This window comes from Pagrus major, chromosome 14 (assembly GCF_040436345.1).
Source record: "Pagrus major chromosome 14, Pma_NU_1.0".
NCBI classification, from domain to species: Eukaryota; Metazoa; Chordata; class Actinopteri; order Spariformes; family Sparidae; genus Pagrus; species Pagrus major.
The window spans coordinates 14342309-14411981 of NC_133228.1; the positions used below are offsets into that span (position 1 = coordinate 14342309).

The 69673-nt window shown below is 42.4% G+C and overlaps 7 protein-coding genes across 9 annotated transcripts in view; 4 read left to right on the top strand and 3 right to left on the bottom strand.

Annotated features, from left to right (window-relative positions):
• Nucleotides 1-18172, top strand: part of waslb (WASP like actin nucleation promoting factor b) — a 24938-nt gene extending 6766 nt beyond the window's left edge. The window contains exons 2-11 of one of the 2 annotated variants that reach the window (XM_073480548.1): nt 1701-1835; nt 2077-2163; nt 3351-3447; nt 5068-5091; nt 9665-9848; nt 10829-10871; nt 12614-12767; nt 14113-14654; nt 14736-14844; nt 15645-18172. In XM_073480548.1, coding sequence (XP_073336649.1) covers nt 1701-1835; nt 2077-2163; nt 3351-3447; nt 5068-5091; nt 9665-9848; nt 10829-10871; nt 12614-12767; nt 14113-14654; nt 14736-14844; nt 15645-15706 — 1437 coding nt within the window. In that variant the 3' untranslated portion in view covers nt 15707-18172. The remainder of the gene's footprint in view (nt 1-1700; nt 1836-2076; nt 2164-3350; nt 3448-5067; nt 5092-9664; nt 9849-10828; nt 10872-12613; nt 12768-14112; nt 14655-14735; nt 14845-15644) is intronic. The other variant, XM_073480549.1, reaches the window with a different exon arrangement.
• A 3953-nt stretch (nt 18173-22125) lies between these two features.
• Nucleotides 22126-27113, bottom strand: lmod2b (leiomodin 2 (cardiac) b). The gene is made up of 6 exons (XM_073480708.1): nt 26838-27113; nt 25944-26426; nt 24931-25191; nt 24622-24831; nt 23940-24398; nt 22126-22152 (listed from the first exon to the last, which is right to left on the bottom strand). Exons 1-6 carry the CDS (start codon nt 27111-27113, stop codon nt 22126-22128), a joined length of 1716 nt encoding a protein of 571 aa, XP_073336809.1.
• Nucleotides 27114-28524: 1411 nt separating this feature from the next.
• Nucleotides 28525-33081, bottom strand: asb15b (ankyrin repeat and SOCS box containing 15b). The gene is made up of 12 exons (XM_073480402.1): nt 33063-33081; nt 32829-32960; nt 32524-32691; nt 32106-32212; nt 31833-31971; nt 31578-31749; nt 30980-31140; nt 30695-30839; nt 30459-30614; nt 29707-29809; nt 29412-29565; nt 28525-29300 (listed from the first exon to the last, which is right to left on the bottom strand). Exons 1-12 carry the CDS (start codon nt 33079-33081, stop codon nt 29131-29133), a joined length of 1626 nt encoding a protein of 541 aa, XP_073336503.1. The 3' UTR covers nt 28525-29130.
• Nucleotides 33082-34457: 1376 nt separating this feature from the next.
• LOC141008091 (uncharacterized) lies at nt 34458-40012 on the top strand. Its single transcript, XM_073480293.1, has 7 exons — nt 34458-34469; nt 35933-36040; nt 36138-36194; nt 36273-36431; nt 36675-36834; nt 37233-37333; nt 39848-40012. The coding sequence occupies exons 1-7, from the start codon at nt 34458-34460 to the stop codon at nt 40010-40012; spliced, it is 762 nt and encodes a 253-aa protein (XP_073336394.1).
• A 2499-nt stretch (nt 40013-42511) lies between these two features.
• On the top strand, nt 42512-48475 carry LOC141008372 (uncharacterized). 2 transcript variants are annotated; one of them, XM_073480707.1, is made up of 7 exons: nt 42512-42716; nt 43423-43631; nt 44192-44284; nt 44376-44465; nt 44811-44921; nt 45725-45848; nt 45963-48475. In XM_073480707.1, the coding sequence occupies exons 1-7, from the start codon at nt 42692-42694 to the stop codon at nt 47648-47650; spliced, it is 2340 nt and encodes a 779-aa protein (XP_073336808.1). In that variant the 5' UTR covers nt 42512-42691; the 3' UTR covers nt 47651-48475. The 2 variants fall into 2 exon arrangements, with proteins under 2 accessions (XP_073336808.1, XP_073336807.1); XM_073480706.1 differs by having other exon boundaries at nt 42548-42716; nt 44373-44465.
• Nucleotides 48476-48944: 469 nt separating this feature from the next.
• Nucleotides 48945-56887, top strand: LOC141008371 (uncharacterized). Its single transcript, XM_073480705.1, has 11 exons — nt 48945-49371; nt 50096-50473; nt 51261-51614; nt 51697-52083; nt 52422-52624; nt 52736-52843; nt 53919-54011; nt 54101-54211; nt 54355-54478; nt 55008-55268; nt 55428-56887. Exons 1-11 carry the CDS (start codon nt 48981-48983, stop codon nt 56282-56284), a joined length of 3267 nt encoding a protein of 1088 aa, XP_073336806.1. The 5' UTR covers nt 48945-48980; the 3' UTR covers nt 56285-56887.
• Nucleotides 56888-56984: 97 nt separating this feature from the next.
• LOC141008507 (high-affinity choline transporter 1-like) lies at nt 56985-60599 on the bottom strand. The gene is made up of 8 exons (XM_073480900.1): nt 60416-60599; nt 60090-60203; nt 59787-59942; nt 59396-59544; nt 58749-58892; nt 58466-58619; nt 58117-58334; nt 56985-57629 (listed from the first exon to the last, which is right to left on the bottom strand). The coding sequence occupies exons 1-8, from the start codon at nt 60597-60599 to the stop codon at nt 57135-57137; spliced, it is 1614 nt and encodes a 537-aa protein (XP_073337001.1). The 3' UTR covers nt 56985-57134.
• Between the last annotated feature and the right edge of the window lie 9074 nt (nt 60600-69673).

A 69673-nucleotide genomic window follows, 5' to 3' on the forward strand; every position in this document is an offset into this window, starting at 1 on the left:
TCATATTCATGCAACATCAAATTACAAAGGGCATCACAAGGGCTCTGTGTGTTGTCTTAAAATGTGCTGTAATTCCTGGAACTATTGAGCTGGAGAGGCCCCAAACATCACCAGGCATTTCCCTTGTTGGTGCTCTCGCTTTCATCTGTGTGGTAATGACTGTGAACCTGGACCCCTCGGTGTGAGAAAATCCCTGCAGCGACCTGTAAAACCTGCGGGGATTCTGATCTGGTCTTATGATCATGCGTGTTGCCTGCATGTGTGTGTGCTACAGGTGTGCTCCTCAGTGTGTATGTACATGTCAGTACTCAGTTTAGTCCCAGACTGACAGCCTTTGACTTTCTTTCTCCCCAGTAAGAACACAATTATACAGATATACCTCACTGATAATGTAACGTTTAAAGCGTGAGGGAAGTGTTGAGACACTTCTTATCATGTGTAGTCATTAAGCCAAGCATTGGGTATGTGTGGGCTCAGTCTTAATATAGCATGGGTCCTTCCGGGATTTCAGACTTCAGGAGATGCTCAAATGCCTGCAGTGCTCCGAATACATAACCAGAGTAAACCCAACTTGCAGGTACAGTATGTACAGTATAACTCTTGGGTTAGGGTTGCACTCTTTGCTTTCACCAGTATCAAACAAGATAAACCACTAATTTTTAACATTATTTTTTGTGCATTTAATAGTGCATTTATTTATTTACTTATTGAGCCATTTATTTATTTGCTATTTTTTGATTTAGGCAGTTCTGTTCCTCCACACGCTGATACAACACAAGGACAAATTGATTGGTGTCACTTTCTCGCGCTGCTTTCATTCATCTTAATGGATGCGTTTGTCGTTGATTGACGGGCTCTTTTTCTGACAGCTGCAGTGCAGAGCGACTTGACCCCCGCAGAGTCGCTGTCACCCTGTCACTCAGTCTCTTGTATATCATTTTACTTTCAAGCTGTCCATCCAACACACACGTAATGAAATAGACCAGCTCAGATCAGGCAGTTCAGTTGGAGAACATGTGTGAACAGCTGTATTTAGATCATTCCACAGATACTCTTTTGAGATCGAGGTCAGGGTAACTCGAGGATGTAACCATTCTGGTTCTCAAACTATTTCTTATTGCTGAACATCCTGTTCCAGCAGTGTTACGAAACTGCACCTTTATATTGATCTCATTGTTTCCTTGCATCGTTACATATCCTCAGCGTGCAAGTAGCTGGAAAGCACACAGCGTTGTTGCTTCAGCTATTATGAGTGTTGTTGGGTGCATGGTGGGTTCAGTTTCTGGCTGCAAGATGTTGGGCTTTGAGTTATGTCTTTACCAAACTAATACTCTGCCCACAGATTAGTCGACAATAGATCTGCAGTTTCTTCCAATTGCGTATACTTCACTCTGGACTTCTTTTTGCTCCTCTAAGAGCAATTTTAGCATTTGGAACATCCTTAAAAGATGGCGGGCTTCACATTAAGTCTGAATTATTGCACTTAGGGACATCGAACTGAGGAGACAAAGGTCCATAAATGAATTCCATGACCGACACACATTAAGTTGTATTATTATTACTTACTGTAGTTTTTTTAAAATGCATTTTTTTAATTTCAGTGTTGTAGATTGGCTTTGTCCCCCTGTGAGATACATTTACATGGCTATGTACTAAGCAACACAAAATAAATGTGGCTTTCCCTGTTTCCCTCTCTCCAGACATTGTCTTCAGCAGTGGTCCAGGTGTTCACAGCTGAGAGGAACTCAAGCTGGAACAAGAGATGCTGCGGCGTGGCCTGTCTAGTCAAAGACAACCCTCAACGATCCTACTTCATCAGGGTCTTGGACATCAAGGTCAGTAGATTCAAAGCAAGAAGCGGTTCTGCACATCGATGATTACATCATTGTGGTTAACGAGCGTAGTAGCTGGTAGATGATAGTGCTCACCACGGTTAATATCCAGTGGTGGTGTACCACAGTTTGATATTCATGAAGACTTCTTATTTTTATAATGGAATCTGTGGGATGTCTGTTCAGTTAAGACCTGTGGCATTATCCTTCATTCAGTTCATTCTGTTGTTTGTTTGTTCCACAGGACGGAAAGATGATGTTTGAACAGGAGCTGTACACCAACTTTAGCGTCTACCTCTCCAAACCTTACTTCATCACATTTGCTGGAGATGTGAGTTTCTCTCCCTACAGCTTTTTCACAAACTGTCGCTCTGTTTCTTCAGCCAAACAAAGCGCTCTGACAAACCTGCACTAACATGTTCACAATGGCACAGCAGGTCCAAATTTTGCTTTCAGGAATCAATAAGTGAAATTGAAAAGCAAATTTTTTAAACGGATTTGAATCTAGAATCCAGTTAAAAAAAAATGTCAGCCTAATTAGAAACTATGTTACATTTTAGAGATGATTTGTTCAACAAAACAGGTATACATGAGTCTTAGTTTGCTACAGAGCAGAGGTGGCAAATGTCCACACATTCTTTACTCAAGTAGAAGTACAGATACTTGTGTAAAAAAAAATACTGGTAAAGGTTGAATTACTGATTCAACTTATTCAAGTAAAATTAAGAGTACAGTAAGTACAGGCTGTGAAATTTACTCAAAGTATAAAAGTATCCCTCTGAGGGACATTTCTACTGGCCATTTCTGTACAAAGCTAACTGAACCTCACGTCATATGAGTATAATTCAAAGACTATTAAACTTAGAGGTAGAATCAGTAGGATTTGTCCGAGCTGTTCGTAAACGCACCAGAAAGATAGTTGATCGTTTATCTGATGGGCTGAAATCAGTCTTGTGATGTTGGGAAGGCGGCATGCAATGACACAAATTAAAAATAATCGGTAATCAAATGCAGTAAAACTAAAGTAGCGAGCCTGTTTTGAAAAAGTAAGGCGTAGAGAGTACAGATATTTGGGTCCAAATGTAGGGAATTAAAGAAAAAAGTTGTCAGAAAAATAAATACTCAGGTAATGTACAGATACCTGAAAGTACAGTAACAAAGTATTTGTACTTTGTTACTTCCCACGTCTGCTTCAGAGCTTATTTCCTTCTTCAAAACAACATCTATACCTCTATGTAACATCCAAAGCACCTGATGTGACGAGACGCCTTTATTTGTGGAGCAAACATCTTAGCTGCTGCTGGGTACAGTGGCTCAGACTCCAGCAGACCATGAGGTATGTGGGAGTGCTGATTGTGGAGATAAGGCTGGGACTGTTCACTGCAAACACATCATGGAAACGGAGTTGGAGATTCAGTCATGAAAATTAGATAGGTCGGCAGAAAGTTGATACTTAAAAACTGTATTTGTATCCATTTTTTTAAATACGTTTCTGTTGTGTTTTGTTTGCCTTTGCAGACATGTCAAGTGGGTCTGAACTTTGCCAGCGAGGAGGAGACGAAGCGTTTCCGCGGTCACGTGACAGAGCTGATGGGAAGAAGACAGAGGAAAACTGGTACCAGTTTACTGCAGCTGATGACTCACCTACAAACCTACCTACTGACCTAACTCACTGAAAAAAATGACACGTTTAGCCAAATTTATCAAAATAATGAATGCTTGACTAGTGTGGGTACAGGATCAAATTCATGTCTAATCGTGTCATTTTTTACAGTACTCAGCCACACAGAACTGGGCGAAAAATGTCTTAATTTCAATACATGAACAAAATAAATACAGTCACTAGACTGATGCTTTTCATGTATTGTGAATTCTCAAGGACTTTTTGCCCTGGTCTGTTCCAGTTTCCTTCTTTCTTTCTGATCTGCTACAATCTCTTCCTTTTGATAACACGCATCACCATTTTCAAACCTGCGGTCTGCAAACCCGTCATCAAGGTGCTCTCATGAAATTTACAGTCAGATAGCAAAAGTAAACAGAAAAGTTTAACAGTGACAGGTCGTATAATAATACAATCTATCCTCTCTCTGTGAGAAAATCTGTCAGCTAGTTGTCGGCTCTTTGGCCTCTGTCACAGAAACTTCTTACAGTTGAGGTGAAGAGGAGTCTGAATCAGTTCTTTCGAGTGGTGATTCAACAACAGCAGTGACAGTCTCAGCACAGCCTCACAGATGGATCACAACACTCAGGGGTTTGAACAAATATGCTAACTGGCCCAAGGGGGGCACTGCAGTTTCAATGAACGATGAGCTGTGAGAAAGACTTCATCCTTCATAGGCATGATATGTCCAGAGTTGGCAAGAATTTAATATTTGTATCAGGGACTGTCTATTATCATTTGTCCCTTTATTTATTATGGACATGGTTTTCATCCAGCTCAAATAGTTAGACGTTTGCAAAATTGGAAGACAGTTTTTCCAAAAAGCTGTTGTGCATTATATCTTCTCTCTTATCCTTCTATCTAAGGAAATTAGACATGAATGTTTGTGTTTGACTGATTAGACTCGCGGACTGACGAGTAAATTGAAAACACATTGTGTATGTAAAGCCACACAGATGCGTTCTTAAACGTATTAATGGCACTCAGTCCCGAACGTTTCTCATCACTTGCTTGATTAAGACCGTCCGTCTTCCTGCTTCCTCTTCTGCGGGTCGCTTCCTGCCCCTCCAGATGGATCGCTCTCTTTCATCTTTTTCCCCCTTCAGCCCTTTGCATCGGGTGCTAATCTTATCTTCAAGGCTGCTTCTGTTTGACCTTCAGCCATCGGAAAACTGAAGCCATCAGTATTTTGAAGTGTGTGTGTGTGTGTGTGTCAGTAAATGTCAGTAATGGATTAGTGTTTATATTCTTTGTAGTGTTATAAAAGAGAGAGAGAGAGACATGTTGTCCTCTACAGACCATTGAATTTATGAATGGACATAATATCTGTTTTGTGTGCGTGTGTGAGAATAAGAGTGTCTGATTTACGTCTCCTCAACACGCTAACAAAAACATTTTGCTTGGCAGTCTTTCCAAATAACTTTTCCATGCTGTGCAGCCTCGTGCACAATCCCGTCGAGCCCTCCTCCTGAAAACCAATAAACTCTCCTTTCTCCTCCTCGCATTCGTTTCTCACTAACATAACCCGACTACTCAGCACAGGATTGTAATGATATTATTTGTCTGTGTTCACAGAGAAGAGACGCGACCCTCCAAATGGTATGTTTCCCACTGTTTTCCTGTCAGTAACTTCAGAAATAAACAGAAGAGAGGTGTAAAACCAGTCAGACCTGTGTCTGTCTGATGGCATCTGTTGGTATGTCGGCTGGCTGGAGTTTTAGGATCATTCAGATTTTTGTGTCAACAGGCAGCAACTTCTTTCCCCTATTACTGTGGAAACTATGCAGCTTTTTTTATATTCTATGTAGGAACAATCTGGCATTCATGACAGGTAAATGTAACATCAAAAAGATTGACTATATAAATAAAGATTAGTTAAACACTGATAAATAGCCATCATCAATGAGTCCTAAAGTTTATAGTTAATTGAACATTAGTTAATAGTTATTCCCCTGGTTATAAACAATGACATTCTTTACAAACATCAGTTTGTCATTCAAATAATGTTTACAGATTAACTACACAGAATTTATTACCAATTAATAAAGTATTATAAACATCATTGGAATTTTACAATAAACAACTGCTTAATAAATGTTTTATAAAACACTTTGTTTAACAGTGAATAACTGTTAACTAAAGTTTAATTATCTAAACTATGAAATTTAACATTTATTCAGGAAGCTTATTAGTGTTATCTAGATAAAATGTACCTATCATCAACTAAATCAACAGCTGTCAGCGAACATTTATTTATATTGAAGAGCTGTGTCCCATTTCCGTACAACATACCACTACTGAAAACACTATAATGTGCAGTTGATGTACACTGTTGTCCCTCAATGCAATGCACAGCGGAAACGGAGGAGCTGTTCATGGCTGGAAACCACAAGAGAAGAAAACAACAAGTTCTCCAGTTGTAGACAAAACCTTTCACAAACATATTAATTAGACGTCTGCTAATGCAGCCTCGGGTACTTCCAAGAAACAAATCTTTTGTTGTTCAGAGTTTTGACCTACAATGCGATTACACTCAGTCTGGCATAATGTTGCGGTGCCCTGTGGTGAAGTCTCGACGTGCCCTTCAAAGCCCGACCCTCACTCAGTATGGTCTGATGACTAGACGAATATGTGGAGATGCATCATAAGACACACAGCCTAGTTATACACTGGAGGGAGCCCGTTTTGGACTGACAGCATAATTTGACCCAGCTGGCTTATAAATATTTCTGTGTGTGTGTGTGTGTGTTCGTGCAGCCGTGAAGAGTTCATTAGCGCTCAGATGACACATTTTACGCTTGCAGCTAATGCTCATATTCAGAGCAGCTTATCAGCATCGCTCGGGGTCGTACGTGACGTACCTACACCACCACGTACTTTGGAGCTTTATTTTTAAGTGTGATCATGCTGTTATGCATGACTGTTTTTGCCAGTTTCTGTCTTGGATGGTTTCAGTTTCAGAATAGCTGTGTGATTTGGTTTATTTCCAAAGAAAGTCATCCTTGTCCACCCACAGCAACAGCTTCTCTATGTCTCCATCTGTCTCACTCTCACTTCTCATCACTGCATCATAGCTCTGTTCCTGTCCGTCATCTCCACTCTGGTTCATGCCTTTCTTCCTTTTCTTATTCTGACCTTCCCACCTCTCCCCTTCTCATCATTTGTCCCCATCTGCCCTCCGTTCTGTATTAATTATGTCTTCTTCTCTTTTTCTCTGTCTGCCCATCTTGCATTTTCTCTCACCCCGCCGATTCATCATGGTTTAGAAACCACTGAGATTAACGTGGGATTATGCGTGGATGGGTTTTAATGGTTATGTAAAATCCAGCGGTAAATCCAGAATGATTTGCTGGGATTAGGTGCATTTCTGTGTTGTGCAGGGAGAGAGGGAGGAGACGGCACTGGTGGTGGGTGGGGAAACGATCACAGGGAGCCAATCCGTGCATGATAATCCAACTGTGCGTCCTGCTGAGACGGAAAGTCAGAAGGAATAGAAGATGATTGCAAAATAGATACAAAATATGCAGATCTCAGACGGGGAGACTGAAATTTGGTGAGCGATTTGCATCAAAGAAAAAACAGTTGCTTTGATGGAAGGAATGCAAGAGGAAGAGTAAACTTTGCCTGTTGGCTGGCGAAGTGTTGGCTGGCTCTGCTCTCCTCTGATGGCATTGCTGGACGTCTGCCTTCACAGCTCAGACAGTCTGCGTGTAAACTCCACCAGATGTCTGATGAGGATATTAATTTAGCAAATGAAGACTGGTGCACCGAGTCCATCACAAATTGGCTCATTTCCTGTGTTGGTGTTTTGGAAACCTTTGGGACCGTCTTGGCTTTCCTTTTTCAGCAAAGAAGAAACCTTTTACCTAAGAAGACCAGGATCAAGTGAAACCAAAGTCGACTTAAAGAAGAAGTTGTCCATTTTTGGAAGCAGTCTTTCCCTATTGGGGTTGTGACTATACACCTCAGATCCGTCACGATCTTCCTTGGTGTCTCCACATTGCTCATGCCCAGTCACCTGCTACCATGATGTTCTGCACCACCTTTCTGTCCGCTCCCTCCGAGGACAATCACTGTGAGGGCAGCGGTGGTGGAGGAGGAGCAGGGGGTGGAGGCGGAGGGGGAGGTTTGAGCCCAGGGAGCTGCCTGTCCACTCTACACTGCCTGGTTCTCCCACAGGACGAACTGTACCCCGCCCTCTCCAACCCGACCGCTCGGCCCTCCATTTGCCCCAAAGAGCGAGTTCACACGCTGGTCGGCAAAATGCTTCTCGACGTCAGTATGGACACCTGCGGGGCGAGAGGTGGCAGCTGCATGTGGGACAGGGTGAGAAGGCGACGCAGTCGGTCAGCCTCGCCTTCGCCCAGCAAAACCCCCAAAAGTCCATGTAGTGAGAGTGTTAAAGGTATGTGCTACAGCTGAGGCACTGAGAGGAGGTGTGGCAATGAAACCGACTTGATGTTGGTGCTCAATGTGATTGCACGTTTGCAGTCACATGTGGGTATGTTTGCGTTATCTGTGTCCAGTTTAATTCAATTTTGTATTCTTTACATTGATATATTAACTAGGGATGGACATTTTAAGTCATTTCCATATTTAAGTACTCACATTAAATTGTTATCTCATACTGGAGAACCAGCCAAAACTGGTCCTAAATGAACGCCCATGCAAAAATAGGGGTGGGGCTTAGGGTAAGTGAGACATTGTAAACACCACTGTCAGAGTCATGCTATGTGGGGTCAAGGTGAAGTCTGAACAAGTGAGTCTTGAGTCTTTTGCAGAAGATGGCGAGTGACTCTGCTGTCCTGACATTGGTATTATATGTGTATTTTATACACGCCAAGATATTCTGCAATGCTCCAGCAAAGACAGGGAAGAAGAAACGACTGCTAGCTAGTAAACATCCATGTAAACAATACTGGAATTAAAACCAGATTGAAAATGAGCTTTGCAAACGTTTAGTAAGGAAGGAAATGTGCTCAAAACATTTGTTTGACCTCAAGGATATACACATTGCTGTAAACATAACATTGTTTTTTTCTCTTTAGATTAATCCTTTAAAAATAATGTGTGTGTGTGTGTGTGTGTGTGTGTCAGCTGACTTTGACGTTTTTACTGGTGTATTGATACCGCAGATAATGAGTATTGACACAGCATCAGATACTCAGAATCAATATTTTGAAACTAGCTCAGTGCACAAATGGTTAATCATTGAACTAGTTGCTCTATGATACATAAGTTAAACATTGCATAGCTCACTCTGCACATTAATTTTGTTTATTTTGTCAAAAAACTTCCAAACATCAAGTGACATCTGACTGAAAACGTTGAACTTTATAAAACACAGATTTATCATTTTGGCTACATGGATCTGTGCAGATATTTAAAGATAGCAGTAATATCACTACACCAAGTGCATTGAGTGTACAGTGCGTATATTCATTGCATTCCCATCATTCCTATACCTAGTATTAACAAATAAAGTGTGTTTATTATTGCAGGACTGGTTGTAGTAACTCAGTGTTATATCTGCCTGTCATCTCTGCAAGGCCTCACTGAGATTAACATCGCATTAAAGCTTTCCTGGTTAAATGAAAGGTTAAGCAAATAAAATCTATTTACATAGTTGACATCATCTGCCAAAGTGAACTCCCTTGAATAAATAGGTCATTCATGAGCCCACACTGAAGAGAACAAGTTTAACAACAGATTTAAACCTTCATATCTTAAAGACATTATAAGCTCATATAGTGTTTGGTTTAGTATCAGTTCTCAGGCTCTCGTCAGTTCTGTCATTTAGTTCCCACATATTCTCTCCTGTTGTCACACCCACAAACCAAATAACATTTGCCAGACCTCTCGGTGCCAAACCGAATCTGTAATAGGCATTAAATAATGGATTACATAATTGACGGAACACTGCTGTCAGTTAAAAAGCCTCATGCTTGAAGGTCATTTTTAATTTTTTTTTTCATGAAATTAATCAGCTAAGATGTGAGTAATGTCACAACATGTCATCTGTAGCCCTTGTTATGTAAAGGTGTGTGTATTCAACGGTTAGAAATGACTCCACTAACTAACCAAGTTTCTCTTTATATTTTAATTAAACTGCCATCAGTCCACCTGCTGTACTGTACAAACCATAACTTTATTGTCTCTTGTCATTTTTAAGGTCCCACGTTGCCCATGGCAACTGTCGACATCAAAAACCCCGAGATCAGCACTGTTCAGCGTTACCACAACAACTCTCAGGTGAACAACATCGTGCACTCCTCTTTCCCCAAGAGGGAGAAGAAGAGCAAGGGGAAGAAGAAGAGGTTGACCAAGGCCGACATCGGCACACCGAGCAACTTCCAGTAAGTGATCAGGACACTGGTAGGGTGGTGGATAAACATCCCTGCCACTTCATAGAGATCTTTGAACTTGTGGTCGAATTTTCTCAAGTCTTCATCGGAGTGAAGAAGTTTTTAACTTTGTTTTTAATTCAGTTTAGTTTCTGTAAGTTTCCAGAGACGGTTTGTTCTATTCAGATTGTTTTTTATTGTTTAAAAATGTTTAGTTTTGCTTTAATTTCTTGTAGTTCAGTATTAGTTTTAGTTTTATTTAATTAGAGTATGGGGGTTATTTGTCAGGGGAAAGACTTCACAAGTTCAGAATAGGTATTACTGTACAAGTGATCCTGGTGGGGGAATTTGTGTACATAACTCTGTAGATGTAACCCAGATTTAAACAGGAAGATAAAGCGACAAGAGTAAGTAAGAATAAAATATATAAAGTGCGGGGAAAAAAGTAAAGTACTGAAATATAAAAATAACTGTTATTTAGACACAACTGAGTTTTATTTATACTACAAATGAATATCTGTTCCAAATATCAATTATCAGTTATCTCAATCTTTGATTTCTAATCATCGATTAGGTAAAAAAAATGTCCATAACTTGATGGTTATGATTTAACAAAGCCCCCATACTGTCAGTATGATCGAACATACAGTACTATAGCTACTCGTCTGTAGGTCTTTCGGTTCATATGGGCTGAGACTCCTTAATCCCTCTCGTCCATATACTATAAGAGCTGGTCAATCTGGGCGAAGTATTAATCCAGGCTGTCTATTCAGAATCCAATCCTATACAGCGTGTAACAGGACTGGTAATGCAGTGAAATCTGTGCTGTGCTTTCAGGAACAGTCCGTGACGGCTCTTACAGTCCTTAATGAGATACTGCAGGTTACCGATGGGCCATCTGTAGATTTTGCAGCAGTTTAATCGACCTCAGCCCGTGTGTCTCTTCTCTTTGTGTTGATGATCTCACATGTTTTCTCTCTCTTCTCCCACAGGCACATTGGGCACGTAGGATGGGATCCAAACACAGGCTTTGACGTAAGTGCAACGCAAGACAGTAATGCAAACGTGCGTGCTTGTTTTCGCACGCGTGTGTCGGCACACGTCGTGGGTGTGTGTGACCTCTAGATACTCTGAAAACTTGGCCTCTAGCTGATCTGTTTGTCATCCAGTCATCGCTCTCCCAGACAGATTTTTCAAATTTAATATCGACTCCAAAATATTAAGCCGAGCCGCGCGGCCAACTCATCATCAGGAGCGTTACACAAGGAGATTTTAGGAGGGAAGAGAATCAACCTGCATGCATCTGCATAATCCATGGACTCCTGCCCAAAAAGAAAAAAAAGCGTCATCAGTAATTACGCTTGATGGTGGATGATGAATATGAGATCACGCAGGTCAGAGGACTTATTCTGCCGGTAAAAGAAATGAATGAAATTCAGATTTGGTTTCATAAGTTTAATGCTTTCAGGGACTTATATTGATTTGAACGGATGACGTCAGTTGAACAAAGCTCGCTCACCTCACAAATCCCCTCGCTTAAAGCTGCAGCGCAAATGAGCAAGAGAATATCTATCTGATAGTCTCACCAGCTAAATCTGACTCCTTTCTTTTTATCCGTACACCATTGATAATGTAGGAAAACTTACTTTACCGAGGTCCCATCTTTGAGCTGATAATCCGCCGTTAAAACAGTTTGAAAGGATTGTGATTTTCTTGGTGTCAACTTGAATTAATGTTAGTTACAGTGGATATTTAAAATTTTGCTGTTAGGATAATCCGTTATTGTGCGCATTTTATCAACTTATCAATGTACGTATTTGCCTCTGATCGTTCTGCAGACCTCGTTGTTTATATAAGAATGTCACCAACATTTTAAACAACATGCTGCAATCATTAAAACAATAAAAGCAGGCACAGAATTTAGAATAATGACATTAAAGCAAACAGCACAAGCAGAAAGAATAAAAAAAAACGGCAAGACAGACTAAGAAAGTTATTGAAAAGCAGTGGTAAACAGGTTCATCTTTAGCCAATTAGCACTGTCTGGTGTCAATTTTATGGGACAACTAATTGTCCAATAAAAAGTAGTTCCCACAACAGGCCTGGTAGCTGCACCAACATATGGCATTCAGCACAGTTAGTCTTGAGAAAGGACGGGATAATGTGTTACTTGTGGCTCCCTCTTTATCGTCTCTGCTAGCAACAAAACACAATATAAGAACCAGAAGCAGCTGAACTCTTATAACAGATAATAAAAGCCCTGTTCTGACTTGTTTTCAAATGTGGGTCAATGAGGATTTTCTTCTTCTTCTTCCTCGGTGCCAACCTGGTGTTGCTACCTCACACCACCAGGTGGCAGCAAAATGGCAGACATTGTGGTCTCATCTTCAAGGAGAGTGTAACGTCTCATAAAGTTACTTCTCGCATACCCAAGCTTCCCTGAATGCACCAGTTGATGTGATTGAATAGACGTTTAACAGCCAGTGTCGAACAGTAATCCCGCTTTTTCAAATGTTCCTTTTTAATCCTTACTCAACATGTCAGTCACATAATGTGTTACTGAGCTGCAAAGCTCATAAATACCAGATTAAAACCAGTAAGATCACATCACAGATCTTAACAGAAAGAGCACCAAGGCAAAGCCACTCTTAGCCGCTTTTAGTTTCTGTGTTTTTCATTCAGTTGACATGAACACCAAAAAGCGATTACTTCAGTGGTGACCTTCAGTCCTCGACTGTATTGTCCCATTTCTCATTTTCTCTGTTTTCTTCCTCCAGTTGAATAACTTGGACCCGGAGCTGAAGAACCTGTTCGATATGTGCGGCATCTCTGAGGCTCAGCTGAAGGACAAGGAGACTTCGAAGGTCATCTACGACTTCATCGAGAAGAAAGGAGGCGTAGAAGCTGTCAAAAATGAGCTACGGAGACAAGGTGAGACGGATGCGCTGCTGGGAATACAGATAGTAGAGACAGAGCAGATTCTTCACTGTCCTGACTTCAGAGTTTTGTTAAATGTAATCTCATGTGGTTCCCCAGGTCCGCCCAGGTGGAGCGGTAGGTTTCTATGCATGACTGACTGACTGTGCATGTCAAGTTGATACTTAAAAATGCAGTTATCTGGGGTGATTTTGCAGTTACTGAAGTGAGTTCAGAGTTTTTGCTGTGTTGTTTGCTGGATGTTTTATCATTAGCTGACTGCGGCATTATTACCTCATCTGGAGACACGGAAATCTTACGAGGTTGCTTCATCATGACTTCTGACCTTTTAAACTCTCGCTCTTGTCCACCGTATTGTAAAAACGATGCTGACGTTTTAAATAACAAGATTAACAGCCGTTACATGCAAGAAGGCTGCTCCCAGTGGTTTGTTTATACAACTGCATGATGCTTCAGTACGAGCTGAAGAACTGAGAAACTGACATGCATCGCTTACATTCTTATAATCTTTACTTTTATTAACTATCACATGAAGTATTTCTTATTTTGATGATTATTTGTTGCTGTTTAACTTCTGTCTGAGCCAAACTTGTGAACTCCAGCTCTGGTTTATGCTTCTATAACCAGCTATTAGACCAAAGCAAGAGGATGTTTCTAAATGAATACCTTCTTCTGATGAATCAAATTCATTAGTTCTTCATCACAGGGGGAAATAAAAGATTTAGACAAATGTTACGTTAAAGTTTTTGACAACAAAATGAACACTAGCTGCGTGTGAGCAGGCTGCCAGCAGTGGGTTAATTATACGACTGCATGATGCATTAATACAGGCAAGAATTGGAAAACTGAGACTTTCTGACGGAGATGCTGTGAAATCTTTTGTGACCATCCAGATCTTCAAGTGAAAAAATGTGTAGATTAAAGGTGCACTCTGTAGTTTTGGGGTTGAAATTTTAATCAGAAGAGAAAGATCATTGATTGATTTATTTTTATGCCAAAACAAACGGAATAAACAAACTCTTTGTTTTCATGACTGAATAAACGAACTGACCTTAAAGGACGACACAATTTCATACTGTTTCGCTTTGTTTATATGTGGCGGACCCTGCCACCTTTCTAGCTTCAAACAGTGTTCTGGGGACCTTACTTTGAAGCTCTGAACAGCTTGTTTATTCAGTTATGGAAAAGATAAATATTTCTGAGTTTGAATTTCTTCTTCCAAACTACGTAATGCCCCTTTAAATTATTATTATTATTGTAATAAATCTGGACGCTCTTCCTGCAGTGTGAGCTCTGATTTGTGCTTGTTTGAACTTAACAAGTTTTTGTTTCCTTCCAGCTCCTCCACCTCCTCCATCCAGAGGCGGCCCTCCTCCCCCACCCCCCCACCACAGCTCAGCCCCTCCTCCCCCTCCTCCTGCCCGCGGCCGAGGTGCCCCTCCACCGCCTCCCCCCTCCAGAGCTCCCGTCTCTGCGCCCCCTCCTCCCCCTCCATCCCGACCCGGCATGTCCGCTCCACCGCCTCCCCCGCCTCCTAGCCGGGGCTCCCTCCCGCCTCCCCCTCCACCGGCCCACGCCTCAATTCCCGTGGCGCCTCCCCCGCCGCCTCCTCCCGCCTCATCCTCAGCTCCATCCAGTATCGGAGGAGCGCCTCCTCCCCCTCCTCCTCCACCGCCTCCTGGCCCTCCACCCCCTGCTCCCCCGCTGCCCACGGAGGCTAACGGAGGGGACGGCAGCGGGCCCGGGAAGTCGGCGCTGCTGAGTCAGATTAGAGAAGGCACCCAGCTGAAGAAGGTGGAGCAGAAGGAGAGGCCGGTGAGCAGCAACACCGGCAGGGACGCACTTCTGGACCAAATCAGACAAGGAATCCAGCTGAAAACGGTCAGAGTCCGAACACACCTCTAAAGCAGCATGTATTAATCTGCAGCCTGTGCTTTAACTCTAACTGCCCGTTCTTTACAGAGGGAAGACGCACCTGATACAGCACCTTCCACCCCCGCCCCCTCGGCAGGCATCGTCGGGGCTCTGATGGAGGTGATGCAGAAACGGAGCAAGGCTATTCACTCATCAGGTACAAAGAAACACATCTCTAAGTAATTTTCTTCTGGAGGAGGCGTGGCCATGTCGGCACTGCAGCGCTGCGTGTGTCAACTCACTGACTGTTAACACTTGGGCTGCAACTCACAATTTCTTGCAGTATCGAAAATTCTGCACATTATTTTCTCAATTATTTGATTAATTGTCTACAAAATGTCACCAAATTGAAAATAATGCTCATCACAATGTCCCAGAGCCCAAAGTGACGACTTCAGGTTGCTTCTTTTGTCCAACCAACAGTCCAAAACACAAAGACTTCGTTTAATGTCATAAATGACAAAGAAAAGCAGCAAGCTATTGAGCTTTTGTGATAACTGACATGAAATCTTACTACAAGTGAGACAGCTTCAATGACTAAGCTACAGGCAGCTGTTTTTAATTTCACAGTCTGAGTGGACCTGAGTTGTTCTGCACAAGTGCTTTGAGAAGTTTAACCTCTTGGAGCAGCTGCTTGACACCATCATGTCATTTTCTGTCAGATGACACAGTGCCACCACGATATAAATTAGACTTTCACCACTTCCTCATCAGTCTGGAAACAACCTTGTGATTTTTCTTTTTTTCCACTTTGAGCCTCTGAGTGAAGGAAACTTTCCCTCCTTTAAAGAAGTAGTCCTTCAAATAGATTCAGAGAAGGTACAACGTGACCGTTAACTCTTACTTCTCCAAAAACGTACTACATTTATCTGTAAAAGGAAGTACCTGGGGTTTTTGTGTGTATTTTCTTTAGCTGTCACAGTCAACTTAACGTGAACGTCTTCTTCTCTTCCACAGACGAGGATGACGACGACGACGACGATGAGGACTTTGAGGATGAAGATGAATGGGAGGACTAGCGATGATTTCTTCTTCTTCTTCTTCTTTTTCTCTCCCCTCCCCCCCAACCCCCCTGGATGATTCTGACACTAAACTTGTTCTCATCTTTCTAAAAAAGAAATCTTTAATTTCAGAAAGTATAAATGTAAATGTTCTATCAATTTGCTGTATATTTTTGTTGCCTTTATGCTTTTTTTATTAATCTGTGCAATACCTCATTTAATCTGTAAATGTTTCGTCATTCACATCTCTTAGGTTCCTTCTTTATGTCCGTCTCCGTCGGCTCCATCTACGTCTAACGATAGCAATACATCACGTGTCTCGTTTTAACTACGCTCTGCTTTCTCCATCTCTACGCACCTCTTTCTCCCCCCCGCTCCCCCCAAACTCTTCCATGTCTCTCACCTCCATCTGTCACTCTGCTGCCTCCCATCACACATGTTCACTCTCCCGTGTTCCCGCTCCCCCTGATTGACATGTGCAATTTTACATCAAGTCGTCTCTCGAGCGCTGAATGTTATTTTTTTTTTCCTTTTTCGGTCAGTGATTGAAGGGGGAGGGTTTACGAAATCCACAAATCCTTCATCGGTGGTGCAGTCGTCGTTCATCAGGAGGGAGAAAAAAAAACTATTTTCATACCCTATTGCTCTCTAGTTTATTTTTACTTATTCAAATGATCCTAGTTTAGCACTCATATTTTCTTAAAACAAAGAAGAAAAAAAGGAAAAATGCTCTTTTTTGGGATATTTAGCTCCATTTTTGCTGTCGACTGTAAATTTGCTCCAGAGTTTTGAGTCTTGTTATATTTTTGCACAGATTGAAAGAGGAGACTCGTTGCATGAATACAGGACATTTTCAGGTCTGTATCATTATTGAACATACCTTTTTGCTTTAAGGCAAAATACACCTGGACATTAAGCATTTTTAACCGTTAACCCACACCACTACATACAGCACACACAGAGGTGGCTACAGCTATCTGTTGTTAATTTGACTTCTTTTGTTTTTGTCACTGTCGCACTACAGATTCAGATGAAATCGTCTTTTTCTTTTTATCTTCTCTTTTTTTTTTACAGTAGCAAGCAGAGTATGACTAAATGCCTGTTTGTTTGAATCAGGTTTCATCATGTAAAGCTTGAGGAATAAAGACACTTTAGTTTTACACACCTGATGCTTATAATGGGTCCATATGCTATAAGTTACTGTACAGAAACAGCGGGGCTAAAGCAGTGTTCCTCCTGTTGAAGACACTAAGTGCTGACACGGTATAAGGAGAAACACTAGATTTATGGCATTATCAAACAAGTATCAATATTTTCTTGACTAACTAATAAATCATGAGGTGTAACATAGGAATCGCTTATAAAAGAGCAGTGGTCAGTTATTCCCTACAAAGACCAAATCATGTATTTCTTCCATATTAAATAATATTTCCCAAGAATTCCTGCTATGTGATTATTTAAAGGTGGATTTGTCACCAAGGACAATACTTAAATGGCAAGTTAATTGAAAAATCTTTTAATAAAAGTCAACTATAATGGCTTAACTGGTGGTAAACCCAGTCTGGCTCGAAAGAAAGCAACAGTTGGGCCTAATGTGGGGACTTAGCATTAGCATTGCTTGCTAACCGACCAGACAAGATGAGTCTCTTTAAAAGCTACCGCAACTTGCTGAACAGCAGATACTACAGCCAATTACAAAAAAATGCTAACGCCTATTATAACAGTAGCTCAAAGGGAGAAATATCAATGTTCGTCTCAGAGCTAATATCTATCTCAAGTTTGCTAACTGGTTGTAAAAGACCAAAAATGGTGGTAACTGCAAAACCCCTGAGTGTATTCAACGAAGCAAGAGTGCGTTTCATTGCTAATGAATTTAAGTTTTCAGCAGTAAGATAGAGAAAGTGTCTCTTTAAATCTTTGCATCAAAGGGCGCCAGAGCCGCTACATGCTAACCCTTGTTCCTTTAGCATTAAAGATGAAGCTTGGCCTTAGGGGGTTTGTCTACAGCAGTTGATGACTCATTTTTGTAAATTTTGTTACATCTTGTAACAACAATACATTACTCGGCAAGCTAATTAGCCACCTAGCACTTAGCGGATAGACCTAAGAATTTAGTATTGCAGTAGCATTCCAGAACAACGGATGCTAATTACCCACATGCTAACAAATATCATATCAGTGTTGCTAACATGTTGTGGGTTATACATCAGAAATAACACGATGACACGTCAAGATGTTTTAAAACGCCTCTGTTATTTGTTTGTTGTCTTTGAGAGACAAATTGCCACTTGTTTGATGTAAGAACTGACCTCTTCTGTTGATTATCAAGATACTTTTTGGGGAAAAAGCTAGCCATGTTTTCGCTGAAGTTAGCATCTGTAGGTAACTCCGTTAATAAGATGTTATGGACGCCGAGCCTTATCAACAAGGCTTGACAAATAATGAACTCTTACATTGTACACTCCAATAAAAGGTTGATATTTACATACTTTGGTATTTTGGGTTTCTTTTACTTCCACAGTCGGTTATAATGGGTGTTTCTTCTCAGAACTTTGCTTTCAAGATGCATGATTTCAGAAATAAAACTCAGTATTTTTGTGTTTTCGGTTAAGACCAGATAATCGAAAGATAATCATGGCAAATGCTATGCTACCATATGGGCCAGTTCTTACATATTGCACCTTTAAGTCATTAACACAGGAGAGAAAACTATCTAGATCAGACTGAGAAAATGGATCACCAGAATTTACCATTTGGCATCTTGACAACAAAACACAACAGGTGCCATTAAGTTTCAATTTTGGTTTAGACATCTAATGGTTAACACTGATTGAGATTGATACTTTATGCACACAGATTTCATTGCAGAGAGCACAATCATGTCTGTCAACCATGCAATTTGAGCATCTGTTTGTGTGTGCATGTGCGTGAGGAGTGATGAATACAGGCCTCGTCACCTGCAATAGAGAGCCAGACAGGGAGTTGGACGGCTCTGTAAACAGCTGAGCAGAAGATTATCACGGACTTTACCGCTGCCATTTCACCCCCCCGAGCCAGGTTGAAATGAAAACTGGCCAGTATACAGCTGTAGAAATCAGGGACTGACTTGTAGAAACAGAAGCAAAAACACAAGATGCCTCAAGTGAATATCCTCCAGGAATAAATGCTAACACGAGGAACTAGAAGTTTCCCTTTTTAAATGATATTTTTAGAAGTGGCTGTGAGAACCGACCCTGTGACCAACACAATAACGACCTAACGATTCAGAGCCTCTGCCGTTTATTTTTAGTTGATGTGCACATCAGCTGACACCACGCTGACCCTGCCTGTATCAGTTCTCTCGGCTGCAGAGCTTATGAGGGGGATTAAAGCAGGTATGACACTTTCCACTAGTGTGGCAGCACTATTGGATACAGTGTTCACATGGAGACAAACACATTTGTCCTTTGTCTCTTTTCATTCCTACACTCAGTGTTTACTGGTTCGGTGATGTATAAATTAAACAATATTACGTTGTGCGATGCAAAATTTCTTCTTTTGGAAATGAATAGTCTTAGAATTAATGCAAAATGTGCTTTAAATGTCCTCTAGACAGATTAATAGTGATGTATATGTAACAAAAATGATTTTTGTTGCTATGTAAAAGCCGCCAAATGTTGAAAAATCTGACTTTAGTGAAGCAGTACATCGCAAGTAGAATATTAGATCAGTTATTGGTGACCTTGACATTTAATGCACTTAAAGTTACACTTGCATTCAGCAGCTTAAAGGACAAGTTCAGCCAAAAATGAAAATGCAGTCATCATCTACTCGACAGAAAGTTGGGTGAAGTTTTGTAGCCCTCAAAACATTTCTGGAGCTTCGCAGCAAAACAGCGTTGCAGCATTCTCCTAAACACCTGAAGTAGATGGGGACTCATTTGTTTCCATCTGCTTCAGTTACTTCAGTTACTGCTGCAAAACTGTTTAGCTTTGAAGCTCTAGAAATGCTTTGCAGACTACAAAACGTCAGTAGTGAGTAAGACATGTAGACAATGACTGAATTTTTAAATTGTAGTGTGAACTCATCCTTTAAAATAGCCTCGTCGTATATGTAAATCAGCAACAGCGCAGTGGAAAGGAATGCAAAGGTCAAAGGGGCCTGAGAGTTGTGACTGAGAGGCTGGTATTTCGCTTCCCTGTGACCACATCTTGAATTTGAAATAAGCATAATGCAGTGACCACCCTGAGTGCAGAGACCTCATTTACAAGCAGGAAGTCTTTACATCGTACGGATGAATTACATAGAAGGATCGCCCTATTGGCATTCTGACACGTATGACAAAGTGCTGTACTCGAGCAGAGGAAGTTTTATTCTTAGGACACTTAGCCAAAGGAATGCATTGTGCACACTGAGCTGCTGTGCTCGGGGAGGCTATAGAGGAGCCGTGGCAGCGTACGCTGCGTAGGAGCTTGTGTTTGAGTCCAGTTAAAGGTTGGACTTTCTGTCCTTAAGCAGGAGATCAGTCTTAAAAACTCTCTTGTATACTTTGGGAAATGGTTTCCCATAATGCAATTTGTAGTTTTTCTGTTGTTGCCACCCCTGAGGCAGAGAGCGTGTAGGCTTTGAACAGCTGCACTGTGGATTCAGGAGTCACGGGAACTCTTCCAAGACACGTATACAAATACAGGACTGGGATCAGGACGGCTGATACCAATAGCTCACATCTCTCAGTGTCTCGCTTTCACTCTCTCGTCATGCTCTCGGTCTCTCCTTCCCAACCTGTCACCTCCTTATCGCCGTGTGATTTGTCATCAGCATGTCATTCATGACCAAGCATCCCCTCTCTTGATCGACTTATTCTCGTGTTCTTGGCTCTCACCCATGTAACGTAGGCCCAATCCCACTGACCCTGAACTGAACTGTGAACTGACGACGGGTCAAACGTTAGCCAGTGACGCCATAATTGCCAAAATGCTTTCCATATTACATATGTTAACCCAAAACTCAATTCAAACAGTTAGCTAAATTGATCTGCTTGTCCAATGTAATGTAGCTAAATAACATTAGCATTTCAACACATCAACAACGTCCAATATCTCTAAGCTAACTTCAGACAATCCATGTTAAGTTCTTACTCTTGTTTTTATCTCATTGGGACATTTAGGTTTCATAACAGTCCATCCAGTAATCGTCATAATTGTTTCTTGAAGAATACTTTCTCTACAACATTAGCTAGCCAGCTAAGTTAGCGGTGCAGCTTGAGGTCCAGTTGTTGTTGGGACCTAGCGGGGAGTGGTGTCATAACATAACATCAAAACTGTTATTTCTTTACATTCTGTTGATAATTTCAGCTGTTTTTTCATGTTTTACACAAAAATTCTCACATATTTCACCCCTGAAAAATACATGAAAGAGGTCTGTTATTTTTTCTCACTTTAAGCAAGCCTAAGTGACAATTTTGGGGAAAAAAGGGACAAAAAGTGAGCAAACGGACTCACTTATGTTATTTACCAAGTAATACGTTCGCTAACATTAGCTAACAGTAGCCATCCCATACTGGTCGTACCACTCCAATTCCAGTAATGCGTAGCTGTAATTTCCCAGAGTGTGATTGAACTGAGTAAAGGTGTGTTTCACTTCTCGAACTTTCCATTTTGAAGAGGAAGAATGTGTCATTTCTTCTTTCAGAGGCTTCACCGTCTGACTTTACAGTCATCCTCTAGTGCAGCTTTTACTGTAAGCAGCCCACTGCTTTCATGCGACCCTGTGATTTTTTGTTAAAAGTCCCTGTCTCTTCCGCGATGTCGGTGACATCCGTAGTGAGCGTCTATTCTTTCCCTTCACATGTCACGTATTGTGAATTGTTCAAACAAAGTGCGCCAAAGCCCGGCTCTGATCAGGCTGACCGGAGTGGGTGTATTGTGAGTGTGTCGGAGTGGGAGGATGCATCAGCGGTGCTGACCAGTAAGCTGACTCACTGATAAAAAACAGTGGCTGTGTGTGTGCTTCCTTTGCTGACGCATAACAACATGACCCCTTTCTTTTAAATGGATCTCATCCAGTAACCAAAGAAGAAGAAAAAAGTCTACATGCTTACGCGGGTAGTATCTTAAACACCAAATGGTTATATTTAGAAATCAAACACATAATTCCACCAACGACAGGTCGTATTTACAATTTTACAAGAAAACAGTGACTTAGAAAACTTATCAGTAAACAGTTCAGTCAACTTCAGAATTAAATTAAGCACAATTCTGCATAAATATTAAAAAAAACAAACTTTAACATTCGTAAAATGTAAGTTATTGTTACAGTGCAATTTTCCAGTATATATATTTTTTTTCATGAATTCAGTTTTTGCCTCCTCAGGATGCCCAACATGTTTTCACCTTGTGCTTCCATCACAGTTGGTCGATCCATCGTCGTCGTGATGCAGACTCCCCAACGTGCTTGTATTATCGTAGATGATGTGGGACTTCCACCTGGAAAACAACAACGCTGTGTCAGTTTTTAAATGCAAATCTTAAAAATATCTCCAAGGCTTTCGTGCTTTTTAAGAAATCTGATGGGTGACGGCAAAGAATGCGAGGAATGGGCATGAGTCAGTGGTCATGACCGAGAAACATCAAAAAAGATAGCAATTATGACTTCTGAGGCATCGCTGCAAGAATGTAGGCTAGTTTTCAAACCACACTTCATCACTTCATTTGAAGGAGTAAGGTCAGTTTATCGTGCTGACATCAGGCTCATATAGTAACAACTTTCATCAGCTGTAAAATGATCACGTTGCAACATTAGTCAAGAAATGTGACCAGTGAAGACTGGAAAAACACGCACACGGTAGATGTTTCCCTCTCTAACACAAGGGTAACATTGGTAAAAGGATGTATTTTAACCCAAAAATGATATCAGTTAAACCATATGACACTATAGCCACCAGTTAGCTTAGCTAGCTTAACAGACTGACTTAATTAGGGAGCTATAAAGGAGCTAGCAGGTGGCTTTTGCTACCTTTAGACATACCAGGCTAGTTAGGCTATTTCCTCCTGCTTCCAGTCCTTATGCTATGCTAAGCTAACTGGCTGCCGACCATGCACCTTTCTTATTGTTAGCTTTTATGGTTTTTAACTAACACTGCGCAGAGCTACCTTGAAGGATAAGTTCACCCAGTTCTCCAGATGCACCGAGAACCCAAAATGACTTGAAAAGACGATATTTACCCTTTTTAATACAAAATCTTAACTGTATCTGCGACGCTTAAGCCATTTTATGTTTTCTAATCGGTTGTTTTTACATTTTAAAACAAGTCCGAAGCTACTTCAGCTGTTCTGTGGACTACAAAACTTCTCCCAACTTTCCATCGGCATGAGGATGAGCACATAATGACTGAATTTTCATTTTTGGGTGACCTTATCCTTTAATGGCATCATGATTGCAGTGTTTTATTTAATACAATCACCAACATCACATCAACATCTCACTCTGTCTTCTTGGGATCAGATCTGTGCGTGATGTCCTCAGCGTCGTCAACGGACGAAGTGTTAGCGGACTGTTGTTGTCGGACGCGTGTTGCTGGTGTGCGTGCCGTGTTAACGTGTCATATCTGTCTTTATCAAAGCTCCGCTGAACAGTTTCTATGAATAGCTGCACTGAGTGGCAGGAATTTCACAGCTAGGAGACCCCGCCATCTGAGGGCACAGCTGATTTTCCACTCTAACAATATAACAAGCTGTGCCAAAGCCTCTTGTCAAGGTTGCATAATAATTACACAAAAACAAAGTTCAGGCCGTTAAATTCCTCCACAGTAACAGCGGCATACTGTTATGAAACATTAGATAAACCCGAGTGCTCTCTTATTTGTTTTCCATCCTTCTTTGTCTTCGGAGTAAGAGTTTGTCGTGCTGTGTTTCTGTGTCTCTCTCTGGCTGTTAAAGTATTGTGATCGTACCACGGTGCTGGCTGGTGCTGAGCAGCCTTTTGCCTGCCCACCCCGGTGTAGAGACAGAACATAGCATGTCAGCCACAGAGATGACTCAGACACCACTGACTCTGTGTCATCCTCGTCTAAATTAAACTTCCCACTTGTTCGGTTCGCCTGCGGAGGGACGACGCAGTTTTGAATTAAGTACATCGTTCAAGTGCTTGTGGAGGAGGAACCATTTAGCCACTTTTCAATACATTTCTAAATAATGCAATCTGATTTACAAATTGTCTGTTATGTAAAATAAGTTTCAACGGCAATGTAGTTGCACAAACCCCTTCCGCTCACCCGTCTCAAGCTGCGGACGCTGCTGCCGCGGATGGACTCCATCAGCTGGTCGTGGGCTGACCTCATGGGCGTGGACGGCCTGCTGCCCTCCTCCCCTCTCCGCTCCACCGACACGGGCCTCAGCGCGTTCTTGAGCTCCTTCAGGATGCAGCTCGTCTCGTCCTTGCCCTTCTCCTTCAGCTTCCCCTTCTTGCTCTTCTTACCTTTCGTCTTTGTCACCTTCTTGCTGCCCGCCTCGTGCGCCTTGATGACCTCCGCGATCATCCTGGTCGGCTTCTTCTCCCTCTGAGGGAGAGGCGGCGGTGGCGGGGGAGGTGGGGGAGGAGGAGGCGGTGGAGGTGGAGGAGGCGGTGGAGCAGGGGGAGTCTGTTTTTTAGCCAGGTCGCTCCGCGGGAGTTTGGGCGAGGACCAAGGAGAAGCTCTGGGCGAGCTGTAAGGCGACGAACGAGGAGTTCCTTTCTAGAGGTAGATGGGAAAAAATGGATAGTGCGCTCACTTACGCTAAAAGTTGCAGGTGTCAGCGCTATGTGGGGTTAAATATCTGAAAATGTTGATTGCCAGATATCGTTAGCATGTAGCTTGTTAGCTGAAGAGCTTGTCACAGCTTGTCACAGTGATGGTAAGGGTTAGGGTAGCCTAACTCTTACCCAGCCATGTTTCATAATGGGTAGAAAGAAAATACCAGTGCAGTGGTTCTGGGGTTCACAGCTCCCTCTGGCGCCCCCTGTTGCTGCTGCTGTCTCTGCTCCTGCAGACGTTTCTGCCTCTGGCGGTCCTGGTTCCTGGTGAGGATCCCCGTCATGCTCATCCTGGGACCAGGTAGGTTGAACTGGTAGCCCAGCTTGATCAAGGTGTGGTTTTCCCTCAGAATCTTCACCATCTCCATCTCGACCTGTTCGGGGGAAGTTTGAGGGAGAGAGACATTGTAAAATACAGGAGGAGAAGAACTACGAACCAGATTATGGTCACTTTGGACGTGAAGATAACTAACCTGTCCTCCACACATGTGTCTCTGGTTGTGGAACCGAAGCTCAGTCAGGGTGTTGTTTCCTGGAAGTGCTTGAACCATCGCCATCACTCCCTTCCCCGTCACGTAATTGGACTCTATGTTGAGACTGATGATGGACGAGTTCTCCTTCAGCATCTTAGCAACGGCCAGAGCCACGGGGTCGTCAGCTCGGGTGTTAGCGAGGCTAAAGACCCGCACGTGTGTGTTGGACCTCAGTGCCTCAGCGAATCGGATGAGGGTTTCCTAAGAAGTAAATATAGATGTTTATATAATCCAGAACATAAAGGTCAGAGCATCCCTGAAGACATTTCAGTAAGGCCAGTGTTGACAAAGTCGACACAAGAGCTTGAACCTAAGATGTAGATGCTATCAGGTTAACTAGAGGCTGATCTTTCCTAAAGGTGCCTGCAGAACACAGGAACCTTGTCAAAGCTGTTGATTGGGGACATCAACACTAAGTTAATTTTTCAGCCTGTAACTATGCCCTCCGTTACATAACAATGTCTGGATGCCTGGTTCTAAAAATAAGCTGGCATACAATCAAAAGTTACCCAACAGTCAAGAGCAGGATGGTAGCAAGCTGGAAGCTAACAAATGTTAACCACTGACCAAACTCAAGCCATATGTTGAAACCAGCCAAGTCACCAGGATATAATGTTTCTAAAGGTTGACATTTGTACCAAGCCTGGCATATCACCTTCAGGATTTGGTATTATTACAAGCCACAAGGCTGCCAAACTGGCGACTGGCGGTGTTTTTCATGGGAAAGCAAACCATCTCCAGCCGCTTTGGTGGCAACCAAAACAGGTATTTTAAGCCGAACCATGATGTTTTCCCCCTAACCCTAACCAGAGCATAAGCACAGCATTATGACTGAGAAATAGAAAACTGAAGCTAAACAAACGTAGAAGAAGAAACATTAATTTTATGAAAGTTTTCTTTTCACCTTGATTCAGGCTGTTTCTACCTTTCACGGCATGCGTCTGTATTCATACCTGTGAAATATCGTCAATGTTGTTGAGATTAACCTCTGTGAGTTCAGGGTCGTTGCTGAGAACTCGTTGGAGAGCGTCGTCGACAACGGTTGGGTTTCCGGTCGCGTTCAGGTCAAAAGGTGGAGGGGGAGGAGTCAGTCTCATAGGCTCCACCCTCTGCGGCTTCAGTAGCATCGGGGTTGCGGCCCGTGGTGTCAGCACCCCAGAATCCTTTGAGGGTTCAGGTTTGGATTTATTATCTTGTTCCTCTTCCTCCTCCTCCTCCTCCTCTTCCTCATCTTCCTCCTCCTCTGTTACAGCTTCCTCCTCTTCCTCGCTCTCCTCCTCCTCTTCTTCTTCCTCTTCCTCCTCCTCCTCCTCTTCTTCTTCTTCCTTCTCCTTTGGTTTTTCGTGCTTTTTCTGTTCTTTCTCATTTTCAACATCTTTTTCATCCTCTTCTCCGCTGCTTTCCTCTGTCACACACTCCTCCTCTTGTTCTTCTTCCTGTATGTTAAAAAATATTCAAAGTTTGAAATTCAAGCCTGTAGTTTGTTTTCTTATAAACATATATAACATCTATTGTTCAGCTAAATGAGCACAGATGGTTTTAAAGCAACAGTCCTTTTAGTAATTCAGATGACTTCTTACTTTTAGATGTATTAAAGGAAGGGAAGAGAAGGAAAGTTGACGGTTGAGTCTCATTCCCAGGTCATCAGACAGACGCCTTGGGTCAGTATCTGACCACCTTCCCAGGTTGATTGAGACTCAACAATCAACCATCTTTCTCCGGACTCTTCTTCCCAATCTTTGAGTAATCTGTCTTGAATTCTATCTGATACATCTTCAAACAAGCCGGCTTTGCCTCTGGCACATTCTACAAACGCCAAGCAAATCTAATTAAAAGTCATCACTGACCGGTTTGGGGCTTCCTCCACTTATCTCGTCCTCCAGGAGTCTACGTGTCTCATTTTCCCAATACTTCATGAGGGCCTCTCTGCTGAAGGTGCCCGTTGGGGTCTTGTCAGTCTGGTCTCTCTGTCTGAGTCCTATGGGTACGTTGGCGTCAGGATCGATGTCCACCAGCTCCTTTTCCAACTCAGCCAGCTCCTCGGGGCTGAGGGAAGCCAAAAGCTCGTCCTCGTCGACATCTTCGTACTTACTCAGCTCTCGGCGGTACCCGAAAAAGCTCATAGCTGAAGCGTGCTTAGTAGAGACCGCTCAGTTCTTGAGTTGCATGCGATTCTGACCCAAATTGAAGCAGCCGTGTGGGGTTAAAGGTTCCAAAAGAAGACCGGGACCACCGTGAGGTTGCCGGAGACCCACGGACATAAGGGTCCAGGCAAGGTGATCTCGTTCGATGAAGGCGTTTGGACGAACTGGGTCCAGTCAAAAGACGCTTCTGACAAGAGCCCACTCCAGTCTGAACCAGATCTCCACTGGCCGGTCGTGTTGGAGAGTCTGTGTGTCCGTCGGGTGTCCTCTCCTCTCTAATCTCGCCAGCTGCTGTTTGGGCCTTAAGAGAGGGATCAGAGGGGAACGTACCAAAGCGTGGGCCCCATGATGCAGCGTCTTTTTTGGGAGGCACTGCTCTGAGAGACAGAGCCACAAAAAGCATGTGAGCTCAGAGACTGTGCCCTGTCAACGTAGCAGTCTGTCACCACGGCCCGAGTGGCTTTGTTCACGGCCCTAAAAAGACCAACTGGACCCAACAGAACAGAACGACAGAGATAAACAGAGATAATGTACCGCCCAAAAAACAGCATGCCTCGTGTCATGTTCTCTGTGGTTACCGTCAGTTGATCTGGATGATTACAAAACTATCTTAACATGGCAGATACATATGGAGGCAGGGATTAGAGATGATGTGTTTATGGATGAGTTGTTCTGACTTTCAATCTGTAAGAAACCACTACGGGCTTTTTAGGCATGCTAGCAACTCTCAAGATGGCAGCTGCTGTCTGTTAGCCACTCCACTGCTTTGGTTCAATGTAATGTCCGAACAACTACTGGATGACTTGCCATGAAATTTTTGTCAAGACGTTCACTGGCCATCAGACAGTGGCCATTTTCCTCCGACATCACACTCAGGGTGGGAATCTGACAAATCGTTATTGTTAGCGTTCAGCCACCTGCTAGCTAACATCACTGTTTTAATACTGTTACAAGATGTGATAGGAAAGGAATTAGTTTTAAAATATCAACCCATATCTTGGACACATTTATTTAAGCCCGGAAGTGAAACACACTAGATGTAATCAAATGCTAATGCTAGCTAGGAAGCGGTTGAATGCTAAGATCAGGAAATACGTTATCAAATACGTAGTTTTGGCCCAATTTCCCTCCAGATTTTCATTGTTCAATAACCCATAATAAGTGATGAAATGATGACAATTTGTCAGATTGTACCTGCTAAACATCAGCCTGTTAGCATGCTTCTATTAGCATTTGAAATAGTGCGGCTGTAGCCTCTTGTTTGTATACTTTAAATCTCCTTTGACCTTTTAAATGCATAGTAAAGTGTCCTGTCAGAGTGATGTCTGTGAACTAATGCACAGTGATACAACTCAGGTTGGAGCATTTAATAATTCTGTGCAGGAAAAAATAGCTGTTGCATCTCAGGTTTTGTGTTGTAAAGTTAGCTTTTTCATTTTTAAACATATATATATCAACAATTTTCAACTGTTCACAAAGTGAACTCCTACAGACAACACAAAGTGAGAATAATGTTGTCCACCCACATAGGTGTTTTCACTTAACCTTCCCTATTAGACCTTTTCTGAGGGCTGTGTGGGCTGGTACATGCCGTGCTTGATCTCTCACACTCTGCTGCACCTGTGAGGCCGGGACAACTTCCACTTTAATCATTCTGATTGGTTGCTGTAGTTTGAAGACCTTGTATCCCTCCCCGACCTCTCCTTGAGCAGATGTCTAATTAGCGCAAAGTGAAAGCACTTGTGTGGGTGTACAGGACATTTAAAATCTGTGATATTTGTGATATTTCATATGCTTTACATGCTTTTTTTGCAGTTCTAATCGTGTTTTGCAATGCAGTCTGGAATATCGTACTCAGAAACAGTTGTCACAGTCACACACTACATATAAAACTTAACAAATGAAATACAAAAGGACTTATAATCCCTTTAAGCTTACTTTTAAAAAGTGGCTAGTGCTTTTCATTAGTGTTTAAATCTAATAAGCTCAATGTGCTTCACTTCGAGGAGAGGTCATCATACGGGTCGTAGTCTCTATAGGTCACATAGTTCTTCAGTCTCGGAGGAAAAGGGACAGCAGCCATGGCTTCAGGGTTATTCAGCATCCTGCGGCTCATGTGACCTCTGATTACCAGTCGACACAAGTGCTGCAGAGACCGTGGCTTGCCTGGGGACGCACAAACAAATGCTTACCCTGTAGTTGCTTGAAACATTCCTACATTTTATTTCTTTTTTTAAATACAAAGTAAAGGATTTGGTTGGATTGGATTTGCTTTACTCATAATGTCAGAAATCTCTTCCCACTCGGGCGTCCTCCTCAAGATGCATTCGAGGTTGGGACAGATGCTGACACGGCTGACGTAGTCCAGGAGCATCCTCACAAGACCGCCAACCAGATGTTCCAGCCATGTCACCGATACAAACTCACAGAACTGAAAGAGAACAAAATCAGGGATGGGATTTATTGTGTATGTTCGGTTATTGGCTCTTTGACTGGTCTACTGTGTGTCTTAATTACCATGGAGTCTACAACAGAGTGTATGTAACGTATGTCTACCTGAACTGGCTCTTACTGTGATGACGTTAGGTTGACTGTAAATCTGGTAGGCTTGGTTATGGAGGTCCCTCCAGGTACTGTCCAGTTCTTCACTGTTACCATGGTAACACAGGAAACACCTACCAGAGAGAGTAATACAAAAACTAAACGTTAAAATAATAATAAAAATTGAAGTTGAATTTGAAGCTAGCAAGAGTGTTGGCTGGCTCAGGACCTTTGGACTGCTGGGAGAAATAGGTTTTCATGCCCGGGGCTAGCTAGTTAGCATGCTAATGTCAGAAGATACCTCTGCAATGCAATACATAGATGTCTTTGACATAACGTCAAAACTATTCTTACATATCGCACCTTTAATGTTAATAGATTGCATTAGCAACATTAGCTAGCTAGCATTAGCAATGTTTTCAGAAACTGCCCTTTCAAACAAGCCGTCAGGACTTCTGTAACTTTGGCCATCGTTGCAAAAACACTAGCAGAGCTGAGGTGGAAAATGCAATTAACAGTGCCTACTCAGGCCTGTGAGAGCTGACCAATCAGAGCAGACTGGGCTTTTAGAGAGGGGGGGCCTTAAAGAGACAGGCACTAAAATGGAGCGTTCAGACAAAGATTGAATAGAGGTGAAGGCAGCCATGGACAGTATGAGAAAATAATGTGTTTATTGAACATGAATGCATGTAAACAACACCAAAATAAAGGATGAACATGAAAATGATCATAATGTTGGACCTTTATGTCAGAACTCTTCTTTTTACACATGGACTGACATACTTCTGAGCATGATATCCACTGTTGAGCAGCAGTCTCTGCATGGCGCGGTCTCTCAGGCAGTACTGCAGTGCTGTGGGGAACACCGTGTGGCTGATCACATTGAAGTAACAATTCACCTCTGCTCCGTAGGTCAGCAACAGCTGCACCAGGTCATACCTGGAAATGGTCAAACAGAGAGACGTCAGAGGTTATCTCAACACAACCATCCCGCCACCACATAATGTATAGCCGCCCACCTCTCAGCACGTATAGCAACTAGGATGCATCTCAGTGGGTCCAGCTCGGTTCTTGCTCCAGCCTCTAGCAACATCTTGGCACAGGTGGCATCCCCGTTGGAAATAGTGAAGTACAGAGGAGTCTTCCTGAGGTCGCCGTAGTTCTCTGAAATCAAATTACCAGCAGGGGACAAAGTGCCTTCAGCCAGTTTGTGGTGCATTTAGGGACACTAAGATTCGAGACCGACAAGACTTATAGGCTATCTTTATTCAAAGATTCAGAAGTGTGTGTGTGAGAGAGCACACCAGAGATGTGTGCGCCGAGCAAGACATTGACATCGTATCCCTTCTGTATAAGCAGCCGCAGACACTCGACCTGTCCCCCGTCTGCTGCTGAGTGGATGGGGTCCTGGCCTGAGAGCCGGATAGCCCTCCTTGTGGTGATGGGGATGAGAGTCCTCAGGGCTCTAGGGAGAGAGGGAGAGAGGCAAACAGGAAGAGAGTGGGGGGGCGAAACCAGTGAAAAACAAATGCTAAAAGAAGAAAACAGGGCACAGAGACAAATGTTCATTAGATTGTGGTTTTGAGCGACAGTGTTATTCGGTGACGGAACTGATAAACAGCGATAAACAGAAGGCTCTTTGTGGAAAGGACGACAGTGAAAACACTGCAGAGCTGTGAGGTGCAGAGAGAGACATGTTTCAGACTTCAGTTTCATCAATTTGGCTGCAAAATAGAAGGAAAGGAATGTTAATTTGTCCCCAGCCATTTCATGTTTTGTCTGGAAGTGGATTATCTTTTAGAAACTCAGATATTCTCAAGCTTTTGCCAAATTTAGAGCGTAAAAATGACTTGGTGCTCTCTGGCATCGTCGCACATCTTCAGGACATGGAGGTCAGCTCACAGTATGTGCCCCTCATATGCAGCTCTGTGGATGGGCAGCTGGAAGGCGAAGCTGGCTACGTTGGGGTTGGCTCCGTGCAGCAGCAGCAGCTCGATACTGTCCAGGTTTCCAGATCCAGCTGCATCATACAGGACCGTGTCTCCATTGCTGGCCTGGGCGTTCACGTCACCACCTAGTGGAGCGCAGGGAGAATACAGGAAGGTCTGATCAAACATGACATGATGTGAAGGATCACACTTTGTTTCAGTGTTTTACCATGCTGTATGAGTATTTCCAAAACTTGAGGGTTGCTGAATTCAGCTGCGATCCCCAGAGGAGTCACCCCATGACAGTCTCTGGTAGTTACTTTGCCTCCGTGTCGAAGAAGCAGCATCAGAATATCTGTACAACCCACCTGATGCAAGAGGTAGGAAGCAAGGACATACAGAAGGAAGCAAAGATGGTAGAGAAGAAGGACGGATAAAGTATGACATATAGCCTGTAATTTGAGGTTTGGATTGTGGCACGCTTTAGTCGGTATCTGTTCACCTTCGCAGCTTCGTGGATTGCCGTCCGCTTGGTGTGACACACCTGCTCCACAAAGGCCCCACCCATGATGAGGGCCACAACCATGTCGTATGATCGCTGTCTCACTGCTGCAAAGTGTAGAAGACACAAGGCGACACGGGAGGAAGCCAGATAGTTTATCAGGCTCATGTTTACAGGAGATGTTTTAACAATTCTAATGTCATGCCAGCAGCTCTGTGAGGGTCAGCATTGCTTTGAGCTAAATGCTAACATGCTCACAGACGCAATGCTAACATTTGCCGCCTGAGCTAATTTTAGACTTTGTACACTACCGGGCATATTAGTAATATAATACTGCAGTAGCTCAAACAGACACACAGACTGTGTGTGTGTGTGTGTGTGTGTGTGTGTGTGTGTGTGTGTGTGTGTGTGTGTCTACCGATCAGCAGAGGAGACTCGTTCCTGCTGTTGGTGTTGTGCGGTGAAGCTCCTTGCTGCAGCAGCACCTTGACGTTTTCCACCAGGCCGGCCTCTGCTGCCAGAGTCAGAGCCGTGTCCCCGTCCCCCGTCTGCTCCTCCAGGGTCAGGTCTGTGGACATCGACGCCGCTGCAAAAAACACCAATTAGAGTATGTCAAGGTTGGAAATACACATCCTCTATCTCTCCGTGGTTTCATCGAAGCACAGGTGCTCGAGGCTCTCTTCATTCAGACTTCACACCCGGCCTGTTGCGCTGCACTCTCACCCCGCAGCACCGCGCGCAGGACGTCTCGCTGTGGCTGCACAGCTGCTGCGTGCAGAGCCAAGCGGCCCCTGCTGTCGCTCTCTCTGAGGGCAGACACGCAGCCCGACAGCTCCTGCAGCGCACACACGTCACCTGGGGAGACACAACCAAAGGCCCAGGGACCTCAACACTTGTTGCCCAGTCACGTCAGTGTAAATAAGATGTGCTACATGATGGGTTTAACAGGATCCTTACCCTTGTGAATGGCTGTCATTATCTTCAGGAAGTCTTCACTGTTTCCTTCCTTACTATTGAACCAAAGTCAGTTTGACAAGATTAATTCATCAATGTTAATCTATAGATGGAGCTTAACAACAGTTTTGGAGTTAATTACCTTTAAATGATTGAATTCAAGACTTCCTTTCCTTTTGTAAAATGATTGTACTACCTCATTACATAACAGTGAGAGCACGTTGGACTCTGTCATACCTGTTTGTTTGTATCGACCATGGCAGCCTGCGGGCATCTCTAATGCTCTCTCGAATGGCAAACTCAATAATGTCCTCGTTTATATCCTCCTGCTGAAAGTAATCCATTTCTATAGCAGAGGACACAAGCCTGGCTTTACATGCATCTCCCTTTGGGCTTCTCCACAGCATGCAACTTGTTCATCAGGGAAAAAATGGCTGCCTGCTCTGCATCACACCTGTTCATGCTCGTAAGTACATTAGTGTAAATCAGTCATACCTGAGATGACGCCACAAAGTCACATCAATCTGTCTCACCCCGGAGTCTGATCACGCCTTCTCCAGCTTTGCAGCCCGTTTGTTTTTTTGTCTTGTGTGCTCCTGTTAGCTTGTCTGGGTTATATTTAGGTATGACCTGCTTCAGACGACCTGACTCAACTCACAGTGTCACGTTTTTTCACTTCCCCAGCACCAGTGAACAAAGTGCTCCTTCCCCCGATTGCTGCCCTGTGATAATTCAGTCAGATGTAAACAGAGCGCGCATGTCATGCTTGTGAAACATCTGCTTCTTTTTTTTTTTTTTGCCTGACTCACCTCCCTCGTGACTGTTATTGATGTGATAATGGAAATCAATAATCAGCGTGCTCCCAAGAATATTATGCAACAGCACTTTCTGCACGCTCACTCAAGCAATTCACAAACAGCAAAAAGTGTGTTTAACTTAAAAACTGAACAAAAAAATGTCACACACATCGTTCATAGTAATGAAAAATGATAAATCAAAGACCCCCCAGCATTACCAAAGCAACACCATCATCTCATTTTCACTTTCTGCACAACAGCTTGGGGGGAATAACCTTGACATATTCTAAGCGCAATATTAGAGAACAAGCGCCCACTTTCTCCTGACGAACAAAATTGATACGTGGGAGTTTGTGGAAAAAAAAAAAAAGTCTCAGACGGCGTCAGTGTGTGACACAGTGACTCAGCCTGTAGGCGGCCTCTCTCCACCACGTCAAAAGACTTCACCAATCTGTCTGGAGTGAAAGCAGACTGCCGGCCCGTCCTCAAGTTTCACCACACGCTCGGACATCACACACATGCACACAATGAGCCCTGTGACCGGACTGGAAACACTCGATTTCATGCACTGGATTTGAGCAACCGCTGATTCTTGCTCCATATGAGGAAGAAAGTAAGTAGGAGAATTTCATTTCTTGATGTTTTTTGTTTTTTTTACACAGATAGTTTGTTTAATTTGTGTAGACTAACACTGATGCAGCTTTATCTTGTGGCTTAATTCTCACTTGTGCTGTGCAGATTATTTGTACTTAAAGTCAGAATTGTTACATTTTTTTTTTTTTGCATTTTCTGCATTTCTCTTTTTCTTGCAGTGAAACACGTTTGCATTGCGACACAGGATCTCACTATATTTCCACTCTACACTGGAGTGTTAAATGAACTGTTGTTTATTTGATTTAAGGAAACCGTTACTCATTTTTCTATAGTGGGGGGAAAAAACCCACAAATCGTTGGATAAAAGTATAAATACGCAAATTAAATCATATACCTGTAGTGTTTAAAAATAGAAATATGAAATTGTGAATTATTGTTGCATGAAGTAAGATGTATTTTAATGTGGTAAGAGCAGTGCAGTTAACTGCTCCATATTCTGCTGCTGCTGCACCTTTTAAAAGGGGGGAGGCAAGTGAAAGGACGCAGTTTGCTCTGACTCAATATATTGAATAAGGAGGATCAGCACGTGTTCTCCAACTGCACATTCACTCAGTTCTGATGCTGGAAAATATTGTTTTTTAACCAGAATGAAAAGATTCCTGCTCGTCACACTGTCCATTCATCATCATCTGTGAGCTCATTGTGTGTTTTGCAATGAAAATCTTAACACCTCATAGAGTCAGTGCAGCTGCCACATAAATGTTCTTATTCAGTTTTCACTTGGGTTCATTTGGATCTGAACTGTAACGGTGCTGACAAAGTCATTTTCATGATTATTATTTTCTTGATTTTCTTGAGTGTTAATGTTAAAAAAAGAAATGCCAGCCCAGAGTGATGTATTCAGTTTTCTTTGTTTCATCTTTCCAACGGTCCAAAGAGATCACCTAGAAATACTGAATTTACCATCATATATAACAAAGAAAAACAGCATTTCTAGCTACAAAACAATTGGGAATCGTCACATCGAGTCAATGTGAGGACTAATTGCGAAAGGAAAAGCAGAAATTGTAAAGTGTGATTGAACTGAGAACTCGAGAAACGACTGCTGCTTTCTTTTCCAAGGAATACATAACATTTCAATTCTTCTGTAAAGAAGGTTGAAAGATCTGTCGGATTTATCTGCCTTAACATAACACTTAGTGAAAGATCTTTATTATTGTAAACACCACCCCTGCCTGGTGTCATAACATGGTGAGAAGTGCTTCATATAGCTTACATACAGTAGATGCAGCTATAGTCAGTGTGGTTTATCTGCTCATATTCCATGTGGGAGTGTATAACTGGATTCATCTAAACCCTATAATCAGTGAAACACATCTGTTGTACCTTTTCATTGTTATACTATAATGGATACAGTATGTGTTTTAATGTAAATTCACTGTGTGTTTTTTTAAACGGTACGTAAACTCTTTTGTCCGTCAGATCTTGAAAGCACCTTGTCTCCTCTTGAGTCTCTTCACAAGTTTGAATCTCTGCTCCGGAAAATTTGGGACACCGATCACTGATGATGTGAGCAAGCTGTCGTTATTGGTGAGATTACCGACACGCGTCACTTTAATATATCATGTGTCCTCCTTGTGTGTGTATGTGCTGAGAAGTCACAGCTCTGTCATTATCTCCGCTGCAGAAGCAGAATATCCCGTCTGATTATGAGATTCCTGTTAGTTACATTCCCAAAGAAGTGGTACGTATGAAGGATTTAAAGCAGAATTAATGTGAAACAGTCGAATACACACAAAGATTGAATATTTTGTTCCTCCAGGCTGGCACGTGCTGGGTGGTGTTAAATATCTATCCTTTGGAGCAAAGTCTTCGGAAGCTGGCCGACATGTTTGGTGCCATCTCCTCCAACAAGGAAAACATAATTGTCTTCATCGCCATGCTGAAGAGTTTACGCTTCACCTTTGACCATGAGGAACTGGTAGGTAATCAGCAACCAAGGAAACTGTAGAAATAATCTGCATATGTGTACTGTCATCCTTCTTATTCTGCAACAGTGTTGTAAAAAGCACCCAAAAGTCATACTGAAGTCTTAAGAATCTGAAACTTGGGTTGTGCAAACACATGACCGCTCAGTTTAAGTGAAGAGAATGTAATATTTTGGACGTGTTATTGCATACTTGAGTTATTTTTAGGATTTTCTTCTCGTTGTCTGATCCCCCAGGAAACAGCGATGCAACTCTACCAGTGTCACTATCAGGAGGAGAGCTTAATGTCTGGTCTTTACTTCGACTACATCAAAGACGTCTTGCACGCCGCCGCCCAAGGAACATCCGGCTTCTCGTGCAAGCCGCCGCCGTGCCTTAATCCGCAACAAATACCAGGTACACCATACATTTGCATTTTTACATTTTTTTTTTTAATGCAAGCTTGAAAAACTAAAGCAGCTTAGTCTGCCTGTCAGTGGGCAGGTATTGATTCGGGTGGGTCAAGGACACACAGATCAGATGAAACCTTGAACACACAGCCAATACTTGTAATTAAAGGAACTGTATGATCAAAAGATGCATTAAAAGCAAGTCATTACTGCTGAGTACATCTGGCATCTCAAAAGGGAGCCAGTGTGAGTGTTTTTGAGTGATTTCGCTGCACGTACGCCTGCAACTAAGCCTGAATCCCACCAGAATCCTCTCGACCATCAAGAGGATTTGCCTCCCCACTATCGAATTTCTGACGTGTAACTGTAGTCAGAACAATTTCCAATAATATTTCCTTCTTCCAGGAGGTCAGGAGGAGGGTCGTAAACACAGCTGGTCCAAGATAACTCCCTCGATTCTGGCTCTCATCCCCTTCATAGCTTGTGTTGTTATCCTGGTGTGGCTGGTAAGTAAGTGAGCAGACTCGATGTGGATTAACGACTGTTGGTGATACATGACAATTTACTTTTAACGTAATTTAAAAGAAACAGAAGACAAGAGACAGACCGAGACATGAAAAACTAGCTTGAACAGGGTTTAGTCAATAGGCCTACGACTTCACAAAAATATATCATTAGAAAGTTCAAATTTACTTGGGTATTAGCATGCTAACACGCTAAGCTAAGATGTTGAATAGGTAAACAAACCTGCTTAAATGTTAGCTTAACAACTTTGCCTGCTTCATATTCCTAAACAGCAACAAACTAGCCTAGTGCATTACCATTTCACAAAATGTTACAAAATACTTTACTACATGTTAATGTTAATACAAGACATCCTTTACAAACTGACACTTGAAGCTTGCAGTTAAAAATGTTAGTAGCCTCAGTCAATTTATTTTCAATACTTACTTTGTGTTCAGTGCTAATTACAAATGTTAGCATGCTAACAGGCTAAACCAAGATGGTGGACATGGTACACATACCTGCTGAACATCAGCGTGTTAGCATTGTCAAGTGTGAGCATGTTAGCCTGTTCATGTTAGCATTTAGCTCACCGCCTCACAGAGCTAGAAGCAAAACTGTGTACTCTCGTTAAAAGACAATACACCAAGTGACGAGACGTGAAATTGGCAAACGTATTCATTTGTGTCGTCATTTTGCAGCCATAACTGTAACCTTTAAAGATATATCGATTTATCTGACGATGCTGCTGTGCTTATTTTATTCACTGTGTTGCTTTGCTAGCGTCTTTGATATCTACACAACAGCGACATCTCGGCCTCGCTGCTAGTTTTTTAGTTGTCGTTTTCTTTTCTTCTTAAGTCTGTGGCCCAACAGGTAAATTAGGTCTCCAACCTAATGTTAGTGCTGTTATTAATGAGATATGACAGCATCAAACATGCATTTTAGAGTAACTAGATGTATACACTTTGAGATAGCGTCATCAAAAAAGACTTTTCTACCCGGAAGTTGCTGTAAACAAACACTATGATTCGGTCTATTAGGACGATGTTCCTGCCATTGTAAAAGCTGCTTTTACTGCCTGTGTAGGAACACAATTATCACACTATTCAGGCAGATAATTGCATGTACGTATAAAAGGTCAATAATGTCAAACTTGAAAGGCATGAATAGTTGTTATACCACAATAACATTGTGGTATAGATTATCAGCATGGTCTTCATGTTTCCGTCTCTTCATGAATGAAGAATTCTGCTGGGAGCCATTTCACAATTAGTTATTCAGAGAGGATCATTTCTTGGGTAAACGGAAATGGTAAATGGCATTTATATAGCGCTTTTCTGGTCTACCGACCACTCAAAGTGCTTTACAACACATGCCGCATTAACCGGTTTCATGCACATTTATACACTGATGGTAGAGACTGCCGTGCAAGGAACCTGTCGGGGTCAAGTTCTTCTTACTGGAAACGTTGTGTAAAAATAAAGAAATATAGTGTAAAAACAAGTGATAACTGATAATAAGTGATGGACCGAGTGTTTGCGTTGGTGCTCTATGTCCTGTTAAGTGCTGGGGTTTGTTATTTACGTGACAACGCTTTGAACACAACACAGTGGCTGATTGTTACTTTAAAGGATAAGTTCAAGTTGCAAATTGAAAATTCAGTCATTATCAACTCAACCCCCATGCCGATGGAAAGTGAGCTGAAGTTTTGTAGTCCTTTGAAGCAAAACAGTGTTGCAGCATTCTCCGAAACAATTGAAGTAGACTTAAAGACACTAATAGTCTCCATACAGCTTGAGTGAAGATGTTGGCTTCAAAAACGTCTTTTCAAATCAATTTGTCTTCTCTGGACTTGTATTACTGTAGACGACCTGAATGGAGTCATTTGATGGTTTTTCATTGGGTTTTTTTACATTTTAAAACAAGTCTCCATCTACTTTAGTTGTGCTGCAACTCTGTTTTGCTGTGAAGCTCCACCAATGTTTTGTGGACTCAGACTTCACAATACTGCATCCGGTTTTCCATCGGCTTGGGGGCGAGTAGATAATGACTGAATTTTCATTTTTGCGTGAACTGTTCCTTTAACTGCATCGGGCTCAGATACTACTCTCTCTGAATCAGTCCTTTTGATCAGTGGATGGCCCAGTCAGAGCCACAGTGGTTCTCTTGCTTTTCCCCCTCCAATATTATGAGAAACCTGATGAAAAAAAAAAAAAAACTGTCCATGGTTGTAACTTTTCCATCAACTACACTGAGTCTTGTGCCTTTTCCTCTCTGTGGGTTGCTCTCGTAAAGCCCATGATAATGCGCCTTCAGTTTCATGAGCACTTCCAGGAAGGCAATTCTTGCAAAATTAACAACTGCTCATCAAATATTCAGTAGTACTCCGAGGTCATTACCTAAAGTAATGATATCCGCTTTGGAGATTTCACATCTGTCATGTGTTCACCATAGAAAACACAACACTTTTTAGGCTTTGAGTCTGATTTTCTATCCTTTGTTTTTATTTTTAGGCCAAGTCTAGAAGGCGTTTACCAGTCTGCAACGCTGAAAACAGGCAAATGACACCTTCTGACCTGATCCCAACTGTGTCTATCTCCATCCCACTTCAAACACTCGCCCACGCTGCCGACACTCAGCCGGTGGGGGAGGTGATCCCTGAACACGAGAGTGGATGAAGCATGACTAATAGAGAAGGGAAATCTGGACGGCAGTACAACAACTCACTCTCCAGGTTGTTCTGTTATTGGCAGGAGCCCTGCTGGAGAAACGAGTGTGGTCTGACACTCCTCTTCCTCTGCTTTCACTCATCTGAGTGCACGGACCTGAGCTGCGAGAGAAAACTCACCTGCTGTGATGCGAGGCGTATCGCAACATTCCCCAGACGCTTCTAGCACTTAACCATCCAAAGAGGTTGTTTGGGATCAGAGGAGGAAGTCTCTACATGATGGCTGGTTATCTGCCAAAATGGCTGCTGAGGTTATATCAAATTGGCCGGTGTTAAACAGCATTTGGCTTTCTCTGAGCAGACCAAGTTGATTTTTTTTCTTTTTTTTTTTTGCATTCCTGCCGCTCTGAAGCGGAGCCTCAAATCAAAATGATTTCACTCTGGAGGACGTCATTTCATTCTGAGATGGGACCCCTGTCAGCAGTTTTTTTTGGCTATGTCCTGATAAGAGGTTAAAGAGGTTGTCCTGTCACTGCTGTAGAGTCACACACTGAATCCACACCTGCCCCTGTATTCTGACTTCTACTGAAATGCATTAGGGGTATAGCGCTGAGAAGTTCCTATCAATATTGCCTTTAATGCATCAGAAGTAAAAGCAGCTTGCATCTGACCTACTGCAGCTTGTAGTTGACATTATTCTGATCTGTGATCTGCCGCAAAATTGCCAACCTGCTAGTCGCAAACAACACGCCAAGCAGTTCGACAAGTGTCCCACTTTGTGTATCAAAGATCTGACCAGATGGCAGATAGCCATCGCCAGAGGCACTTTGAATCCCGTCTTTGTGTTTCAAAGCTGTTGCCCAATGATCTATAGCTGCTGCTCGGCCCCCAGTGAGTGTGTTAGCGTTTTTAAAGCCTTATTCACCGAGTCAATCATGTCCAGTCATCGGAGCATGACTCCCCGAGTGTGAGCGCTCTTGTACTGTAATGTGTCAGATAAGGGGGAGCGAGAGACAGCACAGACAGGCAGAGGGAAAGTGAGCGAGATAGGGATGGGTAGATGGACAGGCGGATGAGCTCAGTGAGGAGCATAAGGAGGGCTTGTTCTCGCCACAAAAGAAGTGGCCGTAGGCTGGAGGAAATACCAGTTGCGAACACGACTGATCTCGGCAGATCCCCATGAATCAACAGGCGAAGAATCTTTCCCGACCGCAGGCTATGTAGCCTCATCTACAGAGGACTGTTGGTACAGTTTTCTGTATTTTAATGATTTACTTCCACAACATGGCGATGAAATATGGAAATACACACATGTATTAAAATAAGGTCTACAACTTATGTTTTATTGTCTTTCTGGTGGCCAATTTGCATTTTAATTTTGTGATAATGTATATTTGTATTGTATGTGAGATTTTAAGTTATTTTTGTCACAAGAGTAAACACTTACAAAATGTAATTAACTTTTTATACAATTGTAATTAGAAATTCAGTCATGAATGTAAGGGGGGTAGACAAAACATGTATGTTAACCATTATTACAAAGCGAGCTACAGTGGCATATATGGATGTATATTGTATATCTGATTCTTGGTATCAACTTCCGATCACTATTCTCTTTGTTGTGTTGAAGGAAGTTTGTTCGACTGAACCTCTTTAACCTTTCTGGCTGTTACGTCTCATGTTGTTTTGGTGATTCACATGTAAAAGTGCTGACTATCAGATATCTTCGAACGAATACCGTATGACCCACATGTGTAGCACTTTAAAATGTGAATAATGTACTTGTAATGTTTTATTAAGTGGAAACACTATTTCTGTCCAGCCCTTGCAAACGGCCCGTGAGCAAAATCGTGTTAATATTACGTATATGTATATTCTGAGACTATTTGTCATCGATGTTAGAAAAATACATATTGGTACATCTTATTTATGTTGTAGAAACAGTACACAACTTAAACAAGATGTTCAGTTCAGATCATCTTCTCTGCCTGACCTCTGATGTCACTTCAAGGAGACACAAACTCACTAACAGGGGTTTTGATGCATTTTTTTCATTCCGATGGTTGTTATTGAACAAGTAATAACATTCGCTCAAATAAAATGTTTTTGTGATTAACCTTGTCATAATAAAACTTCATTTGTGGTTGTAATTTGTCAGAATCAGCTCTGCTTTTTTTTATTATTGTTTAACCTTTATTTAACAAGGGAATTTATTTTTTTCAAGGGAGACTTTGCCAAGAAAGCACACCATTACAAGGTTATTTACAATAGAGTTTAAAAGGATCACATTTTAGGGTGGATCTTGGTTATCTTAATTTTTTTTGTTTGTTTTAGGTAAAATTAAGATTAGACATGTTGAAAAAATATATAAATGTCCTTAACACAACGGATATATTATTTAAAATCATTAACAAGCTCATGTTTGTCTTTCTGTGGTGTTTGCTCCTTCCTAGCAACTTCAAAAGACCGTGCTTTTATTTTATATAGCTACATCCGCCGGAAACACTCGGACTTTTGTTTTGGAAAGCCGCTGCCCAGCGGCCGCCATTATTCTTCCTGGCTTGACGCTCGGAAGAAAGACGGTTAAATACTTTTAAACATTATATTTCGGGGTAAACGACAATACGTTTAAACTCTTTGTGTAGTCGGTTGATTGTCTCATGAATGAGCGACACGCCCTGAGCACAGAATGGAGAAACGATCCGATACTATAGGTAAGTTGCTAAGCTAACGTTAGCAAGCTAACAGTTGCTAGCTGCCGCCGACTACGGTGGCCAGAAAACGAGAAGCAGCGTGAGCCATCTGTTGCAGAAAACGGGCGCTTTGTTTTCAGTCTCGAGCCAACGTGCGTGTAGGAAAGTGTTTTCAGATATTTTGGCGATGTTTGGTGATTAGCTAGCTAACGAGCCCGAGCGGGGACTGTCCGGGCTGATTTCAAAAGCAACCGTCCTTCCCTCCGGATGCGCCGATCGGCCGCTGCATCGTGTAATACGTTACGATGACCCACACAAGTAACAGTATCTCGCCTACGCCATCTAATCGAAGTTTGAATCTGACTTGGCTGCAGTTTGGCGCTCATTCTCCTCACGACTGCACATGCACACGCAAGCGTGCACACTTCCATCCTCTCTGCAGCTCATCTGCGGTTAAAGCTTGTCATCAGCACTGCATCGCCCCCTACAGCAGCTTCTGGCTCCACCTGCAACACCACTCGAAACAGTTGGTGGTTGTATGTGCTCGTATTTCCTCACACGGTTTAGGGGAGAGATGCAGCTGCAGGCATGAAACATCATTTTATTGGACTACTGTACTGAAGGATCTATGAAACTGTGACACAACAAGACCTGTAGACATTACATTAAGCCAGCTGTCACAAATGCTAACACAAAACATCCTGACTTTGTGTCATGTTCCACACAGGTGTTGGAGGTGGCCTTCCTCTGGGCTCCCTGCGCCTGATGGCCTCCCCTCTGCAGCTGACCTACTCGTTCATGTGGCAGGTCATACGGCAGAGGAACGTGAAGCTGTACGGGAAAGTGGAGGAGTTTGTCACCATGGTGACACAGACCATTCCTGAACTCATGAGTTACAAGCAGACCGCCCAGCTCGTCTTGGGGTTGAGAGCGAGGGTGAGAGTTTATCATCTACTGTGTGCGTGCATCAAACAAGCGAATGTCATTTGTGTCACTTTAAGTGGATAGACGAAACAAAAACTGATGGAAGATTTTGGTTGGTGTCCCGTTGAAACCCTCAAGCTACCACACAGCTTTCTTGCCACGTACCTCCATCACACACAGAGTCTGTGAGTGTGCTCTGCAGGCAGCTGAAGTGGCATTCATTACTTTAGATTTGTCATGAGATTACTGAACATCAAAGTAGATGTTCACACCGCAGTATGTTGATGAACTCCATATGTTTCCTGATACAAATCACACACAGAGAGAACAAAAAGAGCATTTGAAGTTATAGCTTTGTAGTTGTTGACCTTCTTTGCTGTGATGAAATTGTCAAAATTGTCTTTGATATTGCGTTTGAGGGAAAAGCACCTTAAAAACCAGGTCATCATGACTGGAATACTCGATCTCTAGTTTGAAAGCAAATAATTACAGTTCTATTTTATGTTGACGTTAAGTTTGTTGTTGATTTATGTTATAGTTTGTCTTATGACTATAATCTGCTCGCACTCTAGATCATTTTGGATTTGCTTCACAAAGACGGCCTCCCAGACACCAAGGCTATTCAGACTCTCATCAATAAGTTGAAAGTGTCTGCGTCCACCGGGGTAAGAATGGGATTTGTGTTCAGCACACTAGACTCAAGATTCCCAATGTGTGAATTGAACATGAGTTACAGTATTCCCTTTGTCACAGAAGGACGCAGAAGTGGAGAAATCTCAAACAAACTTCATGGTGCTGGTCCAGAATCTGCTTAAAAACCCCACAGAGAGGAAACGCTTCTTCCAGGTATCCACATCCGTCCTAACATATTAGACAGTGTTTGTTTGTTTGTCATCAGAAAAAAAGCCTTTTTTTAATTACACATTTGTAGCTTATTTAGATGTAGTAACAGGCGCTTTGTGGCGCTACCTTGAGTTGCTTCTGATGTTGTCAGCCTAGCCAATCTCACTGCACTGTTACTCTTTTTGTCGTATAATTAAGAACAACTTTACAGTGAATTGGAATGGGCTAAATAGCAGTGCATGTGGAGATAAAACACAAAAAATCATACATCTCTCCTTTTGAACAAAGTGTTCTCACAACCTGAAAGTCCCGATGCTGTTAAACTCATACATATTTCTGTCCCTGCAGGAAGTGTTCCCTGTTCAGTATGGCACAAAGTTCGATACAGCACTGCAGGCTCTGACTGCAGGTCTCGTGTGCAAGCTGGAGCAACTTCTTCCTGTTCCCAATCTCTCCCAGGTACGCACATGTATCATCATTACATTTTGACATAGATCCTGGGGCAGTAACAGCAGGGAGGGCTACTGGTTGCAGACAGGAAGTACCTTTTATCTGGTTGATCCTGATTCAGTGGCAAAATGCTTGAGCAACACACAGAGTTATTCTGAGCTCCACAGGTGTTTTGCAGGTGATCTTTATGGACAGGCCAATGTGAAAACAAATTTTTCAATAGAGAACCAATAACAATGTAATGTATAACTTGTCTCTTTTTGTATTTTTATTGTGTTGTTTTTATTATTTTGCTTTTTAACCTGTAAAGTGTCTTTGTGTACCATGAAAAGCACTATATAAAATAAATGTATTATTATTATTATAACAAACATTACAGTATCTGGGCGCATTTTTAGAAAGTTTTCAAAAGCTATTGAATTAAATTTGATATGTCTGTGGATGCCTTAAGCCTTGTTTGAATAAAGCATCAAACCAAGTTTACCGTGTAGATGTAGGTGAAAATCTAAGAAGCTCTTAAGTACATTACCAAAATGTAGGAATTCAATGTCAAGTCTCTTTCACTGGACCAATTTCAGACATTTTATGGGCTGACCTAAAGACTTTTCATTTACAATAAGGAATTACCAAATTTCTCTGCTGTGGATAAATAAAGGTTTACCTTATCTTAGAATTGAATTAATTCTAAAACATTTTAGGATCTGGATTATGGATTTTATTTGGGTTATATTATATTTTTTAAATCAAACCTCAGAGGTCAAATGAAACTGCAAACTCATTCATTATTTCCATTACCTGCTTCTCTACCTCAGCTTGGTACCATGATCTCAACAGAGCCCGCTGTCCTGGAGGCATGTGGAGGCTTCATCCCTCACTCCAACGACCTGAAGACTCTCCTCTTACACCAGCAGGCCAAGGGACTCCTCGGTGTTAAAGGTATACTTTAGGCTCTCTGTATGAACATATGATGAAACACATAAGGGAAAATGTTAAATAAATTCATGAAATACAGTGAAAATGAATTTGACGAAGTCCTCTCTGTCTGTGCAGCAACCATCTCGTCCTCGGTAGGCGACTGTGTGCTCTCTTCACTCGCCTTCCGTACCAAACCAGTAGAACCACCAGCACCACCAAAATCACCAAAGCCAGTAGAGGTCACCCCCACCGAAACAAGCCCAGACCCCTTCAGTGATACTGAAGACTTTGGAGTAATGTCAGATGACTCTGACAGCCCAGCAACCCCTGCTACTGGACCACAGAGAAGAGGGCGGTACAGTCTTAAAACAGCTGATAGCAGTGCTGCAAAAGAAAAGAGTGTCACAACAACTGCTCAGACGGAGAATTCAGTGCAAGCGAAGACTGGTACACAGGAACAGTCTGCCACAACTCTACAAAGCAGAGCAGAAGATGGAGCACCAGCAGCTCAAGAAAAACCAGAAGCACAGCGGGAGCTGCCCTTGAAATCAATCCCCTTCAGGGTTGTTCAAATGCCAGTCAAAAATGCTCCCACCATGCAAAGTACAGGAAGCGCAGGATCAAAGGACGGCCAAAAACCCCATACTCAGCGAGTCACATTGCATCAGTGGGTGTCACAGATTGCCACCAACTCACTCTCTCTTCCAGCCCTGCCACCACTTCCTCCAGCCAGGTTCAGCGCAAGGGATGACATGAAGCCAAGCATAAGAAAAAAGCAAATCAGGCCTCCAGCTGACAGATTCACTTGCGGCGTGTGCGATAAGACCTTCCCCTACCAGTCCAAGCTAATGGATCACGAGCGCATTCATACCGGAGAGAAGCCGTTCGTTTGCACAGCATGTAACAAAAGCTTCAGAACACAGGCGTTCCTCAACAACCACCTGAAGACCCACAGCACGGTGCGCCCTTACGCTTGTGGACAGTGCGGGAAGTGTTTCACCAAATTGCAGACCTTGACGAAGCACATGCTCGCCCACAGCGGCCAAAAGCCCTTCTACTGCAACATCTGTAACAAGGGCTTCACGCAGTCCACTTACTTCAAGAGACACATGGAGTGCCACACGAGCCAGATGACGTTCCCCTGCAAGCACTGCAGCAAAAGCTTCCCGACGGCTTTCAAGCTGTCGAACCACGAGCGTTGGCACACCAGAGATCGTCCTCACATGTGCGAGCGTTGCGGGAAGAGATTCCTCGTCCCCAGCTTGTTGAAGAGACACATGGGCTACCACATCGGCGATCGCCAGTACCTCTGCTCCCAGTGCGGAAAGACCTTCGTCTACTTGTCTGACTTGAAGAGGCACCAGCAAGACCACATACCCAAAGCTAAGATCCCATGCCCCGTCTGCCAAAAGAAGTTCTCTAGCAAGTACTGCCTGAGGGTTCACCTGAGGATCCACACCAGAGAGAGACCCTATCGGTGCTCCATATGCGAAAAGACCTTCACTCAGGTCGGGAATCTCAAGGTCCACATAAGGTTACACACAAACGAGCGGCCGTTCAGCTGCGACGTGTGCGGCAAGACCTACAAGCTGGCGTCCCATCTGAACGTCCACAAAAGGACTCACACGTGCAAGAAGCCCTGGACGTGTGACACATGCGGGAAGGGATTCTCCGTCCCCGGCCTCCTTAAGAAGCACGAGCAGCTGCATACGAGGGATGCTAACCCTGACTTCACTGGGAAACGGAGACACAGGGGGAAGCACAAGAAGCACTCCCTCAAGAGGAAGTATGACGAGGAGGACGAGGGCAGCGATGATTATTAATCAAAGAAACACATTTTGTAATACACACGGATGCTCTGAGTTTCCGGGCCGATCACTTAAAAAGATGATGGTTTGAGTAGTGAAAATGTTTTTTTATGTTAATTTTTTCTGATCATCCAGTTTAAAAACTACCGATTTGAGTTATAATGGTCATTTCTTGGTAATTGTCCTTGCAAGCTGATGTAACAAAATAAACTTGGGTAAAGATGTTACCCTAAGCTGTCACATTTTGAGAGATACAAGGGTGGCAATGAGAATTGTTTGATCATTTTTTGGATCTGTTTTGAAGTTAATGGTCAGTAATAGTTTTCATTAAAAACCCCTATGATGATGGTTGCGCTTTTAATGACGCCGGGTGAATATACAATAGAGGTATTTCGATGCATGTGACTGTAGATAATTTGCTGTGTATCAAATCATTGTAGTGTCACTAGGAAACTTTTTTATCTCTGACTGTATCCTTGTGGAAATGGTAGTGATCCAAAACTACTTTTACCATACACTTCTTTTTTTTTTATGTAACCCTGACCTGTATTCATTATTCTGCTTTTGTTTTAGACTGAAAATAGGCTGATTTGTGTTTATTAGAATTTCACTTTTGTACCAGCAAAAGATGCAGTTTTGTTTCTGTAATAGTGTGGAGTTAACACAAGAAAAACATGAAGAAAACATCATGGAAATGTGTGATGAGGTCGTGCTTATCTTTTCCATTACTCATCCTAATTGTGAACAGCCATGTATATACAACATTAATAAAAAAAAAAAAACCTGTTCTAGTTATGTCTTGTTTTGCCATAAAATAAATACACATTCCAGAGGACTGGTTTGTATCTTGTCAATGTTGTTTTTATTCCACTTGTGTTTTGAGCACTGGCCATCATGAGGCCGGAAGTGAGACGTAGATAGATTTAAGTTTAGTCAGAAAACCCAACGATAGCTTGACTGACATTTTATAGGAAATGCACAGCCGCATTTATCACTTCTCACTTGACGTATTGACGGCCCCCTTTCTTCTAAACGTACTGTGCATTTTGCGAGCTCAGTTAAGCGTATAATAGCCCTTTTCCACGGCCGTGACAGCCCGGTTCGGCACGACTTCGTCCCGTTATGCGAACCTCTCATGCGTACAGCTTCATCTTCACGGCTGCAGTTACAACCGGCTGACTCCTCCCTCTGCCGAGCTGTAGCTAAGGCAACGGTCCTCTGATTGGCTCAAACCGTGTGACGTCATTCAAGCGACAAGAGGAAACAGCGCCATTTTGGAAAAAAAAGAAAAACATTGACCAGCCACCTCTCCCATCCACAGAAGAATACAGGAAAGGTTTTCACTATGGACACCAACTCGAAGTACCACTGGTCCGAGGAGGAGACAGCATGTTTCCTTTCACTGTGGTCTTCAACAGAAGTCCAGAACAAACTGGAGGGAACTACAAGAACTAAGCCGGTGTTTGAGCAAATACAGCGTGAGATGGCTGCAGCGGGGTACAACAGGAGCACTGAACAGATCAGCAACAAACTTAAAAAGCTTAAGATGGAGTACAGAGACCAAAAGAAGGGTCCCAGGCGAAGAAGAAATCCGCATTATGAAATTCTGGAGTCGGTCCTCGGTACCAGACCGGCATGCCAGCAGACTATGACCCTGAACTCTGCAACAGCGATGTTTGAAGTGACGGTTGACTATCCCAGAGACGACATGCTGGTACAAACTTCTACTCTTTCTGGTAAGTTTTACCTATCAAATGTCTGGATTTGTTGCCAGCCGGGTGTGTGTTTTTTAGTGGTTTAAAGCAACTTTATGTCATTTTTTAACCATAAGATATCAGCTTCAAAATCATGTTGATGGTACAGTGTCTTGTAATAGGGTGAATGGTGTCTGTCTCAGCCACTCCATCCCCCTTGTTTCTGCACTATGTAACTTCAGTGAGAGGGTAGGATCACATCATTACATTTTTTAAATCAAAACACAAGATTTCAACGCATAACGTTGTTTAACCTAACGAGTTGTTGCATCCGTAAAGTTAACGTTACGTTCGACGTACATGCCATTGGTGTCAGAAATTAGGAGCTAAGCTTGCTTGGGTAATATTAGCTGACCATCAATTCTATTCTCTAGTAATCCATACATGACAGAAAAACATTTTATTTAGGGCACATTATGCTATCAGTACTCCCTTATAAAACACTGGCTTTCATTTTGAACAATGCTTTGTTTTTAAGCAATATTTAGGAGCAAATGATGCAAAAGCATGTGACTCTATGGTGGCTGAGTGTTGAAGAACAATCTCCTGCCCTAAATAAAGTCTTTAGGCAGATTAAAGTTAACTGGTCAGAGGCTACAGTAAATGCTATGCAGAATAAGTACTTCACTGTCTGTAGAACAACATCTTTAATATAGATAAAGTTTATCACCTTTCATGACTTGAAGTATTCCTATTGTGTTTACAGATGCACCCTTGTGCTCTTGGTCAAGCGGAGAGGTCCAAGCGTTAGTGACACTTTGGGCGGATCCTTCTGTTCAGGAAGAGCTTCTCCTCAGCACGAGGAATACCAGAGTTTACACCCACCTCAGTAATAAACTAGCATCACTTGGATTCAACAAAGCGCCAAATAAGTGCAGGGAGAAAATCAAAAAACTGAAGCAGGAGTACAAGAGAATCAAGAACGGTCAGCAGGAGGGTGGAAGGACCAACGCCCGCACAAGTGTATGGTTTGCCATCATGGATGATGTCCTCAGTTCAAAGGCTGTAGAAGAACGATGTTCAGAAACAACAGAGCCCTCACTGCTCGGTCAGACACAGTCTGTCCTGGATGTGGACAGTGGTGGTAAGTGGAAATGAAAACTAGAAACCTGTCAAATGCTGGTTCATGTATGTAATTTCATACAAGCTACAGCAGGTGTTGCTAGAGAACACAATAGCACTTTTGTAATTATACAGTGCAGGATCAGCTTCTTTGTACAAACGTGAGGAACTTTTGACCAGCCCCAGCTCCCCTCTCATGTCATTTGGCCATAAGAAACAAAAGAGAAACACATCAGAATCTGTGTTAAAGGTCTAATTCCTAAGATAGTAGATTTTTGAGTCTCACTCCGAACTCATCAAATACCGACCCTTAGGGATTTAAGGTCAGGTCAGCCGCCAGCCCAAAGCGTGAGTATTTGCCATTAGTTACAGTTAGAAACCAATATTAAAAATGCTCCTGCAACATTATTTTGTAGGAAAAATGTCCCTGAAATCAGGGTAAGTGATAGCCCTGTAAGTTCAGATGGATTTTGATTGGCTGTCAGTGTTTCTGTCATTCATCAAATTGCTCTGAAAGTAATCCCAAAGATATTCCCCACTGTCACAGTCGTTATAGTTGTGGTGTGGACTCCAGTTGAGTTAAACCGATTTTTAAAACATTATATTTATAGTTATATTTACCGTCCTTGGTGTGGCCCTTTTTAGGCCAATAAATTTGTGCATCCCTAAAAAATAATTTATGATGGAGTGCCGAGGATGAAGTCTAAATTAATGCATGAAAACCTGTGCACTGAACCTTTAAATTTCATCATTATTCATGCATGAGTTTTTAATTTAACTTCCATGGTTCTATTTCTGTTCTTTCGCAGATGGAACCCAGTGGTTGCCTGATGAAGTCCAAGTGCTGTTGACCCTCTGGGCACAACCAAACATCCAGCAACAGCTTCTCATAACAGCAACAAACAAGGATGTTTTTGAGTACCTCAGCAGTGAACTTGCCTTCGTGGGGTTTAACAAGACAGCACAACAGTGCAGTCTTAAAGTGACTAAACTTAAAGAGGAGTACGGAAAAATCAAGGAAGTGCAACTGCTCCAAGGCGTTAACAGCAACTGGTTTGCTATTTTGGATCGTGTCCTTGGTCCTGGCGAAGAGACTTCTGCAGAGGTGGATTCATCTGATGTGCTGACACGGCCCAAATCACCAGAGAATGCGCGTGTGAAAGGTATGATATTAAACCTCATGACGAAAAATCTGTATCTTCAAGAGCTGTTTCTGCATTAACTAGATCACATCGCTTTCAACAGATGTGCAGCAGGTTGTTTGGACGTCAGAGGAAGTCGAGGTGCTGCTCAGCCAATGGGCAGAGGAGAGCGTCCAGGAGCAGCTCACATTGACTCCAAGAAATGAGAGAGTGTTTGCTCAGCTGAGCTCCGACCTTGCGACTCAGGGCTTTGATAAGACCACCAGCCAATGCATGTCAAAGATAAGACTGCTGAAACAAAAGTACAGAAAGATTAAGGAACAGAAGGACTCTGGAAAGCAAAAAAGCAGATGGTTTGCCATCATGGATAAAGTCCTTGGTCGTCATAAGACAGAGACTGAGACTAATACAGCAGCTGAAGTAATGGACTCAGCCTCTGCATCTCTGCGGACATCACAGCCAGACCTTTCTGGATCAGTGGAAGACTTAGGTAAAATTAGCAGTTGTTTTCATACTTAACTGTGGTTTGTGTGTCAAGTAGCGTGTTTACTCCCAGCCTGAGTGCAGCATTTTGCATCCTCCGTAATTAAAATGACAAGATTTCTTGTCAAATATTATGTCTTTGGTGGTAAAGCTGGGTTATAACAGGAGACAATATTCTCTGAAAGTGTCTTTATTTAGGAGGGCATGATGATTAGTGGTTATTTCTGTCTGATTTGGCCTGTTTAAAAGAAATATTGTGGAAATTAGACCATCTCTACTGGGTTTGGAAGTTAGATTCACTCAGATTCTCTCAGATTTGTAAAAGAAAAAAACCTGTTATTTCAGGTTGCCGCTTGTCCATCTCCTCGTTGTGTCTCCTGGTTCCAACACTGCGCCTGATGTGTGCCTTTGCCTGGCAAGTGGTCCAGTCTTGTAATGTGCTGCATTATGGGAAGGTGGAGGAGCTGGTGAGGTTGGTGACGGAGCTGGCTCCCGACCTGCTGACGCCAAGAGAGAAAGTGCAAGTCCTGCTCAAACTAAGGGCAAGGGTAAGTAAGTTATCTTTTTCTTAATAATTATCCTTTTTTTATTGATCTTGAATTGATTCACATTCAGAAATAAGTAATACGACAATAACATTACACAAGTGTCCGTTTCAGACGGTGTTGGAATTGTGTCGCAGTGAGAGAACAGCCGACCTGCTGAATATACAGCCTCACCTGGAGGTCATTCAAAACCTCACAATGGGCTCCAGCTGTGATCAGGAGGCAAGTGTGCACGTGTGGTTGAATACTGGACTTAAAGCATTGAGCTGTGGAGTCCATCCATCCATCCATCTATTCATCACTCAGTTTAACCATCCGTCTGTCATTCATTTTGGAAAGCACATAATTAATAATTAAAATGAATAACGATTAGTGTTGACTAGGTTGTATTAGTACAAAGGTCATCAAGGGTTAAGGTCATCAGTCTTGCCCCTTTCAGCACCTTAGCGAGGCTCTAGCTGTGTGCGATCGACACTGAATGCTGATGCTCTGCTGTTGTGACAAGCTCCTCTGTTGTCCCTGTAAGAGACAGAAGGGAACGGCTGCTGAGGTGAACGAGGTCAAAGGCGGACCCTTCAAAGTCCAACTTAAGTAGCATTCCTCTTTTAACCTTTTTAGTCCCCTGAGAGCGCATCAAGGACCTCCACCTCACTGTGCCCGAGGCAATGAGCTTCTTCCCTCTAACACTCAGGTCGGACCCCATGTTGTTTAGTCTCTATGACCACACTTAGTCGCAGTTCTTTGATTTTTGTTTTCCTCCTGCTTCCTTTTATTCCCTCAGGATTTTATCACAGGCAGATTTCTCCTTGATGTTTAATTGATGTTTCCTTACATCTGCTCTTCAGTGATTTTAGACTTGTGGTTTAGTGGTTTTAGAGTTGTGTCAATTTCACCGATCCTGATTGAATATCCGGTGTTATTGTATGTTCCAGTTCAGGACTCTTTATAGTTGCTATTTTAGTTGAACTGCCTGACACTGCCCAGCTCCTTTGCTACTTTAAACCTCATATTGTCAAATTTGTCTTTTCTTCCTCTGTTGTCAACTATGAAACAAAAGCTCCTATGATGAAACTGGTTGTTTTTTATATACAAGTGATAATAATATCAAGGTATTTGGTCAAAAATATAGTATAGTATATATAGTTTGATTTTGTCGCCAATTCCTAGCATTTATGAAATTCTTTTGAGGACATTTCTAAATCAAGATATGTATTGTGTTTCATGATATAGCCTGAAAATATAGTTTCCAATAATTAAAAACTGAAATGTTTAGTTTTATCTTGATACCACTGAACAGGAACAGGAGGAGCTGGGGAATTCAAAGTCAAACTTTGAGGAGGTTGTTCATATCCTGCTCGAGGACACAGAGGAGAGAAGGATATTTTTCAAGGTAAGAAATTCTTCTTAACACTGTTAGCATAATTAAAAAACAGCTCTATGTATGTGTGTGTGATGGTTCACCTTTCTTTTTTTCCCCAGGAGGTCTTTCCCATCCATTATGGCCAGCAGTATGAAGCCACATTGCACTCATTAGTCTGGAAATTCATCTCTAGACTGGATCATCTTTTGCCTGTCCCTGATATTAAACAGGTACTGTGCATTTCTAAATCACACAATCACACAACAGGCTTTGTTAAAAGTAACTGTTGCTAAGCAAGATTTTTGAAAAAAATAGCCAGGAAACGATCGATGCTGCAGTTGATGTTTGTGGTGTGTTTACATCCACTTTACAGACTGCAGAGTGGCTCAGCAAAGCTCCTTCTGTCATGGACGAATGTGGAGAACTGGTTTTGGAAGCAGTTCAGCTGAAGGAGCTGCTTAACTTCCACCAGCAACAATCAGGAAGCACAAACAAATGTAAGTCATCTTCTAGTGTGTTAAAGAAAAACTTATACGGCTGCCCTAAACCATAAACTCATGGAAATAGAACAAAACTGAGTGGCTATAAGACTTGTTCTGTGAAAATAAATTGTGCCCTTTCAAGAGATACAGAGACGCAAAATAGTGAATAAAGATGACAATCATGCATGGGCTCTTTCCGTTTAAAAACATTGAAAATCCATTCACACCTCGTTTACGTCTTGAGTGACCTCTTTAGATTGGATCTAACTTCCCTGCTCTATATGCCGATATACACCTACTTCACTGGAACAAACAGATACGTTTTTTACACAAAGAAAGAAATATCTTCATGTATAACGTTTGCCGAATTAACAAGTAGGCCCGAACCACATTGATGTTAGCTAATACATACAGAAATGTCCTTAACATTGATTTGCAGATACCGTGTGAAATATCTTGACTCTTAGCATCAACAGTAATCCTCAACATATTGTGCTTTTTGCAGCTAACTCAGATCTTTACGTTATTTTCCCTCCTCTCACAGGCTACTCTCAAACTCAGAACATGTTCTTGCCGAGGCTGTCGGTCCCTCCCAAACCAAACGCGAAGCACCTTCCTTCAGAGCAGCTGGAGTCCTCTGCAGGCAATGAAGATGAAGGACAGTTTGATTATAGTGAGGATGAGGAGCCCGTTGAGGAAAACCAGACTGGTGTTGATGTGAATCTGGAGGACTGGAGCCAAGGAGATGAAGACCTGAAGTTGAAGGAGGAAGAAAGTGACCACCTGATCGCTGCAAACTGCTCAGGTATAGACTCAAATTTTTGAATAACAAGGATTGATTTCACAGATTGAAAGAAACTCTAGAAAAATCTATCATCTTAACATTCCACTTAAGATTTATCATCAAAAATAATTTTTTTTCTAGCACTTGACTTAAACTCTCTCATCATTTTGTCTCTTTCAGATTTAAACAAACAATCACAATCAAAACTGCAGACCTGCTCTCTGTGTCCCTACTCCGACAGCCAAGTGTCAGGTCTTCTGCAACACATCAGGAAGGTGCATCTGAGCCAGGAACCGGGCCAACATCAATCAGAAGAACCTCACTCGGATAACGTCCTCCAGAAAGCGGGCGCTACAACGTGCGCTGCAGGGATGAGTAACGCAACAAACACTTGCAAGTACTGCGCAAAAGTCTTCAAGTCTGTGTCGACCCTGAACGGCCACATAAAAACACACACGCTGCCTTTCCAGTGTGACGAGTGTGACAAAAAGTACTCGTCCAGGGAGCACCTGAACGTGCACCGCCGGATTCACACGGGCGAGACGCCATTTTTGTGTTCGACCTGCGGCCGGGGCTTCAGGTCCGTTTACAGCCTCCGTTTACACGTTCGCATACACACCGGAGACCGACGCTACACATGCCACATTTGTGGGAAGACTTCGATCCAGCACCTGATGAGACACATGCGGATGCACAGAGGAGAGAAGAACTTTCTGTGTACCGAGTGTGGCAAGGCTTTTCTCTCCTCCGGGGAGCTGAGGCTCCACATGAGGTATCACACGGGCGAGCGTCCATACACGTGCAAACACTGCGGGAAGGGCTTCATAGCGAAGTGCCATTTGACGGTTCATATGCGCAAACACACAGGGGAGACTCCTTACAGGTGTTCTGTGTGTCCGAAATCCTTTAAAACTTTTAAAGGGCGGAAAAGGCACATGAAGATCCACTTGAGCAAAAAGTCTTTCCAGTGTTTGAAGTGCGGTAAAATATTCAGGCAAGAAGACACTTTTAAAACACACGTTCAGACACACGAATGAAAGAAGGAGCTGGTGTTTAAATTAAAGAAAGCGGAAAATAAACGTTGGACAGACTGGCGGCTGGCACATAGTTTAAAGGCAGACATATTTAAAGGTCATATTGATAACATTTTTATGTGGGCAAGTAATTTTTAAAGAATACATCCACAGAGTCCAGTTGCCTACGATATAGCACTTAGAAGTACCATGACCTGGGTGACTATTTGTTACTTTTATGTCATGTATTGCCTGGTGGAAGTATGTTTACACCAACTGTCCTCCCTTATTGTGGCTTATACATCAATTTCCCCTTCTCTCCTGGGTTTGGGGTTGGTTTTACACTACTGCATTAAAGTGTCTTGACTGTGAAAAGCATTGAAAGCTGTAATGAAGGTGTCATATTCAAACGGAGTAGGGATATTAAATTACGCTTAGATTAACCCTCATGGGTTATCTTCGTTAAAGGTATTGTAGGTAGATATTATTACCACTCTTCTTTAACGACAACGCTACATCACTCAAGTGCCGCTTTTTAAAGGTTGCTGCTTCTGTATCTTCCCTTAATATGTCATGTGAGATGCCCTGTCCTAAACGAAAATAAGAAATGCAAATTAATAAACCAAACACAACCAAATATCATTATTATGAAGTCATTTTTATTTGTTTGATTAAATGTTTTGGATTCGGTTTATACAATACAATAATAATATGAATACGTTTTGTCATTTAAGCAATATAAAACACTTTTAGGTTTCCATTTGACTGTTTTCCCACCACCTACATGCTGTATAAAGTGTTCACACTGAGAAAACTTCACATTTTCTTTCTTCCTCGTTGTTTCCTCTGGAGGATTAGTGAGACTTCTCTTTATTTAGCCCGTCTTTTCCTCCACATCTGTTCCAACTGGTGCCATGTAATGTATGTCTGTGTCTGTTTCAGCATCACTTATTCCTCTCAGCAGCCCCTTCTCAGACAGCCACACAACAAAGCGTGACACAAGTAAAATAGTCCCGGTGCTGATGAGCATGATGACTGTACGAAAAGGGAATAAGCGGTATCGGTGACCGTCCTCCTGGATCTTGTCCCACGGCAGGGGCAGCACGTCAGGAAGGCCTATCAGGGGTTCCCCAACCAGACCTCTCAGCAGTAGAGCCAACAAACAGCCAGTACAGGCCCCGTATTTGTTCACCCGATGAGACAAGTAGAAGATGCATATCACCTGGGGAACCATCATTGAATACAGGACATCCGCACTGACGATCCAGAACAGGTGAACAGAGCTTGTCATCATGGCCAGGCCCGCTCCCATCCCCCCGCACAGGAAGATCGACACTTTGACCACCACGATAATCATATTTTCTGAGGCCTGAAATAGAGGAAATCATTATATGAGCCATTAAGTTAGTTGTGTGGAAGAAAGAAGAAGACAAAGCTGTCGAATTCTCTCTAACCAGAGTGAGTTTCCGGCCAGGATTAGAAAAAGGTTCACAGGAAACGAGTGGTTGGAAAAAAAAGGTGTGGGCTGGGTTAAGCTGATGAGGAATAAGCTCTGAGGAAGGAACAGAAACCCTGAAGACACCAGCACCCAAGATGTGTATTTAGTGTCAGCCCCAGGTGGAGGGTGTCTGAGCGACCCAAACCTTACATTTTGGCACATGCTGGGTTTAGCATTTAGCACAAAGCGTCTGAACACACCTGCACAGAGCTGGTAGCGTGGCTAAATATTGTGTATATGACATTTCATCGTGTATACACAAGTGTCATTTTATTGTAATTATACATTAATATGGAATTTATAAATGATGCCATCGAGAGGAAATAAAAAAAATGGATGGTGGTCGTGTAAGTGTCACCTTTTTGTAGACGATGTTCTTGAAGATATTTCGGCCCAGTTGGGAGGCGGCGGACAGAAGTGCAGAGTCAACTGATGACATCACAGCAGCAGCAAGCGCTCCCATACCGACCAGTGAGACGTAGAACGGGCAAAGATGCTGAAGGGCGATCGGCAGGATCATACCAGATTTGCCCTGTTCGTACGGGCTGGGTGAACCGTAGGTGGTCTGGTTCCAATCTGACAGACATTAAGCACATGTAAATAAAACAAACACGAGTTTAGTTTCTCTAAATGATAGTACTACAGAATGTTTATTCCAAGATTTACAAAGATAGTAAAGACAATGAGAAGAAGTTTAATCTAGGTACTGGTAGATGCCGCTGCTGCCCCAATGATGAGTGATGGCATCCCAAGGATCGGACATAATACTGCTCCAGCATAGCAGGTGATCTTAGCTTGGGTGTCAGTGGGTGTGGACAGGACTCTCTGGTAGAAAGCCTGGTAGCAGATCCCTCCAATGGCCTTGGAGAGGAATAAAAACAGGATTTCTCAGAGGATTGCAACAGAGATCATTTTAAGGTAATATGGTTTATGTCATCACAGTGTACTCTGTCTTGATATTGCATATTTGCTGTTACAGGTCTCCTTTACCAGTAGCAGTATGTCATCTATCCAGCGGCCTGTATCCTCCAGCTCCAGCTTGCCGATCCACGGCGCCTGGTGCAGCTCGGTGAGTGCCGCAACAGTGATGTTAGCAGAGGAGGGGCTTGTCAGGATAAAAGGCACGCAAAACCACTGAAAATAAGGAGGGAAAACAGGAAACTGAGTTACAAACACACAGTATATCAGTTCTGCATAGGTCTGTGGATGAAAAATAGTATGGGGGCCACACTGAAAGAGACATACCCGCCTGGACCTGGAGGGGAAATTTACTTAACTTTATGAACATAAGGTTACAGAGAGAAGAGGGAAATGGAAGAGGGAGAACCGGGGTCTCTGGTGAGTGCTGAATTCACTGAGAGTCGACCTGAAGTTAAACACACTCATACACCCCCTCGATGATCCTGCTTTCAATCTCACTTTGCTGGTGGTGGACACACATTTCCCTTATCCGGGAGGTAGCAACAGGCGACCTAATGAAATGCACCATTATCATGAGTAAACTGTGGATTTCTCTGGGTTTTAACATTATTGGAAACGTGGGATAAGCACATAACTCAATAAAGTATACAACAAAGTTTTAGTCAACCTCCTGCATATTATATCTTTAATTTTTCCTGCAAATGCAATGTATGTACCAAGCCGAGGAGCATCAAGAGAAGCTGGATGACGTCAGTGTAGGCCACAGAGTACAGTCCTCCCAGTAATGTGTAAATGATTGCCACAGCAGCAGAGATGCTCACAGCCAGCTTGGAGGAGATATCCATGACCACACTTACCGTCCCTCCTGTAACCACAAACATACGTGAGGCAGGCGCAGTAAAGGACTATTTTTTTTCACGCAGTCCTTTACTGTAAACCCAATAACACTAGAAATCAGCCATCTGCATCATACTTATGTTTACGTTTTTTAATTGAAGAATTTTTCGGATAAAAACATAAAAGATAAAAAATGTATGTACCATGAAAATGAATTTATACTCTACATTGTACAAGAAATGTATTCATGAAGTCATTGTTCTGACTTACCCAGTGCACCAAGGATACATGCTATCCACAAGATATCGGCAATTAGAGCGGGAATGAAAATAATAGCAACTATAGTGTTGCCATATTTCTCTTGAAATGGGTCCATGAGGGTGACGTAGTTCTTCGACCGGATAGGTTTGACGAGGAAGAGTGCACCTGAAAGTCACACAAACAGAGACGTTTAATCTTTAAAGAAACATTATGTAGAAATTGGCATTTTGCAATTTGGCGCCCCCTACAGGTTCTGAGTGTGACACCACTGTTGTAAATACAAAACCCAAGTCTTTCTTCGGCATCACTCACCTATAACCAAGTTCATGGCGCAGCCAATGGGTGCAAAGGCCCACACCAACCCTTTTGTTGGATCGTAGAGCACTTCAGCGCAACCCAAAATATATCCTCCTCCCACCCAGGTGGCTGCAGAACATTAGCAGATATGTATACAATCAGTAAGAAAGACAAAAGATTATAAGACAAGGTCCACCTCTTGTAAATTGATGGAATTAAATGTATTAACATTAAATTTGATGCCCCTGATTTCAAAATAAATCACCCTGAATAAATTCCTATCATGAATGCTCAAGGCCCCATTTTATTGTGATCATCTTCATCATCATTTTTCTTTCTACCTGTCATCGTAAAGATGCTGACCCAGATGTTTAAGTTCCGCCCTCCAACCATTGCAACCTCACTGCGGTTCCCGGTGCATTTCTTCTCTTCGCGTTTGGACTTCCTGGACGCCCAGATACCCGTGCCCAGCACGATCAGGTAAAACACTCCTATGGACGCAAGTCCCGGCCAGTTTACCGCCATCTTCACTGTCTGTGGGGAAAAGACAGGGTTTGCGACACTTAAAAACATGAGCCCAGTGGCAATTTAAACACGGATGTACTATATATGGATATACAGTAGAATATGAACCTGTAGCATGTAAACCTATTCTAGCAGTAACCCAAAATAAAATTATGAACCTGAAAATGAGCATAACATGTCTCCTTTAATCGATTATTTTCCACAAAATGTCAGTAAATTAGGTAAAACTTTATTATGACGGTCAGTCATGAGTCATTAGTCATCTATAAACACATTTTTTAACTATGTTTTAAGTTTTAACTATGTGTGGCAACTGTTCCAGTACACCATGACGCAAGTTCCTTCATACAAAAAAAAGTATACCTGTTGTGTCTTGTTAGGGTGGAGTGAAGAGAGAATGAAGGTTTGCGGTACATTTCTTTCACTGTGTCAGCTGCAAAATTAATTTATTTCAGGACCCATTCCAACCTTGGGGAGAGGAACTGAATCTTTCAGCAGACTCCTTGCTCTGAATACATGGTTTATTTTAGCATAGCTCATTTATCTGGTACAATTTCAACATATTTTGGAAGTGTAAGAAACTGTTGGCCTGTTGGGAAACATTACTGGCTGCAGGCTGCTCAGTGCCAACATTCGTCATGCCGTTGGACTGTCGTACCAAAACAGGAATTATTGTTTATTGTTTATTGTTTTTGGCACCAAGATCAAAAACAAGCCAGAAAACTTGGTGTAGTGAAGGAGTCAGACCCGAAATTCGACCCCAACATAAAGTCAACAACAGAATCCGCCTACTACCACCTTAATAACACAGCAAGAATTAAAGGATTTCTGTCCAAACAAGACAGAAAAAAGTATTTTTTTATTTATAAATGCTTTAAAATGACTCACTGCACTTGTGTGTCAAATGATTGATTGGCGTCTCCCCTCAGGTCATCTGGGACAGGTTTACGACGTGTTTCATGGATCAAAACCAACCAGGGTGAAGCAACTTTTTGTTTTTATGAGCCCCATCCATGGATCAAGATTTCTGAATAAGGTCAAATCAGGGCTTAAGATATTACTGTGGCTTTCCAATAACTTAGGTTCATAATCTCTTATTAATGATTAACTTTTTATTTGGTTGGTTTTGTTTTTGTTGTCTTTTGAATGCAATTTTAACATTTTCTGATGGTTTTCTATAGTAGAAGGTTTTATAGTCAATAGTGACCAGGTTAATACGAGGCTATAGTAGCCAAACAATATTACCCTCTCCTACTGTATAATGCCCAGTTGTCCTTCTGCAGTTATTTTGTAGTGTAACTTAATTACTCTGCAGAGACAGTAATACTGTCAGGAAACATATTGTTTTAAAATGATAACAACTTGTAATATGTAATACATTACATTTTGACATATTACATATTGCACCTTTAAAGGAGCAATTTAAAGGTGCAATTGTAAGAATTAGCGTCCTCTCAAATTTATATAGATATTGGGCGGCATATCACCATACTAACCACTAATCGCTGCTAACTGCAGATGCTGTTAGCTCAGTTAGCCATGCAGCTAGCGGCCCAGGCTGGGAGCTTGGACGTCTTCGAGATAATGTCAAAACCATTATTTCTTCAAATTCTGTTGATTTGATTGATTCTGATCATTTTAATCAGGCTAATATTTGAATGTTTTTAAACTAAATTTGATTACATATGTCACCTTTCAATGCTGTATATACACATTCAAATTAAAGGCAAAAGTCAGATGTTAGTGGGCGTTTGTGGGTTTCTTGTCCAGTGTGAGAGGGGTATATGTTTTATTTACCTAACCTGACTGCAGTTAGTTTCATCATTTTATCAGTGCTATGTGATGAAATTAGCAAACATTTGCAAACAAGGATTTATGTCATCATACATGACGACTAACTGTTTTTTGGCAGTAAGGCGTGTCTCTTGGGGGGATTCTTTGGAGGTTTAGACAGCCGACATTTGTAAACATTTTGCACACATATTCAGTATATATTTACTAGTTGAACAAAAATAAATCAAAGCTGAACATTTAGCAGCACAGGGAATTTGGAAAATGCACATCTATTGTAGATTTTCTGAGTTCACACAACAGCTAAATCTACTTTTTTATTACTGCTGCTTAAGTTTATTGTTACACCAGTATTGGTCTGAACTTCTGCCTTTGAACGTTCTGAAGAAAACAAATCAGACCTCCAGCACAACATAATTTTCCAAGATAAAAAAAACATTCACACGTATTATGTTGTTTCTCATAATAACTAATAAAATAACGTATTTTTAATTACCTGTGCTGCTGCCTTGTTGAAAAATGTTCAAGTCGGGATCCTCAAAACTGAGTTTCACAACAGTGAGGAGGAGTGGTGAGTGCTGCCAAGTTTTGACTATGGCTTTGAGTGAGATAAATTTCCAGTTTGGTTGGCTCGGGTGGGGGTTTACTGGAGTAGTATACACAGTTGAGGTACTTGTCCTTTACTTGAGTCTTTTGTTTTCATGTCACTTTTCATGTCAATTCATCAGTCTCACCAGATCGCTGTCTTAGTCTGCATCTGTCTGCCTTTTACCTTATTTCTGTGAGTGGTGCTGTCAGGATCAGGTGTTGAGGCAATTTATCAGATTGCATGCAGCTTTCTCTGGAGCCACAAAAGACCTTTTCACATATGCAGTGGTAATCCCCAAGACCTGTAAACAGGTTTACTTTAATGTGTAAAATTGGTATAATATGATTATATAATAAGAGTTATTAGGGAAATACTTAAGATGTGAAGTTTTCAGAGGCGTTAAAGTCAAGTAAAGACTAGCATGCTGAGATCAGCCATCCGTGACCTCCAGTTGCAAAAGTCATTGATAGTACAGCGGTAGTATTGCAGGTATCCTAGTAACAACCGCTGACTTGTAACTGGACCTTCAGCAACAAAGAATCAGCAGAGAAGGAGCTGTGTGAATGACTGCTTTGAGGATCAGGTTCTTCCCCGGTGTAAGCATAGACTGTTTGTGAAGATGAAAAACACCACTGCCCTGTTACGCGAGGTCTGTTGGAATTTGATGTCTTCTAACCGAAGCGAACAACAGAAGTATTATCGGCCGACCGGTGGATTCCTGAATGAGCAGCAGTACAGTGTGATGGTAAGACAGCAGGCAGACATGTCTGATGAAAAAGGCTGGACAGAAGAGCTTTTTGTGCATGAAATCTACTTCTTCCTAAGCCACATGTATGTGACTTAGCCATAATGTTTTCATAACCATAATAACAGATATATGGAATAGATTTTTAACAAAATGGATGATGGAGGGGAAAAACAGCAGTGAGAGATTAAGCATTACCTTGAATTCAGTCCCGTAGTAACTGGACATGGATGACCTCCTGGTCAAGCACCCTGCTCCATTTCACCCAAAGATCAGCCTGTCGTGTAAAACCCTGGACTTCTATCTCAAACTGATGCTGCTGCTGCTGAAGGTGGCGAAGCTCAATCACAGTTTAATGCAACATTGTCCTGCGACGACTGAAGTGTGTAGGTTTCCCAACTACACGTCCGAGGCGGGATCACCTTTCCACTTTAAGCTGCCCATCTTTATAACCCCGGGGCGCTCGAAGCATTCTCAGGTGAGCTGAGCAGCGCTCAAATGTCAACAAATGTTTGGATGGATGTCTACACTGTCGTAGAATACTTGTGATAATAAATTCCTTTTACATACAAAACTTAATGATATACAGTAAGTTTGAAGCTAACACGGCACTTGGAATAACTGCCATGTCTTACTATTTGATTAAAAGGGACATATGGTGGTTTTAGAGAGTAATGGAGTTGGGGGCACCTGGAGAAATGTCCTCAGAATAATGCACACTCTTAATCTTGAAACACTACAAGCATGAAAAGAATAACTGAATCAAACTTTTTCCCCCTCAGCTAGCTTTGGCTGATGGAAGCAGCTCTTTGCCCCACTGGATGACGTTCAGGCGACAGACTGGCAGTCTACTTGGCTTGGCTCTGACTGAAGATTGTGGGATATACCACCTCAAAGTGTCTGTTACTGGAGAGCAGCATGCTGAATACTTCCATCTGCACATCCGAAACAGAACGGTGACTGACGAGGACTCAGCAAGGTAAGAGAGCAGAACATTGGTGGTTGTTAAAGTTTGCTGGATGCCGATGGGTTATTATTAGCAGGTGAGAATCTCAGTGTTGGCCTGAGGGCAGCTGAAGACCAGGCATTTTCTTGACAGCCTCAACTAGTTTTAAAAGATGCCCTTCTGCAGTGACAAGTCAATGTGTCATCTTAAACATACTGAAAAACAAAAGAAGGCAATGTTTGAAGAAACTGTGGTGTGCTTGACAGCAGAAAAAACTTGTGAGTAGGATGAATTCTTCAGGATAATTGGAAAAAAAGACATTTAAAATAAAGGAATAGGGGTTTTGCTTTGTCTCTTTGTCCGATAGGGGCGCCTCGTCCTGCTCTGAGGGGCAGAGGACAGTCTGGGCTAGCCTGCTACTCCAGTTAAACCCTCTGACTCTTGACGCTGGACAGCGGCTCCGTCTGGTCAGCACCATGGCTGACTACCTGCGCCTGCAACTGGACTCCGTCTACCTCTTTTCAATGAGAAAATCCTTCCTACAACAAGAAGAGAAGCTCAAGGTTTGCAGGCAAGGTGGGCTTGATAGTACTCGTGGGAAACAAGATTCCTCGGTGGATGTTGCTCAGCTTCTGTGGCGTGTCGGTTGTCAAGGACAGGAACGGCAGTCTGATTTAGTCGAGGTACTGGAACGCAGTATGACGACAGGAGGGCTGACCAGGTTACTTGAAGCTCCTGTTTTGGGATGGACGGTGCTTTGTGCGTCTGGACTGATCCGAGATAAAGTTAAGAGAGACTTGCAAAGGCCAAAATTTACACCTACTCCGAATATGATTGTGCCGCCACCAAGTCAGATCCATCAGGGTGTCAAACTTGTGAATGATCTTCCTTTGATCAAGCTGGAAATGAGTTTGTCAACCATGACAAGGCTGAAGCCAACACACACAGATGCTTCAAAAGCCACCGTGTCTGTCAGAAAAGAATTTCAGCCCTCTGGCGCACATACACCTGAGAAGGTTTTGAAATGTACTCCTTCGGGGAACGCCTTGAAGACAAGTCATCTGCATAAAATACAGGCATCGTCGAGTTCCTGTTTTTCTGTCAAGCAGCCAACTTTGCACCCATGCGGCAAGAATGCAAACACTCTTTTGGAGCGACAGTTATTTACTGGCCATCCAAACTTGTTTTCAGGGCAAAATGCTCAGGAATATGTCAAACAAACTGAGGTCTCTGCCTCAAAAGTCAAACCTCATGTAAAGGCGACTGGCGGCAGCGAACAAGCATTCCAGATCACATCAGACTCATCACTACGTATTTCTGGGTATGTCTCGACCACAGAGGTATCTCATTTACTCTTTTTGCTTGACCATGTATCAACGGTTAGGACTGGCACCACTCTTTCATTGCTCCCATCATCCATACTACACAGGATTTACCCCTCACTGACCCTAGACTCTTCCAGTGTCACTTCAACGCTGACACACAAGGCGTCCATCAGAAAATCGCTCACCACTCGTCTGACCCTCCGACCCCATCCAAAGGAAACCCCCCTGTGGACTGGTGCTTATAGAGCCAGCCATACTGACTCAGAAAGTCAGGCCACAGTGAGCTCACTGGGTAAGTCTGCTGCTGTTGACTCCTATATGACTATATGGGATTGTTCTGGATGCTTAGTCATTTGAGTCATATGTTGTAATGACTTGACCTTGTTTGAAAGGGGGCCCACAGCTGAATGGAGCTGAAAGACTAGAGGAACATATGGGCTAATGCGGTGGTGGAAATATGAGACGCATGAATGACACGGAAAACAAATGACTATGTTAGAGTTGTATGTTATGGTGCGGACATGGAGGACATGGAGGATTATGAATCAAGTGAATGAAAACACTTGCATTAACTTACTGGGTGCTGCAGGGATGATGTATTTTTGGAGGCTAACCCGGAAGTTAGCATCGCCTGGGTTCCCTCGTCAAAAAGCTTGTGGGATTTTTTAATTGGACTTGTGTAGGTCTTGCATGTTTTGTTCAGCAAGACAATCCTCGCAGGTGAACCCCACTTTTATGATTTTGAAGTGTAAATAGAATCACAGGAAGTAAAAAGCTAACATAAGGCTTTAAACTAACTACAACTTGATCACATGAATATACTATAACTACACTAGTGGACTAGTGAGTAGATGAGCATGATGACGTTTATTAGCCTCTGTAGTCTAATTTAGCCCCTTGTTAGCAACCCTCTTTTTAATTTAAACGTGGGGTATTAACTGAGATATTTTATGGTGCAGAACAAAACTTTACAGGACCAAAAATCCATTAAAAAAAAAACCATTGACTTCGAGACAACAGAACTGGAAGTGCAAAAATGCTAACTGCTAACAGGTTTTAGGACTCCTGTGGCCCTCTACTGAAGACAGCGGAAACAAGCTGCGTCACTACACCTTGAACTAGTTAGCAACATCCAGTAGACATGGAGAAACACCATTTGGTTTCGTTTCTCTGGCCTCATGATGAATCAAAGTTCGATACACAATCTCTTTTAGCTCTGTTTTGGTCTCCACCAACTCCTGAGAGAAATATGTGGCCCTTTAGCAGCTAAATGCTCCACTGTAATTACCTGCTAGCCACTTTCTTTGTTTATTGCAGCGGTCACGTCATGATAATTCCAACACAGGACAAAACATGCATTCATTCACAGGAGATCTCGTGCCCGGCAGCGGACAAAATTACATAGTAAAAGGGTTTATAGGCGACCAAACTAAACGCAGATGGTGTCATTATTCTATAGCCATTACATTGTGCAATCAACATTTACTTCATAATAATAAGGCAAAGCAATAAACATAAACTACTGCCACTTTAAATAAACATCAATATAAACATGAATATAACTGCTTCGGGGCTGTACACAGTTTGCTTGTATCCAGACTGCTCCAAATATGTACTAAAAATGAAAGTAGCTTATTTAGACTATTGAAATGTCACAACTACAGAGTGGAGGCGTGTATGAACACTCCTAAGTCACAAATGTGAGGTTTTCCTGTTTTTCCCATTTTGACATAATCGCATGAATGGTCTGAAAATGAGCAACGTTTTGTGGTTTTTATAGCTTCTTTTGCTGAAAACAGCTGCCTGCATCTGCTAATGATGCTGGTGAGAGCAATGAGTCGTAACCAAAACGGTAAAGTTGGTTGACATTAAACCAAAACAATGAGCTGAAAGACACTGAAAAGGTCATCAGAGCTGAGGGGAACTGCAGAGTTTGGAGGTTATCGTCTGTGGGTTTGTCACTGTGATCGACAACTCATACATAATTTGATCCATTGTTAATATATGAAAATTGAGAATAGCAGCTTTAAGTTTGGTGATTGAATGATTACATGCATTTTGAACATCCGTGAACAGTCCCTGACAGTGTCGATAATTATGTTTACTCTGATCGTTTATTGCATTCATGAAACTCATGTTTTTCCACTGCACTGGTTTGTTGAATTTTCTTTTTCACAGGGCCAATTAAAGACCACCACGCTGCCAAACCTGCACTTTATAACCTACCATCTGTTTCTCATTCACCGCTTGCAGAGAACTCTGATGATGTCTTACTACTGAACTCCAGATTAAAAACAACACAGTCACCGCCGCCATTGAACAAAACGCCGTCTACTCAGCTGTTCCCAGATGTGTCACCGACCTCATCTTTAATGACAGAGCAATTATCAATAACTCAGCACTCGGACACAATCCAACATCTGTCTTCTGTTCTGAATCAGGATGTAATGTCTCCGCTTAATGTTACAACTCAGGATGTGTCACCGACCACATGGACTGGTCAGCTGACTCTGTCTGGACAAACTGAATTGGAGTCCTCGCTCACGACGTCCTGGATGGGGCCATCGGTGACAACGTTTACACCAGCTTTACCCTCAGAGTTTGGCTTTTATAGCGAAACATCCAGTGTCACAAATCCAGAAGATACAGAAGAGACTCTCAAAGGTCAAAAGTCAACATATGAGAGTGTGCAACTCATAGCATCAATGCAACAAACACTCCTTACATTTTCCCACACATCAGTCACCAGAATGACAACAAGTGTGTATTCATATACAGCATTCTTGACTACAAGTGAGACCTACGCAGCTCCTCTCTCAATAATTGACCTGCCTGAGGACCATTTTGAACCAACTACTCCCTCTGCTGTCCAGGATTCATACACTACATCCTTCATGACTCAAATCCACAATCTTGATCATTCATTCCCATTATGTGTCCAATCCGTGGCACAAGATCATGTTTATGTGAATGATTGTACCCCTAAAATCAAAAGCACCTACCTCCAGAGCACAGTGCAGCACGTCCTGAAAAGTTATTCCCAAGATGAGGAGCGCTCGACTGCTTTTCGATCGCAGTTTTTAATGTTTGATTCAAGCAGGGGATTCTTTTCAACCCAGACGTGGAGTCCAGCTATGCATCTTTCTGCCAATACAACTACAGAAATAAACCAAATAACAGCTGCTCCACAGATGGACATTTCAGATGCTTTTCCTCCTCTAGAACACAGTGGCTCCACAGTTATCACATACACATCATTAGCAGCGAACACATCTGCCCTCACTATAGAGAATTCCTTGTTAATCCGCCAAACAGACAGCAGTGGGCCAGTCACAAAAGGACATCCCACGCAGCAGATTCTGAGCACATCTTTGAGTCCACTTTATGGGATTTCGACCACATTATTAACATCATCGCAGGCTGTCGGCCTCTCTTCATATAGAAGACAGAGCCCGGTCCAGCCATCGTCTTCTTCAGCGTCCGTCTCAAGTGAGTACCATTTCAGCTGAGCGAAGAACTTACTCACAATCTCTGGTGCAGTGAAAATGATTGTAGAGGGCAGCTGCCAACACGTCTGGAAACTAGAGCACAGGCAATCTTTCTACATGTGTTTTTTGCATTAAAAAACCTATAATTATATTCTAGGCATGATAATATAAATGCAATCCTAAAGTACCC

Coding starts and splice junctions, on each gene's coding strand:
- lmod2b (XM_073480708.1), bottom strand. CDS start 27,113: ATGAGCTTTTTCGGGTACCGCCGAGAGCTGAGTAAGTACGAAGATGTC. Junction 25,192..25,943: donor ACATTGACGATATTTCACAG/GTATGAATACAG, acceptor TTTACTTCTTAG/GAAACCCTCATCCGATTCGC. Junction 24,399..24,621: donor ACCCCAGAACCACTGCACTG/GTATTTTCTTTC, acceptor ATCTACCTCTAG/AAAGGAACTCCTCGTTCGTC.
- LOC141008507 (XM_073480900.1), bottom strand. CDS start 60,599: ATGGCGGTAAACTGGCCGGGACTTGCGTCCATAGGAGTGTTTTACCTG. Junction 60,204..60,415: donor CAGCATCTTTACGATGACAG/GTAGAAAGAAAA, acceptor AATGTTCTGCAG/CCACCTGGGTGGGAGGAGGA. Junction 58,893..59,395: donor TCTTGATGCTCCTCGGCTTG/GTACATACATTG, acceptor CCTTATTTTCAG/TGGTTTTGCGTGCCTTTTAT.
- LOC141008091 (XM_073480293.1), top strand. Junction 36,041..36,137: donor TGAGCAAGCTGTCGTTATTG/GTGAGATTACCG, acceptor TCTCCGCTGCAG/AAGCAGAATATCCCGTCTGA. Junction 36,195..36,272: donor GTTACATTCCCAAAGAAGTG/GTACGTATGAAG, acceptor TTGTTCCTCCAG/GCTGGCACGTGCTGGGTGGT.
- asb15b (XM_073480402.1), bottom strand. Junction 32,213..32,523: donor CGAGTCTCCTCTGCTGATCG/GTAGACACACAC, acceptor TACACTTTGCAG/CAGTGAGACAGCGATCATAC. Junction 31,750..31,832: donor GGAAATACTCATACAGCATG/GTAAAACACTGA, acceptor GCGCTCCACTAG/GTGGTGACGTGAACGCCCAG.
- LOC141008372 (XM_073480706.1), top strand. CDS start 42,692: ATGGAGAAACGATCCGATACTATAG. Junction 43,632..44,191: donor TCTTGGGGTTGAGAGCGAGG/GTGAGAGTTTAT, acceptor CTCGCACTCTAG/ATCATTTTGGATTTGCTTCA. Junction 44,466..44,810: donor AGAGGAAACGCTTCTTCCAG/GTATCCACATCC, acceptor CTGTCCCTGCAG/GAAGTGTTCCCTGTTCAGTA.
- LOC141008371 (XM_073480705.1), top strand. CDS start 48,981: ATGGACACCAACTCGAAGTACCACTGGTCCGAGGAGGAGACAGCATGT. Junction 52,844..53,918: donor GCTCCAGCTGTGATCAGGAG/GCAAGTGTGCAC, acceptor ACCACTGAACAG/GAACAGGAGGAGCTGGGGAA. Junction 54,479..55,007: donor ATCAGGAAGCACAAACAAAT/GTAAGTCATCTT, acceptor CTCCTCTCACAG/GCTACTCTCAAACTCAGAAC.